The sequence below is a fragment of the Apium graveolens genome, chromosome 6, assembly GCF_009905375.1.
Source record: "Apium graveolens cultivar Ventura chromosome 6, ASM990537v1, whole genome shotgun sequence".
Classification (NCBI taxonomy): Eukaryota; Viridiplantae; Streptophyta; class Magnoliopsida; order Apiales; family Apiaceae; genus Apium; species Apium graveolens.
In genome coordinates this window covers 134,305,034-134,377,122 of record NC_133652.1, presented here as the reverse complement: position 1 = coordinate 134,377,122, position 72,089 = coordinate 134,305,034, and the positions used below count along the sequence as shown (strand labels likewise).

The window sequence follows — 72,089 nt, the reverse complement described above, 5'->3', positions numbered from 1 at the left end:
ATCTCGATTTATGCTTTGTACCGTATTGTTTAGCACTTTTTGAGCATTTGGCTCACTCCTTGCTTTACCCTGATATTACAGCTAGCAGCTATGGTTAGATTCAAGCAGACAGCACGTAAGACCTGTGATGCCGATGAGTATGTCCGAGCTCTGGTAGAATAATAGATAGTTTTGTGTGAGGACTCGATATTAAAATCAGTTGTAATAGATGGTAATGGTGGGCTGTTCCAAACCCTAAACTGTAAGATCTTGGATTCCGTTATGATTACTTTCTTTTAAATATTGTAATAGTTATATTTATTTTGTTTGTTAAGTTGGGGGTGTGACAGTTTTAAGATATAATCTCAACTCAGTAATATCATCAGTATGAAAAGCATAAGTTGTTTGAGGTACCTTTAATTCAGCAGTTTCAGGACTGCTATCAGCATTTGCCATCAAGGCATAGTTCACCTCATTTTCAGAATCTGAAGTGTATGTCCAGCTTTTCTTCTTTGTGACAAGTGCCTTGTCTTTGTCACTTTTTCCTTTCTTGCAGTCAGAAGATATGTGGCCTCTTTCACAACAATTATAGCATTTCACATTTGGGTTGTCTCCTTTGTCATACTTTCCTCCTTTGCCTTTAGACTTTCTGAATCCTTTCTTATCAGAACTTCCACCTTTTCTAAAAAACTTCCCGCCCTTTATGAATTTCCTGTAGGCTATCTTTGTGATACCCTTCACCATAAGAGCACACAGTTGCATCATCTCTGTATCATCATCCATTTCAGGTAAACTTTCAGTTTCTGAATCATCATCATCAGAATATGATGACTCTGAATCAAACTTTATGATGAAAGCCTTCCTTTGCCCCTCTTTGAGGCAACCACTTTAGGAGATTCATCCTCAGCTTTAAGAGCAACTTTCCTTGACTTTCTTCCATGCCTCTAGCTCCTTTGATCCATCTCAAGTTCATAAGTCTTGAGCATACCATAAATTTTATCAAGAGTAGTTTCAGTAAGGTCATAGTTGTCTCTTATGGCAGTAGACTTCAAATCGCAGTTTTCAGGAAGAGTTAAAAGGAATTTTAGATTTGAATCTTCAAGATCATATTCCTTATCCACTAGTGACAGATTATTCAACAGTTTGACAAACCTGTCATATAAATCAGTTAATGACTCATCAACTTTTGAGTCAAAGTGCTCATACTCTTGAGTGAGTATAGTCCTCCTGTTCTTCTTGATTGCATTAGTTCCCTAGCATCTTGTCTCCAAAGCATCCCATATCTCCTTTGCAGTCTTGCAATGAATTACCCTATTTGACATGACATTATCAATGACACTATGCAGCAAATTCCTTACCCTTGCATCATTGGCAATAGATGAGATGTCTTCAGCTGTGTAATCACCTTTCTCCTTTGGTATGGACTTTGCTGGTTGATCTGCAACTACAACAGAGAGCTTGGTAGGCTTATATGGTCCTTCATTGATCTCATCAAGGTATTCTGGATCTGTAGCTTCCAGAAACATAGCCATCTTCACTTTCCATATGCGATACTCAGAAGTTCTCCATATGGGAACCCTAATAGTCTCATATCGACTGTGGGTTTGGGTGTTTTGAGTTTCTTGAGTTTTATTGGGCTTAGTTGAGGTTTGTGTTTCTTCAGACATGATTTTTTGGATCTTTACTGTATGTGTGTTAACAGAAAAGCTCTGATACCAATTTTTAGGTCACACAACACTGTAGAAGGGGGTTGAATACAGTGTTTATACAATCAAATTGATTTAACACAAGTATGTAACAAAGATCAAGTATATTGAATAAACTATGTTACCATAAGAATTGTTGTTCTCTCTCAGTGATGAACAAATATCACTAAGAGCTGCTAGGTTACAATGTATAATTTTCTCGATAATGATAACACATATAGTGTAAACCCTAAGTCTGTGTTTATATAGTAAACAGTTACAAGATATATTCTAATTGATATTGAATATAATTTTATCTCCTAAAATATATCAATCAGATATCTTCTACAAGTCCTCTAGTCTTCTAACTCTTTTCATGCATATCTTCTTTTATTTTAGTCTTGATCTTCTCCTGTAAATCAGCTTCATTCCTTATCTGAAAATCTTCCCGCACTTAAGTTTTGATATGACATTAAGTTTTGATATTAAGTTCTGACTTCCAGTAAGTCCTGATTTCAGTAAGTCCTGATTTATCCTGTTGTTAAGTTCTAAAAACTGAACACAAATCATATTAGACATGACATTTCAAATATATCTAACAACCTAGATTAATTATATTAGATCAATGATTTTGAAAAGGTTACTTCTATATATTTTAAGCTTGGAGCTTGTGACAATTACAATGACAATATGATCCTTTTTAGCCTTCTCATAATTCTTATTAGTCTCCACATCAAGTTGTCCTCATACACTAACCTTGTGGAAGTACCTAAGATGCAATATATGTACAAGTACAATCTTCTTTAATTTAAAGGCAAGATTTGAATCATGTTTAATATTTAGAATGATAACTAACCTTCCATCAGTAATTCAAAATTTCACAATATCTCTCTTTCCAAACATGGGATCTATCAGTATCACAGGCTCAAAATCCTCCACTACACCAATGATATCTGCATAAATGTAAAAAAATGCTAGCAAAAAAATAAGAGTACCACACAAAAAATTACTATGCAAGAAATCTTGGTATTATGACCTGTACCAATTCTGGGCTTTCAGCATTTTCATATCCGGAAATAATACTATACAATTCACCAAGGTCAACAAATTCAAATTTGTGTCTCGGTATCATAAAGTCATCGCCTATTAACTTCTGAACTGGCGTAGAATTAGAAAAATTTATAAGATATTTTGAGGTGGTAGGCTTCATTGTTCCCTTTGCCTCTCTTGCATAGAAATTGCTTATAACGTAAACATCTCCTTCAACAATATATGTAACACCCCCAAATCCGAGGTCGGGGATCCAGGTTGTCACGAGTTCTATTTCCCTTAATAACACTTAATCTTAATAAACAACCACTGCGTACTATGCCCCACAATATACACACATACACAACAAGTTATAGTCTCAGAGATAAATACCAAAAATAACACAAGTCGTTTTATTCCACAATTATAAGCCATTACACCTCAAAAGGGTTTCTGGATAAATTTACATTTCTTTTCCATTATTACAATTCATATAGATACATAAGTCTGGTACATCAGAAGTTGAAAGCCTAGCCTATTGGTAATTTCTACCTCAACTACAGCGGCATCAACACCTACAGGATACTGCGGAACGTTTCCTATCCGCTCACAAATTGGGAGCTTGGTCCTGTTCATCTTGTATATATGTTGTTGTGTGATGAAAGAAGAAAGCAAGGGTGAGCAACAAGCCCACCGAAATAATATGTATAATAATTAACAATATATGAGCATTCTCATAGTACTCATGAAAGTCTTGGTCAAGAAGAATTGAACCAAGTTGATATCTTAACACGACAAGTCACAAAATATTCAATATATCTATACATATATACTACTCAAAATCTTTGAAATCCTCTAACATGTATAATATACACAGAGTTCCAGTTTGTAACTGTATAAAAATATCGTTGCAAGGTGATCTCATTTATCTAACCTTGTCTCAACGTTTTTCTGAAAACCTTTGTCATTCATAAGATAATCATTAACTAAATATAAGTTAAAAAGATGAAGTTACAAGATACTTCAATATACTTATATCTTTTTCCGAATACTACTTGAACTACCATCGTTCAAGGTATAAATAGTTCATCCCATAGATGAAGCTACATGACAAAACTTGTATAGAATCAATCTTTGAAATATCATCAAAATGAAATGAAGTTATGAGATACTTCATTTGATGAAAACATCATTTTGAAAACTCGACCCTGCCAACACTCAACAATCGCCCAGCCGTAGCCTTTCTATCGAAGTGCTCTAGGTAGTGTTGCAGAAATATCCAATTGGATGATGAACTCATTACGGGAGTTTACCGCGCCAGGAAGACCACTCACGATGAACAGTCGCAGTAGTGCAACCCCACCATTTTCTACATGTAGAGGAGAACAGTCGGATTTACTTGTCAACCGAACACTGGACTCCTAAGGAATGGACCGTCTTAGCGGAACTTTCGGGCCATTTGGGTCAATATAATAAGGCTGGGCCGGCGCCACTCGACCACTTACGCCACTCCTAGTTCAGATGAAATCCATGACTCTAAAACATAAAGCTCGTCCCCTCTTTCCCCAAGTAGAAACTTGTTGATACGGCTCCACCAAGAAGTCGTATCTAGTTGGAAAGAAAAACTCACCGATATTTCCCAGGCGATGCTTGTTAATGGATTAACTTATTCCAAGAATTTTACTTCCCGAGTGTTGGGTAAGTAATCAAAAACTCTTTTATCAAAACAGCAACCTTGTTGCGAATATAAAAATACATCACGGAGCCGGATCCCTCAGATTTTTGAGCGAGTATTTAAATCCCCTTCGAAAGGAAGATCTTAAATGTGAAAATGAATTTTGGGATCCGCTCTAACCTTCCAAAAATAGTTTTGATAAAGTTCGAAAATAATCTCTGGAAATATTTAAAGTAAGAATGAATTGATAGTATCAATTATTTTCCGAATACTTGGAAAATATCGAAACATTATTCTTTAATAAAATAAAGAATATTATATAATAAAATAAGTGAAATCATAAGTCCTCGAATGAATATTCAAAATAACATTCATTAAATAAAATGAGCGGAGTCATAAGTCCTCGAATGAATATTCAAAATAATATTCATTAAATAAAATAAAGTTATCGAATAAACCTTATTCGATTAATAGTTTTGAAAACTATATCTATATATATATATAAATATATATATATATATATTATACTCGGGAACATCGACTCCCGGTTTAGAAAAATGTTAACCTTTGAGTCCCCTATACTAAGGGTATACGCAAATACTGCTTATCTCTAGCATAGGTATTATGCAGTTTATAAGCATTTGAATTGATAATAAAATATCAAGATTTCACAACATGCATATATATACCATATCAACATGATCCAATATATTGCAAGATTTGCTAATAACAACCATGCACTTATCTCAAGATAATGCGTCAATATATTTACATCAAAATAACAGTATAACGGGTAGAAAACTTGCCTGAGTGCTCCGGGGTAGACTTAAGCTTAGAGTGAATCTGGTAACCTATGAACAATAACATAAGCCGGAATTAGACCCCGGTCTCTTAAAAAACTAGGCTTTAACCAATTGAACCCTAACGTTCGCTTATGGTCACTCATACGCTTAACGAATCACATAAGTCGTTCGAGTACCCTCGGCTCCACCATTTTTAATAAATTAACCATTAAGAATTTTAAGGCGATTCTTTCGCGAGTACTCTACCAACTGCCTAATCCACTTTAAATAATTGTTTCATCCTCCAACTAGTCATTTAAGGGCCTTAAACAAGGTTTCAAAGTAAGGCGAGGGGTAATGGTTCATTCGCGAAACGCCGTTACTAAAAACGGTCGTTTCTCCTAAACCGTACATCGGATTCAAGCGAACCGCATACCAAAATGAAGCTTACGACACGATATATCTAAACATGGCAAAGTTACAGATTGGTCAGTGAGTTATCAGGTCCGAGATTCATGTACAACAGTCTAAGGAAAACGGGCATTACGACGGCTATGTTTACAAGTTTTTGAAGTTTCTCACTACACCAAAACCTCACCAAACAACCCACAATTATTAACACATCAAAACCTCAACTAAATAATACTATACCAGTCATTATTCTCCAGATTCTTCATCTCAACCAACCACAATCAAGTTCTATTAACTATAACAAGATTCATTCACCAAATCACTCCAAATTCAAATCAAACTACTAATAATCAAAGATCATACTTCTCATTTAAAAAACCAACCATCAAACTTACTAATAATCAAAGTAAAGGCTAGGGTTTGAAGTTTATACCTTCCTTGGGAGGTGCTAAGTTTCTAGGAAGCCTTAGGGAGCCTCCTACAAGCTTGATCTTTCCAAAAAAATCAAGAACACAAAGTTAGGCTTTGAAGTTTCTAAAAGTCCGATTGAAAGAACTATAAAATGAGGGTCTTACCATGCTTATTTGGACAAGACTTGTGAACAATAGTTGTAGGCCATCTCAATACCTTTCCAACGAGCTATAGAACACAATATTTGAGTGAGTATTAAAGGAGATATGGTAGTTTGAAGTTGCTGGGTTTGTTTTGGCCGAGAGCTTTGTTCTTGGAAGCAAAAGTCAACTCTCCTTCTTTTTGTTTTATGAAATAATGCTTGGTTGCTTCTCTTTTTGTCTTAGCAAATGATTTAAATTTTTTACCATGGTTAATTTTGCATGTTCCAAAATCAACCAACAAAATAAAATCCCTTTGTCATGCTTATGTCATCAAGCTTGTGTCATCTTTTTACACTTGTCTTCCCTTTGTGGTGTGATGACATCATCACCCACTAACCTCTTTGATTAACCCTTAATTACTTGGCTAATGACCGCTTATCCGTTATACGGTTCGCTTAACTTTCGTTCTCGTTTGTCGTATGAGGGATCATATCCGGGATCTTATTACTTGGGTTCCCCTAAACCTTTCTCAATATTTTATATTCCTTTTATGATCCTCTCTTATAATCCATGAATTTAAATCATTTTAATCATGTTACCTTATACTCAATTCTTTCGGTAATTGTTCGAATTTTGATTCTGACGATCTTTACATACACTCATTTACTTTATGGAATACTAATACGATCTTAGAATTTCCATAACAGTACTCCTATATAGTGTGGTCTGATAATTTTCCTTAATCAGCATCATCAGCAAAAAGTTACTATTCATCAGTGTTTCAAAAATTCCAAAAATTGGGGTTATTGCAGTCTCCCCTCCTTAAAAGGATTTCGTCCCGGAATCAGATATAAAACAGTTGGGGATGCTTTTCTCGCATTGCGTTTTCTAACTCTCAAGTCAATTTTTTTTTTCCACATTGTGGTTTTACCACAAAACTCTGACTAGTCTGATAACCCTGTTCCTAAGCACTTGCTCCTTTCAATTCATAACCCTTACTGGTTGCTCCATATAGGTCAAGTCTGGTTGCATGTCCATGCGCTCGTATTCTCCTATATGTCCGACATTCGGTGTAATAACCCCAAAATTTTCAACTTTTTGTAACCCTTGTGAATAGTGTTTTAGCTGAATGAGAAAACTTTTCACGCCACACTATGTAGGGGTTCTGTTATGGATATTCTGGGATATTATTAGTACTCTATGAAGTATATAAGTGTATGTAAAGATCGTCAGAATCCAATTCCGAACACTTTGGTTTTTCCCGGAAATCCACAAGATACGGAGAGAATTGAGTATAAGGTAACAGGATAAAAAGGATTTAAATTAAAGGATTATAATAGAGGATCATAAAAAGGAATATAATGTATTGAGAAAGGTTAAGGGAACCTAAGTAATAAGATCCCGGGTGTGATCCTTCAAACGATAAACGAGAACGAAAGTTAAGCGAACCGTATAACAGATCAGCGGTCATTAGGCAAGCGATTAGGAAGTTAATCAAAGGGATTAGTGGGAATGATGTCATCCAACCAATAGAAAGAGGACAAGGAAGGGAGGATGACATCATGAGGATGACATAAGCATGACATGGGAAGGAAGGAGGTGTGGTAGCTTTGTAACCACACAATTTCAAGGGCAAGAAGGTAATTGACTAAATCAAATACAAAACAAGTCAACCAAGCCAAGTAAAAATCATTCTCATCAAAAATCAAAAAGCAACCAAGGCATTAGTTCTTCATTGCTCTCGGCCTTCTTGCTTTTTAAAGGCAAGATTTTTCAAAATCCAAGATCCAAGCTTCCTAAATTGGTAAGATAATTCCCTAATCATCTTCATGCTTAGTTAGGACTATATCATGAGTTTAAGCCATTAATTCTTTCTCAATCTTCCCCATTTAATCAAAGAAGAAGACAATGAATAGTGTTTTCAAGTTTTTAACTTGAACTTTTTCTTGTTTTCTTGAAGATCCAAGCATTCTTAAGACTTCTCCAAGCTTCTTAAGGCTTCCTAGCTCCACCCACCACTTCAAGGAAGGTATACCCTCTCCAAACCCTAGATTCCTATATATTATAAGATGATTTTGATTAGTGGGTTGATGTTGTAGCTTGTTGTTATGATTTAGAGTTTGGGATTTGGAATGGTAGTGAAATGGAATGGTAATTGTTGTGGTTTTGATTTAAAGGAACTTAAGTATGATTAAAGTTAAGTTTAGGCATAAGTATGAATGATTAAATTGAATTGGTTGGGGTTGTTATGATGTGATAAGGATGGATGTTGGTTGTATGTTGGATTTGAGGTTGGTTTGTGGTTGGTTTTGTATGGTTTAAAATTTGGAAATCGCGTAAACATAGCCGTCGTAACGTCCGATTTTCTTTGGACTGTTTTTGTGCATAGCATTAGGACCCGAGAACCCCCTGCTAGATTATGACCACTGCCATGTTTAGATAGCTCATGTTACGAGCTTCGTTTTGATATGTAGTTCGTTCGATTCCGATGCACGGTTTAGGAGAAACGACCGTTTCAAGTAACGGCATTTCGCGAACGAAACTTTTTCCCTCGCCTTACTTTGAAATGTAGGTTAAAGACCAAAAAGGGTTAATTAATGTATGAAACATTTATGGTAAGTGTGTTAGGCAGTTGGTAAGACATTCGCGAAGGAATCGCTTTAAAACTCGTAAAGGTTAAATTATTAAAAATGGTGGAGCCGCGGGTACCTGAGTGACTTAAGCAAATCAGTGAGCGCAAAACAAGCGTTAGAGTCTAAGTTAGTTAAAGTATAGGTTTACAAGTGATTTTGGTTTAATTCCAACTTACTTGTTGTTTATAGGTTATCAGACTCGTCCCGAGCCTTTCTCACCCCCAAGTCGCTCAGGCAAGTTTTCTACCCGTTATACTGTTGTTGTGATGAATATATGTATATGCATTATCTTGCGATAGATGCATGTTGGTTAATTAGCAAATGTTGCGATATATTGAAGCATGCTGATATGGTATATACATGCATGCCTATTTCGTATTCTTGAAATATATATCTGTTGGTTCAGTTGATAATACCTATGCTAGAGGATAGCGGTATTTGCGTATACCCTTAGTATAGGGACCCAAAGGTGGAAATATTTTCTAAAACCGGGAGTCGAGGATCCCGAGTAGATTTTGTATATGTGGATATATATATATATATATATATACTTATATATATATATATATGGTCATAGTTTTCAAAACTATTAATCGAATAAGGGTTATTCGATTACTTTAACTTTATTTTATTATTGAATATTATTTCGAATATTATTCGAGGACTTATGACTCCTTTTATATTATTTAATGAATATTATTTCGAATATTCATTCGAGGACTTATGACTCCTTTTATTTTATTATTTGAATATTATTTGAACATTCATTCGAGGACTTATGACTCAGTTTATATTATTTAATGAATATTATTTGAATATTCATTTGAGGATCTATGACTCCGATTATTTGCTGAGATATATTCTGTATTTTATTAAAGAATAATGTTTCGATAATCAAACTTATTTTCAATTATTCAAATGAAGATAATACTTTCATATAAGTATATCTTTGGTTATTTAATACTCGTTTCAAGTATAAATTTTAATACTTCTACTTCAATTATTTTTATAAAGATTATTCTTTATGGGAATATTATTTAATTAATAATATTCAGTCATTTTCTAAATATTCTGGGGACTGATTTACTTCATTAAATCAGCTTTACTCCAAACACTCTATAAAGTGTTTTCGAGTCTTCAAAATGATTTTTAAAAGTTAGAGCGGATCCCAAAACTCATTTTTATATTTAAGATCTTCCTTTTTAAGGGGATTTAAATACTCGCTTAAAACCTGAGGGATCCGGCTCTGTGGTGTATTTTATATTCGCAACAAGGTTGCAGTTTTGGTAAATGAATTGATTACTTACCCAACGTTCGGGAAGTAAGTCCATCTATTGAGTCGGCATAAGCAACATGGGCTCAGTGGGCATCCATGATAGTGTAAGTGGCTCAGTGGGAGTCCATCAAATGCATAAGTGGCTGAGTGGCAGTCCAGCATAGGTCCTAATGCGGCCAGGGTGATGACCAGTAGGGAATTCGTCCATCTACTAGTAGAAAAGGTTACTAATGGGTATCTTTGCCTGATCAGCAAGATATCTGGTTTATGCCAAAGGTTTTCTCCTTTCCAAAATTCATTGGATGTTTCAAACTCTGTTCATACTTTACATAACAGAGGTTCCAGGAAATGTTTTAGAGATATATATATGTGGATATATATATATCGGGACTAAATAAAGTATCTCATAACTTTTTCATTCAATAATATTTCAAAGATTGAATCTATTCAAGTCTTAACTTGTGGTCTCATCTATGGGATGTTTTTCTTAAAACTTATAATACTTTGAACGGTGGTAGTTCAAGTAGCTTTATAAATGATATAAGTGTGGTGAAGTATTGGTAACTTCATTCCTTGTTTTTACATTATATCTAGTAAGTAATTATCTTACACACGATAAAGATTCTAGTGAGTATCCATTTAGATACTTATATTATTGTTATCACTATGTATTATCTTGCGAGCTGTAAGGCTCACTCTTGCTTTATTTCTTCATCACACAACAATAGTTAGGAGAGATGGCCAGACTCCAGCAGACCCAGCGCAAGCGCGTGGGAAGCGCCCCGCGTCTTCCCGATGATGTTGTAGCTGCTATAGCTGCAGAGGTAGATCCATTGTAGTTCAGACCATCTACTTTTGAGAATCAAATTATGTATAATTATAACTTATGGCAGATAATGGCAATTAAATGTAAATTATCAAGTAATCATTTTGGGTTGTAATAATTTTAAATTGTGGATTCAAAGACTTGTACTTATTTCAATTTCATCTCTGAGACTATAACGGGTTGTGGTGTGTGTTAGTATGGGGTCACAGCATGAGGTTATTTATTATTAATTAAGTGAAGTGATATTGTGGAAAGAAAGACCGTGACAACCCGGATCCCCGACCCCGGATCTGGGGGTGTTACATTCGGATTATGCTTCCTTAATATTGATACGTGGAACACGTTATGAACTTGTTGCAGGTTTGGGGGTAGGGCTAGTTCAATTTATAACTTCCCAATACATCGTAATATATCCAAGGGTCCAATAAATCGTGGACTTAGCTTTCTTTTCTTTCTGAACCTCATCAATCCTTTCCAAGGGGATACCTTTAATAACACTAGGTCCCCTATTTCATACTCTTTGTCCTTTCAAGTCAAATCAGTATACTTCTTCTGTCCATCCCGGGGTTGCTACCAGCCTTCCTCTGATTAGATCCACTATATCTTTGGTCCTTTGGACCACTTCGGGTCTAAGCATCTTGCGCTCTCCAACTTCATTCTGATACAAGGGAGATCAACAATTTTTTTTTGTACAGAGCCTCGTAAGGTGACATTCTGACACTTTCATATCATCTATCGTCGTAAGAAAACTCAATCCGCGATAAATGATCATTCCAAATTCTTTCAAGTCTATTGCACATACTCTCATCATAGCTTCTAGCACTATAGCTTTTGCTTCTCAATACTCCTTCTTTTCTTGTTCATAAGCGTTACTATTTTCCGTACCAAATTTTATACTGATTACACTTCTGCTCGTTAGCGTTCAATAACCTTTTAATAATCGTGTCAACCTTAGTATCACGAACGCGTTAGAATCGGAATACCACCGTACTTGGTACCACTTCATCTCTAGCTGCCTCCATCTTCGAAAGCTTGGTCCTTCGTATAGAAGTAAAAGAATTTATTGAGAGATCACTATGATCATGAAAACTTGTTTTATTGCATAGTTAGTACAGAAGGTGGCCAACCTTTAGTACTTGACAAGCAATTAAACAACATGTGATATCCTACTAGGCTTCTATCACACGGATAAATAGTCATTGGACAATACCTCCCCTTCTGGAAGGGTTGTTCTTCTCAGCTTATACAAAATGAAAAGGAGAGAAAAGAAAGAATTGAAGAGAATTGTATATAAAAAAAAATACTGCCACAAATATCTGTCTTGGAATCTACCTCTGAACTATAGAGGTTTGTCATAGGAGAACAAAACATATGCATCTATATCAATATCCAGTATTATCGTATCGCATTTCACATGCTTAAATATTTTTGCTATTCCGTCCATCATTCTATGGACCCATGCTCTTCCTCGAGCTTATACACAATCACCTTTGAAACTCCCTAGACATCGAAAATCGAATCTGGGATCTCATTCTAGACATCATCGTTACTAGAATTCTATGCTTGCACCGCAACCTTTCTCGTATAGTAATACGACTCTCTATTGATAAGAAGGAATAAGTATTCAATAGGTAGATAATCTACTTAATTAGTTTATCAATGATAACTTATACACCACCACGACCCGATTAGTGGTACTCAATCTCAACATCCATTCCAATACAACTCTCACGTTTGTACGTAATCCGCTCATTACTCGTAGAATCATTCCTGCATTACTATGGTCCACCGTTGACCTACTGTAGTCATTCGTTTTCCATGAAGTCTTAATAGCTAACCATACAGAGTCCATACATATCGTATTGAATTCTTCTAAGGAGGTAACATGATCACCGTTCATGATTCATGAAGAACACTCCTGAACTTGACGTACATATGATATGAAGCAGATAAAATTACAGAAGAGTTTTAATGAAAGCAACGATAGCAAGTTAATTCCATTATTAACCATATGTCTTTATTAGGAGACATGAAGCTCAAAGGTTCATTTAGTCCTTTCGTAACATGGTCCTGGCTTATCTCAAGATATGACCTTATAAGATAGATAGCCCGCTCACGACGATTATATAAATTAAATCTTTATCAAACTACTATCACGGTTGAGTATCACACAATCATCAGAAGGAATCTCAATCTTCCACACCATAATACAACCTTCATGGCTTTAACCATTATCGTTGTATTCCTCTGGCACGAGCGCCTATAATTGTCCTCTTACACTTAAAGTGTCGGCCACCTCTTTGGCCTTTCCTGATAGTAAAATTTCCTTATAATCAATGTCTTTCAAATGATCTTCAACTAAATTTTTTACCTCATTTCCAATCACTGCTTGTGTGAAAATGCTCTTCCTTATGCTTTGATTAGAAAAAATATCACCATTTTTCCATAAGTTATTGCCTCGGTCTGTTAGAGGTTAACATTATCACGACTGACTCTCGATCATACTTAGGACGTCTCTTATCTTGGGTCCTACTTGTTTTCACCAATCTCGACCTTCATTGGGTCGATCTATACTTTCTTATGGTTCAACACGTGCCCACCTGGCATTATTATAATTATGTCATATTTCCTTTATCAAAATTTCTATTCTTGAGAACTTTGAATATTACCTTTCTCCTTGTAAGACCTCTAAGGTTATCCTTGAATTGTTCCTCCTGTATTCCCTAGATACAGGGCATATCAAAATACCATTTACTAATACTAGAACCATTGTCTATATACTTATGAAAAATTTCCCCACTGATCCTTAAAGGTTGTTATTACCTTAATCCTTTCCAATTCATACTGTCAAAACTCATACTGTCCCTATTAAGGGCGAAATGCCAACCTTTATGCATTCCCCTAGGGTTCATCTTAAGTTATCGAAGTTATATCCTTAATTCCACCTTTAAAAAGGTACTTGCATCCTTTCATGGATAAATCAAGTCATATATCCTTGATAGATTATCTTATTCAATCATTCCCACCTGGATAGTCTATACCAATTTCACAATAGCATCCTTATTCAAACTGAGGTCAACCCATATGGCCTTCAAAAGATAACAATGGTTACCCGCTTTTCTTTCCTAATTTGGTAATGACAAACAGGGATGTTCTGGAAGATATTGGCCGGGTTCAACATGAACTTCTTCTTAATTAATTCCTCATTTACTTTTGTTGTTTATCTCAACAGTCATCTCAATGTTGGGATATCTTTCATACTTGTCGTCTCCCTTTCTGGGTATCATGCCTCCGGTCTTACACTTCACATTCTTGAAGGTCACTTCCTTCATCCAATTTTCCTAATTTCTTACTTTCTTGTCTCCTCAGTTTATCCGCGTCTCATTATTTATCCTTTAAACTATCTCAAGGTTTCCTCGAATCCTCCCAACATACAGGGGATAAACTATATGTATCTCTTATGCCTTTAACCATCAACTTTAACTCATGGTGAATCACCCTCATCCTGACGATTACAAACTTTTCTATTTCTACTGCTACAAGTCTTTAGGGTTTCCTCATACCCAACTCCCTTATCATTCCTCAAACTCTATTATCTTTATTTTCCTTTCCACTTCAGTTTCTTTTTATTTTCTTTTCTATTACAATCATTTCACGAACCCACTAATCATTGACTTCAAATATCACGTCGTTCTGGGATTCTTGTCATCATAACGAATCTTGACAACTTTTACAACTTAGCTTCATAATTCATCATACTCGTCCGCCTTTGTTCTGGCTCTAAAGCTTTTACACTATCTCCATAACCTTGGGAATTACTTTCCCGAAAACAATTGACTGAACTTTAATCAGTTTATTCTAACCTCTGGCTCCGTGCCTTTCTTGGTCTTTCACCAGCGGGTGGCCTCTCTCTTAGGAAGGTAGGTGACAAAAAAAGTCTTTTGCGCTTCGTAAATCATTTAGAATCTCAAATGATTCCTTTATTTCTTTTAACCGGGCTCTCGTCTCGACTGGGTCAGCTTGTTCCTTGGAACTCTGAGAGCTTAGCGACTTAAAGGTCCTGAAAGAATTTCCCACCGCATTGTTTTATCAGGGTGGTGTTTGGGAATAAAAGTATAATTTTTGTTTAGGCAGGTCCATGAATTGTCCCATAGGAGTACCATCCCGGTTCTCCCTATCTTGCTCGACTTCTGTTTTCTCAGTATGAAATATTTCATCCTTCTCCCATAATCAGGGTTATCTTATACGCTAAAATCCTTGTTTTCCCTTATGTTATGGGTTCTTTCTTTCTTTATGGCGACCTCCCTGACTATCACATTCAGGGTTTGCCCTAAATCTTATTCCTCGAACTATGGCTTTCATCTAAGATCTCGTCCTTAAGCTCTTGAATGTTTGGAACCAAAATTCTGTAGGATTACCTCATTATTTCCTTATCATCTTTCTCGGTATTAATCTCTTCTCCAGTCATTGGCTCTCTGCCTGCATTCATCATTTTTTCTTGGCACAATCTAATCTCTTCCAATAACTCGGGCTGCATTACAATCTCAAACAGCTTTTCAGTACCAGCTCCGGTTACCTTCACTTCTATTTTCATTTTCTCAAAGTCTCTTATCAATTCTCCCAAAGACATTATCGTCTTGAGTCTCTCCTTTTTACTAAGGGTGTTAGCCACCATATTGGCTTTCCCTGGATGATAAAGAATCTCATAATCGTAATCCTTGATTTAGCTCTAACCACCTCCTCTGGCGCATGTTAAGCTCTTTCTGCGTGGAAATATACTTGAGCTCTTATGGTTTGTGTAAACCTTGCACTTCTATCCATACAAGTAGTGCCTCTAATCTTTAGGGCAAAACTATTGCCACGAGCCCAAGCTCATGGGTGGGGATATCGATTTTTATATTCCCTTAATTAACTTGACGCGTACGCGATTACCTTGATGTGCTGTATAAGAAGCACCCTAATTCCTTATGCGAAGCGTCACTACACATCACAACATCTCCTTTTCATCCGGCAACGCCAACATAGGGGTCGTCACCGATCTTTGCTTCAGTTCTCAAAAGCTGTTCTCGCATTTCTATGTCCATTCGAACTTCTCAATCTTACGAGTAAGCCGCGTTAAAGGGGCTACTATCTTTACAAACTTGAACGAACCTCCGGTAGTGACCGGCCAATCCTAACTCTGGTAGTCGCCCTAACCATGGTTATCAATTCCTCAGTGGTCCTTTATTCATTCTTGTCAGGATCCTCCACGGGATCCTCCTCAGCAACAATCCCTTCTAGGACAACATCCTCAACCGCTACATCCTCAATATGAACATCATCTGGTCCCTTGTTAGGATGCTCTATCGGATCCACAATCTGATCTCTAATAAGTAATAAAACATCATCGCACTGTTGCTCCTCAACCTCACGGTTCAGAGTCCCGCTACCATATACGATAACGAACTACGCTTCTATCACGATATTTACAAGGGTTCTCATAAGGGTTTTAACTGTCAGTACTACATTAGGTAGGCCGACTATGAACTTGGCAAGAGTTCTTATTATCTTAGTGAACTTATTAATTTAACTTCACATCATTTCTGAGGTTTATAACGCTTAGCTCTGATACCATTTCTGTAACACCCCCAAATCCGGGGTCGGGGATCCGGGTTGTCACGAGTTCCATTTCCCTTAATAACACTTAATCTTAATAAACAACCAACTACTGCGTACTGTGACCCCACAATATACACACACACACCACAAGTTATAGTCTCAGAGATGAATACCAAAAATAACACAAGTCATTTTATTCCACAATTATAAGCCATTACACCTCAAAAGGGTTTCTGAATAAATTTACATTTCTTTGCCATTATTACAATTCATATAGATACATAAGTCTGGTACATCAGAAGTTGAAATCCTAGCCTATTGGTAATTTCTACCTCAGCTACAGCGGCATCAATGCCTATAGGATACTGCGGAACGTTTCCTATCCGCTCGCAAATTGGAGTTTGGTCATGTTCATCTTGTCTATCTGTTGTTGTGTGATGAAAGAAGAAAGCAAGGGTGAGCAACAAGCCCACCGAAATAATATGTATAATAATTAACAATATATGAGCATTCTCATAGTACTCATGAAAGTCTTGGTCAAGAAGAATTGAATCAAGTTGATATCTTAACGCGACAAGTCACAAAATATTCAGTATATCTATACATATATACTACTCAAAATCTTTGAAATCCTCTAACATGTATAATATACACAGAGTTCCAGTTTATAACTGTATAAAAATATCATTGCAAGGTGATCTCATATATCTAACCTTGTCTCAACGTTTTTCTGAAAACCTTTGTCATTCATAAGATAATCATTAACTAGATATAAGTTGAAAAGATGAAGTTACAAGATACTCCAATATACTTATATCTTTTTCCGAATACTACTTGAACTACCACCGTTCAAGGTATAAATAGTTCATCCCATAGATGAAGCTACACGACAAAACTTGTATAGAATCAATCTTTGAAATATCATCAAAATGAAATGAAGTTACAAGATACTTCATTTGATGAATTTTGAAAACTCGACCCTGCCAACACTCAACAATCGCCCAGCCGTAGCCTTTCTATCGAAGTGCTCTGGGTAGTGTTGAAGAAATATCCAATTGGATGATGAACTCATTACGGGAGTTTGCCGCGCCAGGAAGACCACTCACGATGATCAGTCGCAGTAGTGCAACCCCACCACTTTCTACATGTAGAGGAGAACAGTTGGATTTACTTGTCAACCGAACACTGAACTCCTAAGGAATGGACCGTCTTAGCGGAACTTCCGGGCCATTTGGGCCAATATAATAAGGCTGGGCCGGCGCCACTCGACCACTTACGCCACTCCTAGTTCAGATGAAATCCATGACTCTGAAATGTAAAGCTCGTCCCCCCTTTCCCCAAGTAGAAACTTGTTGATACGGCTCCACCAAGAAGTCGTATCTAGTTGGAAAGGAAAACTCACCGATATTTCCCAGGCGATGCCTATTAATGGATTAACTTATTCCAAGAATTTTACTTCCCGAGTGTTGGGTTAGTAATCAAAAACTCTTTTATCAAAACAGCAACCTTGTTGCGAATATAAAAATACATCACGGAGCCGGATCCCTCAGATTTTTGAGCGAGTATTTAAATCCCCTTCGAAAGGAAGATCTTAAATATGAAAACGAATTTTGGGATGCGCTCTAACCTTCCAAAAATAGTTTTGATAAAGTTCGAAAATAATCTCTGGAAATATTTAAAGTAAGAATGAATTGATAGTATCAATTATTTTCCGAATACTTGGAAAATATCAAAACATTATTCTTTAATAAAATAAAGAATATTATATAATAAAATAAGTGAAATCATAAGTCCTCGAATGAATATTCAAAATAACATTCATTAAATAAAATGAGCAGAGTCATAAGTCCTCGAATGAATATTCAAAATAATATTCATTAAATAAAATAAACTTATCGAATAAACCTTATTCGATTAATAGTTTTGAAAACTATATCTATATATATATATATATTATATATATATATATTATACTCGGGAACATCGACTCCCGGTTTAGAAAAATATTAACCTTTGGGTCCCCTATACTAAGGGTATACGCAAATACTGCTTATCTCTAGCATAGGTATTATGCAGTTTATAAGCATTTGAATTGATAATAAAATATCAAGATTTCACAACATGCATATATATACCATATCAACATGATCCAATATATTGCAAGATTTGCTAATAACAACCATGCACTTATTTCAAGATAATGCGTCAATATATTTACATCAAAACAACAGTATAACGGGTAGAAAACTTGCCTGAGTGCTCCGGGGTAGACTTAAGTTTAGAGTGAATCCGGTAACCTATGAACAACAACATAAGCCGGAATTAAACCCCGGTCGCTTAAAAAACTAGACTTTAACCAATTAAACCCTAACGTTCGCTTATGGTCACTCATACGCTTAACGAATCACATAAGTCGTTCCAGTACCCTCGGCTCCACCATTTTTAATAAATTAACCATTAAGAATTTTAAGGCGATTCTTTCGCGAGTAATCTACCAACTGCCTAATACACTTTAAATAATTGTTTCATCCTCCAATTAGTCATTTAAGGGCCTTAACCAAGGTTTCAAAGTAAGGCGAGGGGTAATGGTTCATTCGCGAAACGCCGTTACTTAAAACGGTCGTTTCTCCTAAACCGTACATCGGATTCAAGCGAACCATAGACCAAAACGAAGCTTACGACATGATCTAGCTAAACATGGCAAAGTTACAGATTGGTCAGTGAGTTATCTGGTCCGAGATTCATGTACAACAGTCTAAGGAAAACGGGCATTACGACGGCTATGTTTACAAGTTTTCCAAGTTTCTCACTACACCAAAACCTCACCAAACAACCCACAATTATTAACACATCAAAACCTCAACTAAATAATACTATACCAGTTCTTATTCTCCAGATTCATCATCTCAACCAACCACAATCAAGTTCTATTAACTATAACAAGATTCATTCACCAAATTACTCCAAATTCAAACCAAACTACTAATAATCAAAGATCATGCTTCTCATTTAGAAAACCAACCATCAAACTTACTGATAATCAAAGTAAAGGCTGGGGTTTGAAGTTTATACCTTCCTTAGGAGGTGTTAAGTTTCTAGGAAGCCTTAGGGAGCCTCCTACAAGCTTGATCTTTCCAAAGAAATCAAGAACACAAAGTTAGGTTTTGAAGTTTCTAAAAGTCCGATTGAAAGAACTTTAAAACTAAGGGTCTTAACTTACTTATTTGGACGAGACTGGTGAACAAGAGTTGTAGGTCATCTCAATACCTTTCCAATGAGCTATAGAACACAATATTTGAGTGAGTATTAAAGGAGATATGGCAGTTTGAAGTTGCTGGGTTTGTTTTGGCCGAGAGCTTTGTTCTTGGAAGCAAAAGTCAACTCTCCTTCTTTTTGTTTTATGAAATAATGCTTGGTTGCTTCCCTTTTTGTCTTAGCAAATGATTTAAATTTTTTACCATGGTTAATTTTGCATGGTCCAAAATCAACCAACTAAACAAAATCCCTTTGTCATGCTTATGTCATCAAGTTTGTGTCATCTTTTTACACTTGTCTTCCCTTTATGGTGTGATGACATCATCACCCACTAACCACTTTGATTAACCCTTAATTACTTGGCTAATGACCGCTTATCCGTTATATGATTCACTTAACTTTCGTTCTCGTTCGTCGTATGAGGTAGGGGTGCACAGGGGTTGACAAAACCGATCAAACCGCCCCAACCCAACCCTATTTTCGGCCGATTAAACTGAACCGTTATAACCCGATATTAGGTTGGGTTAAAAATATGTCAACCCGACTTTAATGGGTTGGGTATGGGTTTTAAGTTATTTTTTAACCAACCCAACCCAACCCGAATTTTTAATTTATTCATATAAATATATACTATGTATATCTCTATTCTATACTTCTTGTATTAATATGTTGTTCAATTTCAAACTAAATTTGTTACATATTAATTATAGTCAACTATATAATTTGTTTTTCATACACCATTAGAGGTCCTTTGTACTTTTTTGTGTATAAAACATATTTTACTACAAATAAACTCAAGAGTTTATCGTAGAGTAATACTATGTATCTCGAAAGATATCTAAAAAAAGTTCTCGAATGACATATAACATGATCTTGTTTGTGAATTCGTATGTTTCCACAAGTAGTCTCATATCATAAATATATTTCTTATCAACTATTTATTTTGAATAACTTTTAACAAACCGTTCAACCTAACCCAAACTGAACCAAACCGATGAATAAAGGGTAGGGTTGGCTTGCATTTTTTATTTTTTATGGGTCGGATTGTAAATTTTCAAACCGATTTAATTGGGTCGGGTTGCTAAAATGGCTCTAACCCGGCCAAACCGACCCATGTGCACCCCTAGTATGAGGGATCATATTCGGGATCTTATTACTTGGGTTCCCCTAAACCTTTCTTAATATTTTATATTCATTTTATGATCCTCTCTTATAATCCATGAATTTAAATCATTTTAATCATGTTACCTTATACTCAATTCTTTCGATATCTGGTGGATTTTCAGGAAAAATCAAACTGTTCGAATTTTGATTCTGAAGATCTTTACATACACTCATTTACTTTATGAAATACTAATACGATCTTAGAATTTCCATAACAGTACTCCTATATAGTTTGGTCTGATAATTTTCCTTAATCAGCATCATCAGCAAAAAGTTACTATTCATCAGTGTTTCAAAAATTCCAAAAATTGGGGTTATTACAATATATTTGCCAATGGAACTCTAATTATCAGCATATACAAAAGCATGCATATGAAAGTCCTATAATAAATAAATTTCTTTAGATTTCTACTTAAACTATTGTATAATGGCAGCATATAAACAATTAGTGGAAATTTTAAAAACTAACAACATCATCAAGCAAAAGCAAGTTGTATCCTTTCAGAGCATCTTTTCCTTCTTTGGATGTAGAAGTGGATGCAGAAGTGGATGACCTTGATCTTCCATGTAGTACATGATGAATCAATGAAGGATAGACTGTCATACATCTTTTCTTCAAATCTACAAAAACGACTGTCAAATAATGAGATATAAATTATATATATATATATATCAAATAGAATGTTTAACAAAGATCAAACGTTAGAACATGGAAAATCTTATAGAATAAACAGCAAAACTCAAAGAAAAATTACCTGAAAGAAAGCTATTTAAATTGAAGTGTTGTATATGCCAATGATAATAGCTTCTCATATATTTATAATTAGGTTCTTATAAATCAAAACCCAAAAAATCCGCTATGTGATATACATGATCGAAATGATAATTGATTGCAGTTGATATTTACAAACAATTTAAATCCAAATGACGGATATTTTGTAATTTCATTATTACAAATAGAAAATCAAATAGCATATTATAAGTATGATGTTAATGATAATTGATTTCTCTTTAAACTAATAATAAGAATACATATGAAAGGAATAATATTATTTTACATATTGATTTTATAAAATATTTATATGAATCATGGTACATATTGATATGTCAGTTACCATACTTAAATTTTTGTAGTACCACAAATATTATATGTCCAAGAAACAGAACTTATTAATGTCCAATCTACAAACTGATTATTATATATTATATATACAAATGGAGTTAGAAATTATTTTAGAATTCACTGTTCAGTGGTAAATTTTAATTTGCAAGTATATATTTTAAAAATATATCCTTCAGTTTTTCTTTTTTATCCAGCCTACTATATATATACATATATATATGTGTGTAAATAGTATATTTAAAACCATGTGAAATGAAAAAAAATTCTGTAACAATTTCATCACATTATTAACATAAATATATGTTAATGTTTTTGCAACATATATTAATGTTTTTGGAGAATATAAAATAACGAAAATTTTTGTGAAATCAAATAGCCATTTTTTGTCGATTGGTTCAATCTCTGTCCTCAAATTAATAAATGTTATTAAAACGTGGGAAAATATTAAATTTGTAATTATGATAATATGTAACACCCCAGTCCCACATCGAGGAGATTTGGGACTTCAGTTCAGTTTATAAGGCAAAGTACTACTACTGTGTGCACCAACAAATCATGATCTTTTGGGGGCCTGTGGTGGGCTTGTCGTAACCCAAGTTGGATGCACTCGGGACAGTATGCTTCGGCTTATTTTCGAACTCGTGATCGGGACTTGACCCGGTTTTCAAAAAAGGCTTGGGATTTGACCCAGGTTGTCATATATGGTATCAGAGCCGACTCTCGAAAGCTTGATTCGTCAAGTTGCCGGAGGTGGGGACACGAAGGCTGGTGGTATTATCCCACAATGATAAGAGGTCCGGAGGTGGGGATAAGAAGTCAGCCGGTATTATCCCACAATGGCTAAAAAGGAACGATCCGGACCTATGGGTTGTATGTTCGGGCCTGACAAGGACGTCAGGAGTTTAAGTGGGGGAGTTTGTAACACCCTGGTCCCATATCCGGACCTATGGGTTGTATGCTTCGGCTTATTTTCGAATCGTGATCGGGACTTGACCCGGTTTTTGAAAAAGGCTCGGGATTTGACCCGGGTTGTCACATAATATCACACAAATAATTGTTATACGCCTAAAAGGTGGTGAATTTCACATAAATTTTGTTAAACACTAAATAGTGAATTGATTATAGGTTTTTAAAAATAAAACATTCAAACAAATGTATACTAAAATAGTAGTTATTTACATGTCCGCCTAAATATGATTTATTATTAAAGATATATCATAAATTAAATTTTGAAAAATGCATTTTATGACATAAATCTTAATTTCCTTTCAATTTTGTATGCCATTTACTATTTTCTTAATAAATTCACCATGGACAAACTATTGCCATTCTTTATAAAATGTATTGTACATAAAATTTAGGCTTATTATAAATTGATTAATATAAAATTATCAACATATTCTTTAAAAACACATCACATAATACAAATATCATGATTGTTGGAATTAGCAAAAATAAATATAAATGAATATTACCATTTGGGCAGATAAAAATTAGGTAGTTATTTAGTTATATATTATTAAAACTATATATGTACATTGCACAAAGTTACTTCTATCTACATATATGTTTTCATTACATGCACTATATCACAGTACAATTTACATAAACTGAAACAAACTATATACATGAAATTTATATAAGATCAAAGATTTTTTATGCTTGAACAACCTGACCATTGATTGTTGGTTCGGGATCATCACCCTCAACGTCTTGAAATCTTGCCTGGTCTGGCCCAATACCTAAATCTATGTTTAGGAAATTATGTAAATCTGCAACAGGCCTATCAAATGTTTGAAGGTCATGTGAATTCTGTCTGCCAAGTGTTACCAAATAACACGCAACTGCATTCCTATGAGGGTGAACCAAATTAAGTTCATAACGAATATTATTATCATTAAGCCTTCACAAAATAAGTCTGAGCGTTTGTCTAGTATGTGGTGTAATTCCTTCTTCTTTGTGATACTTGCATTCATGATATCCGTTTATATTGTCGGTTTCGATGCTAACACGCTCGTATGAATCCTGGAATGCACGGCGCATGCCTAGTACAATAGCCCATAACTGTGAATTCAGATTTGTAAGGCTAGGAATTGTACCATAAGTCATTCTGAGAAGATGACCTCCTGCATCTCTTACAACAACACCAATACCATATCTATTATGGCATTCAGAAATATTTTGAATGAATTCACTATGCACATTGATCTTCACTCAACCATTAGGAGGAAATTGTCATATACGCTCAACATGTTCCATTATACTTAGATGTATAAAACAGTTGTTGACTATATATGATTATAAAATAAAGCTATCACAAATGGTAAAAAGATTTCTGGAATTTATAAATAAACAAAAGAGTTGAACAAATATGTTTTTTGCAAAAAGTTGTAAAGATGTGTCTTTTGTAAAAAAGTGAACAAAGAGTATTGAAGAGATGTTTCTTTTATAAAGAGTTGTAGAGATGTGCCTTTGGAAAAAAGCTGTAAAATTTTAAATAACTAAAACTAATGGAACAGTTTAGACTGCAAGTTTGTATAAAGATTTGTTCAAAATATTATTTATTTCATACACATATAAAAAGCGAAAGATAAATTAAATTTAAGATCACACATTAAATGGTATATAAAATTATAATTAACAGTGATAGTAAAATCACAAATAATTAGATTATCATTTACATATGAATCTAAATTAATCCAAAAGATAGTTAATTAATAAACTGAATAATGACAAAATTTTAGTTCAAGAGATATAATACGCAAATAGCTTTTATCATTAAAAGGAACACAATGCTGGATAGAAAATTCCAGGTAATCTCCGCTAAGAAATAGTTCAGCAAATTTATTAGATGAAAAAAAACTTAAATAAAAATACGCAAAAAAATAAAACATGTAGTATTTGAAGATGAACTTAAAGAAATTCCATGAGTTTAATAGAAAATTGCCATTTGGTTTCTCTTCTGTTCATGTAATTATACCACTTTCATTTGTCCTGTAAAATACAAAGATTAATTAAGCATTTTAGTAAACCATTTAATAAATTTAATTATTTATTTAAATTAAAAGACATTAGTTTGTACACTTACAGTTCAATTGTTAGAAGAAGAGCTGATTGTATCTGCATTAGTGGTTGATGATAAACACCCAGAATCAGAATATACATCAGTTACGGTAAAACTTTTGCTCTTGATCTGAACATTGCCATTATTGATATCTATTTTGAGAGTAACATGTTTTCCAACAATCTTTCTAATGCATTCGGGATATAGAATATAAGTTTCACACTGCAACTCCAAAAATAATTAAATCCATCACTACACAAATTATTTAATCTATTATTAATCTAATACTTAACAGCTACTTATATAAAAATTAAAAAAGCACACCAGTTTATACTCAGAAAGAAGTCCAGTGGCTGTCTTATGCAATAAACGTTGGGTTGCACAATCCATGAGGATGAAGTTATATGTCGTTGATTCATCCTATACTACTACTATAATCCTATACCTACAAACAATGATATAACACTTGTCATATTTATGTAATTAATATGTAATTTATAGGACTTAGAAAAAATTATGGGCATAATAACAAATTAAACACTTTATCTTTTCAGGATGCTCAATCTCTTTGTTGTCACAATTTGCATAGCTGTTATACCACCAGTTTGCAATCTCTTCCACATCTGTAATCTTCACAGCACACAGGAAAGTTTTCTGCATCATTCAAATATCAGGATTAAAAATGATAATATATCTTCTACATTCTTTGCTGCCTATTTAAATAAATGACAAAAAAAAGAAAAACCTGGAAATCATCAATATTTGTCTTTAACCCCAATTCTTGCAATGTGACAAACTGTAACGCGGGAGTGGGTTCACAATTACTGGTTCAATTTTGATCAATGGAACATTACTCACAAATTCGGTTGTATGTCTAACATTCTGGTGAGGAATGTAGCCTTCATTCTCAAGTCTGCAGTGAATGCACTAACTTCAGTTTTTTGTGATGATACAAATAATTATGAGCATCTGGTTAATAAGTAGTGCTAAAAAAACTTTGGAAATTCTATGTAGTCATGAAATATGACTCAATTATTACATTAATGCAACTTCAAACCTTAGTATAATTAATCTATTTTTATATAAGAAGGTTGGTATATTTCATTGCATAGTACAAAGAAAACTATACATTTGGCGCATTGAGTGAACTAAATCATTATCCAGATTGAAATACACTTTTGATGATGGTAGCGTACTGAAGTAGACAGTGTTTGCAAAGATAATTTTTAAAATATGTATATAGTACACCATTGTATATTGGCAATTTCAGATACAATGGACATGTATAGTTACTTTGACGTTTTTTTTAGATCATAAAACTTACTCATGAAAATTTTCATCTTAGTACTTGTTACAATGGCTATAATTGGTTCCTCCATAACTTGGCTATACAATCTATCAATATCCTTCGCCATATCAGCCCAAACACTAAGCATATATGAATACCTGTATTAAATCTGATGTAAACAGTCATACTTTTAACCCACTATTATCCCAGATAGAGAATTAGAATATTCACATATTTTTAATCTACCTCCCATCAGTGATTCTGAACTTGACAATATCTTTGTCACCATAGATTGTTTTGATTGACTTAACTCTTTCAAAATCCTCAATAACACCGATGATATCTACCAGAATTAATTTAAATTTTAGTACATATACAGTAAATTAGAGTAGAATTAATACATATCAGTTAAATTCAAGAAATATAAATGAGATAGCTTTATTGACCTGTTGAGAAAGTTGGAATGAGATTATCTCCATGTTCAGATGCAGCACAAAATAAATTGTCCATGTCACCTATCTCAAACTTGTGAAGAGGTATCATGAAATCATCGACATCAATTTTCTCAAAGGTTGTGAGTTGTGAAAATTGTATCATAATTGTTGAATGTGTAGGCCTTAAAGATCCAAGAGCTTCACGTACATGAAAATTCGATATAACATACCCGCCTCCTTCAACTAAAATACTGGAAATTGCTTGCCAGTCCTTAGCATACACAAATGTTGGTACATGACTGTCCTATTAAGAAAATATCGAAATACTCATGAGCATCATTGGTTGTTAATAACAACAATATGTGGATGTCCGAGTATACATTTGTATAAAAACTTACATGAGCATCAAGCAATATAAGATTGTACGCCTTCAACATATCAGTTGATGATAGTGACGGCCACATTCTCGTTACTCGTACTTTCACTCTCCAGGAAGTTGATGATGTGTTAAGAGTGGATAATTGATGAAACATGTTTTGGCTATGGTTCAATAAGTCCTAGAAAATAATCAAAAATAGTAAATTAATGGACACATAAAACAAAACATCTTTTACAGAGTGAAAAAATGACTTACTTGAAAGAGATAAGTTGCTTAGGTGAGATCAGGGTATAATATTGTGTATATCTATAGCGATACTTTTATTAGTAAAAATATGTTAAGGAAAATATTGTATGAGTGTTATTCCCAGTGGACTAAAAATGAGATTTATAGAAGGGGGGTTGAATGTAAATCTCAAAACTTTTTCAAGTTTTGAGCAGTTTCTAAGACTAAGTGTTTGAGTGATCAAATGTGTGTGAATTGCTTGAAGCTGATGCAGACAGATATATATTCAAACACAAATGTAATGAGCACAAAGAACTTAAAAACTTTTCTGATGGATTTGTTGTTCCACCAGAGATGTGTTATTTCAGAAAATCTGTGATTCAAAGAATTAAATCACAGCTGCTTCCTAGTACAAACTAGATGATTTTCTCTTTTGATATTTCTAAACAGCTCAAGGAAAATTCATATCTAATTACTAGCTGCTACTTGGTTTATATATCACCAAGTTTACAAGTGAAGACAAACTATAAAATACAATTGAAAAGATTTTTCACATGTTTCTTCTTCATTTCTCTATCCAATGTAATCTAGGATAATCTGTAAATCTTTGAATACTTCCTTGTTTGCATCAGAATGGAAATGCTGCATTTTCTTGATTCCTCCTAGAGGCTTCCACATTCCAGTGTGTCTCTGTCAACCCATGTGCCTCTGTCAGCTTGTGAATTGTCACTATCAACTGCTAATGAACTAAGCATCCGTTGAAGCTTTCATCCGTTGATGCCTTATCCGTTGAGGCTTTATCCGTTGAAGCTTTATCCGTTGATGCATTATCAGTTGAAGTCTTTATCCGTTGAAGCACTTATCCGTTGATGGATATTATCCGTTGAAGCAATAGAGACATCCGTTGAAGCTTTGTTTCTTATCCGTTGAATGTCTTCAATATCCGTTGACACTTCTTCACTTATACAAAATTACAAGGCATGAAATATTTACAATTAGCCCTCCTATTTGTACATCCATTAGTAGTCAACATGACTGATTATTTCCTAACAACATCTAAGAATTACAACTTGAAACCAGAGAGTGAAATGTGCTACAATACTAAACTTATTGCTAAGTAAAGCTACTCCTTCAACGGATAGCCAAGATGGTCTTATCCGTTGAGGCTACAAACACTAGATTTCTACTTAAGTGTTTTGCTTATCATCAAACTAATACGCATATTCCTAACAATCTCCCCCTATTTATGTCTACTAGACCTGTAGGCATAAATTTGGGTTTAGCTAGATGATAACAAAACACTTAACAAATATATAAACTGTAATAAAGTAGAAATTCAAAAGTGCTACAAAAATGTATATGCTGAGATGGAATTGAAGAATTACATTGTTTCCAAGGGTGCTCCTTTAGCCTGAGCAAATTACTTTCTTTTCCTTTGATCCCTGGTTTTCTTTCCTAGCCTCCTGTCATTCTCCTCTATTTGAAGTTGAAGTTGTCTGTAGAATTCAGCTTCATCTTCTTCATTGATATCTAACTTAGATTGCATATCCTTGAGAGTTTCATTACTGGCAATCTTTAGCTGATCTTCAATTCTGAAAAATCTTCTGACTCCTTTGTTGTCTCTGAACTCCATCAACCAATGAGGTGATTTGTGAATTATAATTCCTCTTTCTTGAATGAGTAAAGTTCTAGGCAAAGCATTGGGCTCCCTCCAAGTTTTCCTTATGTTGGCAATCTTGTTGAGAATCTCAGTCTTGGTAGTCCTGGTAAAGCCAGAATCCTTTTGTATGGCTGAGTAGACTCTAATCAAGGTAGAGTAGCCTTCATTCAGAATTCTATGAAGAGGCCATGTTCTTTCCCCAGCTCCTTTGTATTTGAACACTAGTCTTTCTGGTAGCTGTCTGTAGGCAGCTATTCCCCTTACTTCCTCCAGCTCATCCAGATAAAGTTCAATGTTTGAAAATTCTTTTATGTCACAGATGTGAACATAATCATCTTTAGAGGTTTGAGGTTTAGGCTTAGGCTTCTGTGTGAATTTGATTGAGGCTTTAGAGGGTATTGATTTGATTCTTCTTTTCTGCTTCTTTGATGGTGGAGAAGAGGTTAGGAAGGTGGGCAATTTGATGGTGTCCCAATCAATTGGTTCCTCCTTGGGAATGATTGTTTCACCATGAATGTTCATGAAGGGGTCAGGTACAATTGGTTCAGGAATAGAGGGTAGTGGTTTGGATATTGATTGGGTTTCTTCAGTCTTATCTACCTTCTTTCTCTTTGCATTGACCTTCTTTCTTTTCCCTTTCTTCCATTCTTCCTTACTTCTTTCCTCCATCTCAGTACCAACCATGTCCCCCATAGCTTCATCTTCACCTTTGTCTTCAATTTCTTTCTGTTCTTCAGCCTGACTTGACTTTAGCTGTTTTTCAAGCTTTGCTTGTGTTCTTTTGTCAGCCTTTAGCTGTTTGGCTTCTTCCTTTAACCTTTTGGTTTCTTCCCTCTTGGCTATTAAGAATTTGGGATGTCCTTGCATCACACATATGCTCTTTCCCTCTCTGAAGATAATAGCCATATTTCTCCTTACAGCCTCATCCATGGTCTCTTTGAGATATGCAATACTTCTACCTAAAAGCTTGTCCTCATTAGCTTTTGGAAGAGGAAAATCCACCTCTTTTAGAGGATTCTTTGTAGAGTCCTTAGTGGATCTGTTGTTGGGCTTGAGAACCATAGGTTGCAGGTCTTTGGAAGAAGTTTCTCCATCCTTATGCCTCCCTACTGGCTTGAGTTCCATAATAATTGATTCCACTTTTGTGCTATTCTTCACAGATTGTGATTGAGAAGTTGTAGAACCAAATATTAGTTGCATCTTTTCATCAATCTTCTTCCTTTGCTCTTTGACTTGCAATTCAGCTGCTGCTATCTGGATTAGATCAATTCCATCTAGCTTTCCTTTGACTTGAATAGTTGGAGAAGTTGTGATGACAGGAACTAGCACTTGAGAAATCTGAACTATTGTAGATGGCTCTCCTTCCCCTTCCCCTTTATTCTCCCCCTTTTTGTTATCATCAAGGGTAGGGGTCAAGCCTTGTGCTTGTGCCAGCTGCATGAGTAGATTTGTTTGAGTTTGTTGATTCTGAAGAATGGTGACCATAGAGTCTTCAATGATTTGAACCCTATCTTCCAGTCTGGCCAGCCTCTTGTCAGCATCAGATGCTTTCCTCAGTCTCCCCAACAAATCTTGCATAGTACCATAGGGTATAACTGAATCCAATTTCTCAGCATTGTAGGATTTCAGGTCAGCAATGTCCAGCTTGAGCTCATCCACACTTAGATTTTGCTGGTAATGCTGCAACTGCAAGAGATGCAGAGATTCCAGATGAGCTTGAAGAATTGCCTTGGTACCAGCATCCTGAGTCTCCTAAAGGGCCTGCTGAATTGTCATGACTTGTCTGACCAAAGTGACACCAAACTCTCCTAGTGTTGATGGTTTTGCCCATGCCCATGTAGGAAGATCAGGAACAGAACTTAGGCCTGCTACTCCCCCTAAGTTCATGCTCTCATTCAAAGAATTAGAGTCATCATCATGAGAATTTACTCCAAATTCTTCAGATGGCTCACCAGCTTGAGAAGGCAGCCTGTTGACAGCAGCTTTGTCTCTGAGAAGAGATTCTGAAGTGTGTACAATGTGTAGTGTCTGTTCTGCCTCCACATTGCCCTGTGCAGCCAATAATTGATAGGCTGAAACAGGGTGAGTAAAAGTGTCAGCATCCAAGGAAATATTATCAATGACAGCTTTGTAATGTTGCTAAAATTGTCTTCCCTTGTCTGCATCATCCACTTTCATTAACTCACTAGCAATGGCTGGATCCACCCTTATAGCTTCTGTACCTGCCTTTCTCTCAATTTCTCTCTGTTCTTGCATCAGGGGCTCCCCCTGGCTCACACACACCCTCACACCCTCACCTTCACCTTCTAAGGTGGCACTCCTCTCACTCACTTTTGCCATGCTGGAAGAAATAGCATGCATTTGGTGACTCTCAACCTCTCCTTTTGCCTGGGAGCAACCCAGCCTCTCACTCAAAAGATCACTCCCTTCCCTCAAACCTAAAAGTGATTGTACAGTTGCCATGTCCTCTACAGTTGGAATTGTTTCTGTTAAGTGTGTAGAGGCCATCAACGGATAGGGAGTATCCGTTGAAGTAGAAACTGATGGTATCAACGGATAACTGCTGTTAAGCTTATCCGTTGAAGAACAACCACTTGTCAACGGATGAGAGATATTCGTTGAAGAAGGAAAAGATGTAGATATAGAAAGTGACATAATTGTTGAATCTGTGTGGATTGATTTTAAGTGAGGTAACACAGAATCTTCAACTACATCTGAAAGAATTGGCTGATGATCCAACAAATCATCTAAAAGATGATGATCATCAGGTTTTGAGTGGGGCTCCTCCCTGAGTTTTAATGAGGGAGAATCAGGAATTGATGTGAATATCATATCCACATCCAGAGAGGGTGTTGGAGAATTTGATGAATGGTGTGTTTCTATATTGAGAGAATGGGGCTGTGATTCCACATTTGCTGGAATCACATCAAGCTGAATTTGAGAAGGCACAGATACTGGTGGATGTATATGTGCTGTGTGTGTCCCTTGTGTGGAAACTAGGGTTTTGGCCTTCTTCTTCCTTGAAAAGGCTTTAAATGGTGAATGTGTGGCTTCAGTGTCCCTCCCTCTTTTGTTCTGTGTCCCTGGTTGGGGACTATTTTCAATAGTTACATCCTTTTGGGAGGATGCAACTAGGGATGTGCTGGACTCCTTTTGAACCACTACAGTCTTTTGAGAGACTGTGGCTTGGCTGGTTTGGGTACCACTCGCCTCTCCCACCTTATCCTGGGGGGCTTTTTGATGTTCACCCCTCCCCTCACCACTCACACCCTGTTCACTCCCTTCAGGGTTTATGGTAGTTGTTACAACTGTTGTCTTTTGAGAAACAACAGAGGTAGGTTTCTTTGACTTGACTTTGGAAACTTTAGATTTGGTGGCTTTGGTAGGAGCCTGTTTGGACAAAGACACAGGTTCCATAGCCACACTAGAAGGCAAAGAAACATTGGGGGTGGAAATAGTAGGAGTTATTGAAATATTTACCTCACTTACCTGTGGTGCATTCATGATTGGCAAGTATACCAATGGCACCTGGCTGTTGAGGTTCATTCTCAAAAGGTCTGCAAGGACACTTTTCTCTTGTGCCCAGCATTTGAGTTTATTATTCTCATTGGATATAACCAAACCTTCAGCAACATGGTTAGCCAATAACATAAAGAATCTAGCATAGTAGATGTTATGTGGTCTATTAGCTTTGTTACCTAATCTGGAACCTAATTCTAGCATAACACAGTTGCTAAAATTAAAGTACCTATCAGAAACTAGCATATAGAGCATATTGACAAGAGATGAAGTGATAGCATCAAAATTGCTAATCTTCCCAGAGAAAACCTTAATAAAGGCATCTTCAAGAAAACTCCATTCTTTCCTAAGGTCTTTCCTTCTAATACTACCTAAACTAGCAGAATCAAAAGCATAGCCTATGGAATCTAGCATAGCAGAGACATCTTTATCAGTGTATGGTATCATGGCATTATTCTCAGGCAACTTAAAGCAAGATTGTATATCATCACAATTAATGCAATAGTCCTTACCTTTGAGAGAGAAGGCAATAGTCATATCTGTGGAGTTGAACTCTGCAGTTGTCCAAATCTCCTCAATCACCTCACAGTAGATGGTTGGGGCTTCCAGCATTGTATAGCTTAGTTTGCAGTTTTTGATGAAGTCCATCATCTTGTGATAATCAGAATGGGCTTCATTCTTTTCAACCAAGGCTATGAAATTATTCTTTTCATAAACAAATCCTGTTTGAGACATAATTTTAACTACTGGTGCCATTGTTGTGAGTAGAGGTTGCAGAGAAAAACTTGAGAATTTAGAGAGAAAGAGAATAAGAATTGCAAGAAAGCGTAAAGTGAGAATAAGAGTTCAATTGGGCTTTTATACTTTCTTGAATTAAAACGTAAATAAAATGATTAAATGATACTTTTAAGTAAGTTACAGTCGTTCAAGAATAAATAAAACTATAGAAATTCTGAAAACTACCTTAAATACAAATACATACAACACTGTATATCTGTATCAACTGTTGAGTAAAAGAATCAACGGCTGTGACTCACTTATAGTAACTGACGTGACACTTCAACGGATAAGGGAAATAGTTATCTGTTGATGAACAACACCATTTTATCCGTTGAAGGATAAAATTACCAGAAATGTATTTGTCTTTTAATGGATAATGAACATCCGTTGATAGAACAATTTTGGCTTTCAACGGATAGAGAATATCCGTTGATAGGATAAGTCTTAATTAAAGCCAACTTTGTTCTTGCAGCAAATTTCATTTCAGGCTTCAAGACAGATTATGTAGATGACATAGATTATGAATAATTAAGCATACCTAACTCACTTACTAATCTTGTGAATGTTGATTCATCAAGTGGCTTGGTAAATATGTCTGCAATCTGCTTTTCACTTGGAACAAAATGAAGTTCCACTGTACCTTTCATCACATGTTCCCTAATGAAGTGGTACTTGATATCAATGTGCTTGGTTCTTGAGTGCTGCACTGGATTTTCAGTAATGGCAATGGCACTTTTGTTATCACAGAATATTAGAATTTTGTCAACAGTCAGACCATAGTCAAATAGTTGATTCCTCATCCATAGTATCTGTGCACAGCAACTACCAGCAGTAATGTACTCCGCTTCAGCTGTTGATGTGGAAACAGAATTCTGCTTCTTGTTGAACCATGATACAAGCTTGTTCCCTAGAAATTGACAGGTGTCTGTTGTGCTTTTCCTGTCTATTTTGCAACCTGCATAATCTGCATCTGAGTAGCCAATTAGATCAAAACCAGACTCTCTAGGGTACCAGATTCCTAGATTTGGAGTCCCCTTGAGATATCTGAAAATTCTTTTAATAGCCATTAAGTGAGATTCTTTAGGGTCAGCTTGAAATCTAGCACAGAGACATGTAGAAAATATTATATCAGGTCTACTAGCAGTTAAATATAAAAGTGAGCCAACCATGCCTCTATAACTTGTAATATCCACAGACTTTTCAGCCTTGTTTAATTCAAGCTTAGTGGCAGTGGCCATGGGAGTTTTTGCAGGTGAACAATCCATTAAGTCAAACTTCTTTAAAAGATCATAAATATATTTAGTTTGACTAATGAAAATTCCACCACTAACTTGTTTAACTTGTAAACCAAGAAAGTAAGTTAGCTCTCCCATCATGCTCATTTCATATTTACTTTGTATTAATTTAGCAAACTTTTTACAAAGCTTATCATCTGTAGATCCAAATATAATATCATCTACATAAATTTGTACAAGTATCTTAGAGCCATTAACATTTCTAAAGAAGAGAGTTTTGTCAACAGTACCTCTTGTGAAGTGATTATCTAGAAGGAACTTTGACAAAGTCTCATACCAGGCTCTAGGTGCTTGCTTTAGTCCATAGAGTGCTTTCAACAGATAATACACATGGTCTGGAAAATTTGGATCTTCAAAACCTGGAGGTTGGCTTACATAAATTTCTTCCTCCAATTCCCCATTTAGAAATGCACTCTTGACATCCATCTGATAGACTTTGAAATTGGCATTAGCTGCATAGGCTAGAAAGATTCTGATGGCTTCAAGTCTGGCAACTGGAGCAAATATTTCATCAAAATATATTCCCTCTTGTTGAGAATAGCCTTTAGCAACCAATCTGGCTTTATTCCTTATGACAATGCCATTTTCATCCATCTTGTTTCTGAATACCCATTTTGTGTCAATAGAACTCTTGTTCTTTGGCTTGGGTACCAGCTTCCATACTTTATTCCTCTCAAATTGGTTTAGCTCCTCTTGCATTGCTAAAATCCAATCCGGATCCAATAGAGCTTCTTCCACTCGCTTAGGTTCCTCCTGTGCTAGAAAGCTACTATACAGACATTCATCTTGAGTAGCCCTTCTAGTTTGCACTTTTGATGTAGCATCACCAATGATCAGTTCAAAAGGGTGATTCTTGGTCCATTTCCTTTGAGGTGGTAGATTAGCCCTAGATGAGGTTGCCTCAGTATTGTCATGATGTGAGATAGAATGTTGATTTGTTGAAACTCCCCCTGAGTTGCTGATCCTTTGAAAGGAATTGGGAGCTCTATCAACTGATGAAGTGAATTGATTATCCATTGACAGATTGTGATCAACGGATGCTTCATTATGAACTTCAACGGATGATGCACTTTGTCTTTCAACGGATGCTGCATTGCTTCTTTCAACGGAAGCTGAATTATGACTTTCAACGGATGTAACATTCTGTGCATTATCCAAAGGTGGATTCTGAATTCTTCTTGAGATGCCTTCTTTATCATTCTCATCTTCACTATCATCACAGTATATCTCAATGTTGTCAAATTTGAGTCCTTCATGATGTCCCTCATCTGTTACTCCATCAATCTTTTTATCATCAAACACAACATGTACAGATTCCATGACAATGTTGGTTCTTAGATTGTAGACCCTATATGATTTTCCAGCAGAATAACCAACAAATATTCCTTCATCAGCCTTTGCATCAAACTTCCCTTTGTGATCAGATTGATTCCTTAAGATGTAGCATTTGCAACCAAAGACATGTAGAAAGTTTAAAGTTGGTTTTCTTCTCTTGAATAATTGATAGGGAGTCATGCATTTTGCCTGATTGATTAGAGAAATATTCTGAGTGTAACATGCACAGTTAACAGCCTCAGCCCAAAAATAAGTTGGGAGTTTTGACTCTTCAAGCATTGTCCTTGCAGCTTCAATTAGTGATATGTTCTTCCTTTCCACCACACCATTTTGTTGTGGAGTTCTTGGAGCTGAGAACTCATGCATGATCCCACTTTCTTCACAGAACAACTTCATGGTTGAATTCTTGAACTCAGTTCCATTGTCACTCCTAATATTCCTTACTTTGAAATCAGGATGATTGTTGACTTGCTTGATATGATTGATAATGATTTCACTAGCTTCATCCTTTGATCTAAGAAAATAAACCCATGAAAACTTTGAGAAATCATCTACAATCACTAGGCAGTATCTTTTCCTTGAAATTGACAATTCATTGACTGGTCCAAAAAGATCCATGTGTAGAAGTTGTAGTGGTTCATCAATTGCAGATTCAAGCTTCTTACTGAATGATACTTTCTTTTGCTTTCCTTTCTGACAAGCATCACACAGTCCATCCCTTGTCAATTCCACTAGAGGCATTCCTCTAACTAAGTCCTTTTTGACTAGATCATTCATTGTCTTGAAATTCAAATGGGACAGCTTCTTGTGCCATAGCCAACTTTCAACTGGACTTGCTTTGCTGAGAAGACAAGTAATGGATTCTGCATCTGTAGAGTTGAAATCAGCTAAGTACATATTCCCTTTTCTAACTCCAGTTAGAACCACTTTATTGTCCTTTTTACTTGTGACAATACAGGCTTCAGAATTGAAGGAAACAGTATTCCCTCTGTCACATAGTTGACTGATGCTTAATAAATTGTGTTTGAGACCATCAACCAATGCAACTTCATCAATGATGACATTTTCTTTTGAAATCAAGCCATATCCCATAGTGAATCCTTTGCTGTCATCTCCAAAGGTTATGCTAGGGCCAGCTCTCTCCTTAAACTCTGTGAGCAGGGTGAAATCTCCTGTCATGTGTCTTGAACAACCACTGTCCAAGTACCATAGATTCCTTCTTTGTCCCTGCACACAACAAAATCAATCAAGTTGATTTTGGTACCCAAGTTTCCATGGGTCCAGCCTTGTTAGTCTTTTTCCTAGACTTCATTCCTCCTGCATCTTTTGACTTAGGTAACTTTGGGTCAACCTTGGTCTCAGATGTGGTTGGTTGAAGTGTAGGGTTAGTCACAGAATCATTTAACACATTTGATTGAATTTGATAAGGCATAGGTTGTGCAAACATGTTATTCCACATAGGCATATTGTATGGCATTTGAGGCATACTAAATGCAGTAAAATAAGGATTGTTAATATATGGCATGTTTGCAAAATGTGCATGGGGATTCTGGTGAGACATAACAGGCATAGCATGCAGAGGTGACATAGACATGTTAGGCATGGAGGGATTTGAAGGCATGGGAGCATTTTTAACAGATTTGCAATTATCAGATAGGTGATTAACACTTTTACAATGCACACAGCTTTTTCTAGGAGCATACCTATCAGGTGTGTAATTGTTATGTTTATTAATCCCTACCTTCCCATTTCTTTTAGATTTTCTTTTAGTTTCCTTCTTATCCTCAACCAACTTAAGCCTATCTTTTAGCTGATCTAAAGTCATGTGTCCTATATTCACCTTACTGACATCTCTGGATGTGCTAGCTCCTTCTTTGACAAAGTTCTTGAGAATTGAATCATTCTTTTTATTGAGACTTTTATTTTTAAAAGAACTTGCCTGTTTTAATTGATGAGCCTTCAACGGATGCTCCTTTTCTTCCTTCAACGGATAACTTTCATCATCCGTTGATTCCACATCCGTTGACAATCCACCAATTAATTTTAACTCCTTTTTGTTTTTCTTCCAGGCATCCACACAGAATGATTCAATTCCCTGAACCTTTGCAATCTGAACACTAACATCCCTAGATGTTTTCCAGGCCTTGATTACCTCTTGCTCACTTTCTAACTGTGTAGAAAGAATTTCTACTTTCTTAACAGCTTCTGCTAGTTCACTCTCAACAGTCAAGCATTTAAGTTTTATCTTTTCAAGCTCAATTACCTGATCCTCTAACACAGTATTCATATCACTTAAAAACACATTATTCTCCTTGATCCTAGTGTTTTCTTTTGCTAGTGATTTAAGGGAAACACGCAAATGATATAATTCACTGGTCATATCATTTATGGCTTCATTGCATTCATGTTTAGAAAGCTGAGAGAGATCAGTAGTAATTACCTGGTTGCTTGATGAACTAGTTTCATTTTCATCAGAATTAGCCATTAGGGCTAGGTTGACATATTCCACATTATCATCTTCATTTACCCCATTTGCTGCCCAATCATCTTGAGTGAGAAAAGCTCTTTCCTTTTGTTTGAGCAAATCAAAATACTTCTTTTTGTAATCAACTTGCTCAAATTTCTTTTTCTCAGAATTTGGCTTCCTACACTCACTTGCAAAGTGTCCACTAATGCCACAGTTGTAACATTTGAACTTTGATTTGTCCACCATGTTTTTGTTTGGCTTAGTGAACTTTGTGTTTTTCTTGAACTTCATTTTTGCAAACCTCCTGGACAGAAAGGCCAAATGTTCTTCAATATCATCAGATTCATCCTGACTGGAATTGTCTTCATCCTCAGCAACTTGCTCTTTACCCTTGCTTGATTCTGATTTGCTTGTGCAAATTTTGAGACTTGGCATTGTCTTCTCCTCATTCCTGGCTTCCAACTTCTCACTGTCAGCTACAAGAGCAACTGTTCCTCCTTTTCTCTTTCCCTTTTGCAACATCTCATCCTGCTCCATTTCAAGTTCATAAGTCTTCAGAATTCCATATAGTCTTTCAAGTGTGAAGTTCTTATAATCTTGAGAATTTCTCAAAGAGACAGTCATGGGCTTCCATTCCTTTGGCAGAGACCTAAGAAATTTTAAGTTGGAATCCTTGACTTGGTACACTCTACCATACAGCTTCAATCCATTCAACAGTTTCTGAAACCTGTTGAAGGTATCATTTAATGATTCACCTTCTTCAAAGTGAAAATATTCATACTGTTGAATAAGAAGCTGCATCTTGTTCTCTCTGACCTGCTCAGTACCTTCACAGATGATTTGTACAGTATCCCAAACTTCCTTTGCAGTTTGGCTATTGATGACATTGTCAAACATATCTTGATCTAAGCCATTAAACAAAATGTTCATGGCTCTCTTATCCTTGCGGATTTCTTCCATGTCTTCAATAGTCCATTCTGCTTTTGGCTTGGGAATGGACTGTCCAACAGCAACTGTTGCAGTAGCAGCTGTGGCTACTTTGTGAGGGATATGAGGACCATTTTCAATACAGTTGATGTAGCTTTCATCTTGAGAAAGAAGATGTAAATGCATCTTCACTTTCCAGTGATGATAATTATCTTTTTCCAGGACTGGGATCTTTACACCAATATCCTTCCTACTCATGATGTTAGCAGGAGGATTCTTCTGTGCACTCATGATGTTAGCAGAATAGATCTTTAAACTCTTTGTATGTTAAGAGCTTGCTCTGATACCAATTGTTATTCCCAGTGGACTAACAATGAGATTTACAGAAGGGGGGTTGAATGTAAATCTCAAAACTTTTTCAAGTTTTGAGCAGTTTCTAAGGCTAAGTGTTTGAGTGATCAAATGTGTGAGAATTGCTTGAAGCTAATGCAGACAGATATATATTCAAACACAAATGTAATGAGCACAAAGAACTTAAAAACTTTTCTGATGGATTTGTTGTTCCACCAGAGATGTGTTATTTCAGAAAATCTGTGATTCAAAGAATTAAATCACAGCTGCTTCCTAGTACAAACTAGATGATTTTCTCTTTTGATATTTCTAAACAGCTCAAGGAAAATTCATATCTAATTACTAGCTGCTACTTGGTTTATATATCACCAAGTTTACAAGTGAAGACAAACTGTAAAATACAATTGAAAAGATTCTTCACATGTTTCTTCTTCATTTCTCTATCCAATGCAATCTAGGATAATCTGTAAATCTTTGAATACTTCCTTGTTTGCATCAGAATGGAAATGCTGCATTTTTTTGATTCCTCCTAGAGGCTTCCACATTCCAGTGTGTCTCTGTCAACCCATGTGCCTCTGTCAGCTTGTGAATTGTCACTATCAACTGCTAATGAACTAAGCATCCGTTGAAGCTTTCATCCGTTGATGCCTTATCCGTTGAGGCTTTATCCGTTGAAGCTTTATCCGTTGATGCATTATCAGTTGAAGTCTTTATCTGTTGAAGCACTTATCCGTTGATGGATATTATCCGTTGAAGCAATAGAGACATCCGTTGAAACTTTGTTTCTTATCCGTTGAAGGTCTTCAATATCCGTTGACACTTCTTCACTTATACAAAATTACAAGGCATAAAATATTTACAATTAGCCCTCCTATTTGCACATCCATTAGTAGTCAACATAACTGATTATTTCCTAACAACATCTAAGAATTACAGCTTGAAACCAGAGAGTGAAATGTGCTACAATACTAAACTTATTGCTAAGTAAAGCTACTCCTTCAACGGATAGCCAAGATGGTCTTATCCGTTGAGGCTACAAACACTAGATTTCTACTTAAGTGTTTTGCTTATCATCAAACTAATACGCATATTCCTAACAATGAGATATGTTTCATAATAGTGTTAATGATGGAGAGATTTGGTTTGATGGATCTTTGTGTTTATCAATCATTTACAAAAATATTGTATAATATTTTCAAATCTAGATTTGTTTTACATTACATTTATATTGTCTATTATTGCAATCAATTACAATGTTTAAAATTGATATACCATGACCTCTTAATATCTTTTTACCAATTTTGGCTCCATATGCTTGGCCTCTAAATAGCTTGATTTACTCTAAAAAATATAGTTTACATGAGTATCAGTCTAAATACATAAAATCATGTAATTTGAATTCATTGCAAAAAAATTATAAAAATTGTAGGTTTTTTATTAAAATAAATTTTTAAATTTTCTATCTTTAGCTAACTCATTGTAAAAATAGAATAATGTGAAATACAATTTTCTTTGTGTTAATATAAGAAATATATGAAACATAAATAGACTCCTGAGCTAGATATATAAATAAATTTTTAATTGTGGTAAGAGGATATACACATGTAAATGATTATGATCAATAAAAATAGGAAAAGATAACTGAAAAACATAATTTCTATATCACTCTACATTACATGGAATCAAAATACCAATTATGCTATATTGATATAGGAATATTATAAAACACTTCGTCAAATACTACATTAGCAGTAAAATTACATGTCTTCCCGTTATCGCCTTCTATTAAAATATGCAACCCATCTGGAGAAGTGACTCTTGAAATGTCAACATACAGTTGTCAGTGAGAAAATGCAAGTCTTGGCAAGAAAAGCCCAACGGTCTGAAGTGATTGACCTTGGCTTTTGTTTATTGTCATTGCGAAACAGATTTGCAGAGGGAATTGAATTCTATTAAAAACAAAAGGAAAGTGTGTATCAGTCGGTTCCATCTCGATCCTTGGTATTAGAACCTTTGTGCCTGCATGGGATCCTGTTAACAGTTGGCACTCCACACTGTTCTTCAGATATTTTGTCAAAACCATTCGTGTACCATTACACAAACCCATTATTTGGTTAAGATTCCTCATCAACATGACTACAACTACTACCTTTAATTTCAAATCATGCTTCGGAATGGAAGGCATATTAATTAAATTGAGATACTCAATTGGGAAAGAAGATTCATAGTCATTATCATCGTTTCCTGTCTCAATATCAATAGAATCTTGGCTAAGGTAAGAATGCGTGATACCTAGAATTAGATTTAAAACATGAGAATTTACTTCATCAACAATTGCATTTGTCGGCGTGAGGATGGCTTTTTCCTTGAGATATGATTCAATAGTGTAGTTTTTCGTAAAATCTGGACAGGTGATAGCAACAATATCTTTCATTGCGTTGGTTTTCTTCTCCACCAATTATTTCCTTGGAATGATGAATTCTGGATCCTTATAAATGTTATCTGGATGTATATTCTCCACATTGTTTTGCCGACATCAAGAACCCATTTTGCAAATTCTGCAATTTTCTGGTTCTCTTCGGCATTCATACCATATCCTAGACGCATATTCTGGTGGAGCATCAAAACTTTGTAATGGTTTCAGAGGCTTGACTGGTTAACAGAATATTGCACAACTTCTGTTCTAGAAGCCTTTGTAATAACAGGCAAGATTTGCCGAAAATCGCCTCCAAAAACAACCATTATTCCGCCAAATGGAATATTCTTATTTCTAGGATGAACTGATGCCATTATATCTCTAAAGCAGCGATCAACAGATTCAAAAGCATGGTGATGCTGCATTAGAGCTTCATCATATATGACTAAACTGGTATTCTTTATTAATTCAGCAATGTCAGATCCGCGCTTAACACCTGCCTCAGAGTATCGATCCAATTTTAGCAGGATGTGAAATCGAGAGTGAGATGTTCTACCACCTGGAAGAAGTGTTGCAGCTATGCCGGATGATGTTGCTGGAAGTACTATTTTGCCTTCACTGCGCAAACGACAGCATAATATTTTCCATAGAAATGTCTTTCCACATCCGCCACTGCCATATACAAAAAAGAGACCTCCTTCTCCATTATTTAAAGCTTCTAATACTGAATTGTACACTTGTAGTTGCTCACTATTTAAACTCTGGAAGTTTTTGGAATGCTCTTCAAATTGTTGATTCTTGTCATATCCGGTCTCCTCCTCAATTAGTCGGTTAGTCGTACTATGCATGTAGATATCTTCGGGATATGGCATATTTGGAAAATCTTTTAGAGACTTGCCAACACCATTTAACAGCTTTTCTACCTCTGTCATGTTATCATCAAATAATCCAGTTAAGATGCTTATGTTGCGGTTAATTATTTTGAAAAAAACGTGGAGATAAACGATATGTGAATAATTATATTTAAAATTTACCTGCAAGTGTATAGTTCTCCAAATTAACGTCAGAAAGTTTGAGCTCCACATTACCGGACTTCTTCCATTTGTTGTACAAAATATCATCAGATAAAAAATTTCAGTTATCGGTCCACACTTTAAGCGGATCTGCTACTGGACAGTTGGTCAATATATGAACAAATATTGAACGAAGCTGAAAAGGCATGCCAGATTCCGTATTTTCTCAAAGTGGAGAGTGCCATTGATTGTCATCCTTAAGGAGACCAAGTACCTCACATGCTTCTTTATATGTGTTATATGTTCGACCATTAATAGTTCTCAAATCACGAAAAGAAGTTGCACCTTTATTGCGTAAAAGAAGCATTCTCAAAAAAATGTATCTCCTTGTGATGCATGAACTTCTGTTAACCTTCCGATGATCATTCATCTTTCACGTTGTTTCCACTTAGACTGCCCAGGTAGCCAAGTAAAACCTCGTGGAAACTCCTGGTAAGTGTAATCTCGAGCACCGGGAATAGTTTTGTTGGCCACAAACCATGCTTCTAACTTACTTTTCCTATTTTATGCCTTAGTTGTTACTTCTTCTAAGTGTCATTAACATTGAAGGTAATATTTTTGCCTCTTTCTACATGGACAGGCAAACGCTCAACGGAAGGATATCGATAATGAATATCATATCCTAATAATCTTCAGGCAGCTTCGGATGCACAAACATAACGACCATCCAGAAAATGTCTCACCTCATCAATAGTTTTACCTTTTCTGAATTTAAAGGCAATCCTTTTTTCCTCCGTATCATCATTGTTGCTATGTCATGTCCCTTCAAATAATACTTGAATAGATATTTCAAAGAGTGAGAATTATTGCAGATTTCTAAGTTCATATGACATTGAAAGCGTAGTAACAGATCACGATTATAAGGTACAACAAATTGATTGTCCAGTTGTTACTTGTTCTTCTCAACAGTCATGTCTATCCTTCTCCTCTGATAAATAGGAAATCCACAGTCATCAAAGAATGTGTGACCATTGTACCTATGTGTAAAATTGGTTTAAACACAAATATAATTAGGTCTCCTTTTACATTTACCATAATGATGATATTTTTTTCCGAAAAACCTTGGATAATTCATTGCAAATACATAAAAGTATGTCCTGATGGTCATGTATCATGTAATTTATTTGAATATAACTCTTTGGGAAATGACGACCGCATTTTCTATTCGACATATACGGAGAATACGAAAAATCCTGCCCACATGGCCCATGTATCATGTAATTTTTAACAGCATTGTACCCGGTCGTGTAAGTTTCCTTATGCGGGATTTTAGCACACACCAAATCATCAATCTGCTCTATCGTATTGAGACAATCATCAGGATGTAGCCAAATTAACATATGAGCGTGAGGTAATCCTCTTTTATGGAACTCAATCACGTACATAAATGTTACAAAAAAATCATAATTTAGTAGAGAATATAGTGTAAAATCAACTATTATAGGTTGTTTTTTAAAAGCGTTAAAATACTCACATCCGGTGCATTTTCCAAAGTAATTTTGATTTTTTATTAAATCAACCAATTGATCTAGCTTCATTTTAAAAATATGGGCAACCACATCCGGAGCATCTGCAACATTAATGCCCGACATATGTTGGAGCATACTCTGAATTTCTGGCCATTTAGTGTTGCAGGTCATTATCAAGAAGAATGATGGATGGCCAATACTACGACATATATCAAGAGAGTCTTTAAAATACTAGGACATATATCTCCGAGAACTTGTGAATGTAGCAGGTAAAATTACATTCTTTCCTTGGCATGTTGTATCAGAATCACCTTTTCGCAAGGAGTCGCGTATTGAATTGTATAGATCAGATCGAATAATTTTTTGATTCTGTTTAATCCATTCCAGGCGGTACTGTTCAACTGCGGTGAATGCATCAACAATATATTGTTGCCATAAACGACCACTCAAATGAGGAGTTAATCCTACAGAATAAATTTTAAAATAGCATTAATATCAATCTACAATCTATATATAGCTATCATCAATTTACATTCCTATATGATCGAAAAATAAAATTGACAATTTTTTTCTAACATTTTTAACAGTAATGTAGTACCTTCAGTTAGTCTGATCATGAGTTTGTAGGCATAATATTCCCGCATTGAAACATAACATCTCTGTTTTGATTCCTCTCCATCATCATCACCTTCAATAATTTTAGGAGGTGGACCGCCATTTTTTCCCATTAATGGAATTTTCAAGTGGAATCCTTCATCACCATGATGGAAAAGTAAATGTACTATAAAGGCATGAAATGGGCATTGGTCTCGAAAATCCTCTGAAGCTGTTTAGTTTTTGTCTGAACAACAATATCCCGGGTTCCACATGAGCCTTCTAGGTCACCAACAATTAGAGCACCAACCTCGTTAGAAGGTCCAACATTATTAGATATACCATCCGCTGCTTTACATGAAATTAATTCCAACTCAACTTCCTCAGGTTCATTGTTTTTGAACCGGTCTCTAGCCATATGAAAGCTATTAACCAATCGATTATTCTCATCAAGCATCAGAAGAAGACCTTTTACAATGTCTGAATCTTTAGAATCGCTACCAGGAACCGCTCGCTTTCTATTTTATATTTCATTCTCAGTATCATATACGTACAACTGACAAAACTTTGGAGATTCATCAGTAGTCGGGCATATGCTTCCAATCAAGTGATAATTTTGACTATAGAGCTAGAAAATGTAAGAAGCTCCTCCTCTATTTATATTATTGTCAATTTACCTCCAATTGATGTAAAAGCAAACAATGAGTTGTATATCCGGATCTTTATTTTATAATGCTGAGTTTTCTTTCCACCAGATAACAATTCAGCTAAAAACGGAGGAGTAGGTTTCTCCGGTGGTAGAACGGGTTATTGCAGAAGTTGGAAGTTTAAAAATAATCTTACGTTGTCCCATATGTGTCGTGGATTTTGGAGTTGGAACTTGTTCATTCCTAAATTCTGGTATATCTGCAAATTAAAATGATTAATTCAAATATGAATAAATTCCGGAAAATCTAGCCACGTTAAAACTGAAAAAAATCACAGGAACATTGTTAAGCCTTGCAAGTTCAAGTTCTGTAACCTCCTTGATGAAGGAGTGACTCCACTTGCAAATTGACCGACACATGATGATTTGCCTACATATTCAGGATGCTTTCAAATAATATCACAATTGAAACATATAGGAAATTAAATGAATAACTTTTATAAACACTGACCATCTCCATATAAGGAATTAACTTATTTAAATGCAGCAAAATTTACAGGAGTATATGTGGTACCACTCAATGATGACGGCGTAAATCTACCTAGATCTGTAATTGTGTGTTCACCAAATTAGTTGTTGTGTCACTATTTACTATAAAACAAATAATTCTTAAAATGTCAGTTTGCAACATTAGTAAATGTAAATAAATATCAAATTTCGATGTGGGTGGTGTTTGAAAATTATTAGATGAGGCACTGGAAGATCTGCATCGCTCGCTGTCAATTAAGTTACCCATTAGATTTGGAGGTAAGCTTCAAATGTACGTGTGACACACTTTATGTTGGAACCATGTGAGAAATCATTAAGATTCAATGTTGACAGTGGAACTCAATTCTGTGCTGCAAGAAAAATTCAAAGAATCTTATCATGTGTACAGGACACATTGAATGGAAATAAATAATTCAACAAAATGTTGCTTCAAATACACGTACACTGATTCACTGTTGTTGAAACCTTTGTTAGTATTGTTCACTACCGGTTTTTTAGTAGTATGGGCAGTTGCAAATTTATCAATAGGATTCTTGGGTATTCCTTTTGTTCCTGCAACAATTTAAGAATCATTTAGTAATATAAACGTAGAACACGACATGACAAATTTGTCTATGGATGTCTACCATGCTTCGTTGCATCTGATGTAGCATCAGATCTTCTGTTTTTTACCACTGAACTTTGTTGTTTTGATTTCAAAAGTTGTGTGCCTATCTGGTTGTTTAGTATTTCGGAAAATAAACAGAACGTACATTTAATCACATCATAATAATTTAATAATATTAAATCTCACAGAAAAATAAATACAAAGACAAACCATGCTTTGGCGTTTCAGTATTGACAATAGATTGCCTAGAATTAACGTGTGCAATTTCATTTGCAAAAATTGATGAACCTGGTTCACAAAAAAGCAAGGATTTTTGGCAATATTTGAATACAAACATGATTTAATAATGTGAAATTAAACAGTAAAAAAGTAGATTACAAACACCTTACCATGCTTAGGAATTTCAGTAATGTCAGAAGATGGGCTAGTATTTATATGTTCATTTTCATCCACATAACCTGATGAACCTAGTACATGGGTAAAATAAACAATTGTTTGCAATATGACACTCAATAAACTCAGCACATAATACTTATTTGGCAGAACATAAATAAATATTGTAAGACACACATACCGCTCATTAAATGTTCTGCAGAATGAGAACTATATTTCGTAAACAAACTTTGTTTTGAAAGAGAAGATAGTTGCTTTGTTGTATGTTTCAATCGTCGCGTTCTAAAGATATATAATCTATGATTAATATCAACAGGATATGTACAATCTAAGATGAACATGCACTGTATAATAAAAATATCAAAATACTCATATTACTAGGTTCCAATGAAGGTGGAGACGGTGGCAAGGCCGTATGCAGTTGTTTGAAAGTTGTAATTCATGAAAGAAAGGAATGAGAACACGTAATCTACATAGCCGATGAAGGAGGACGAACTGCTTACCTGAATGATTTTCTGGTGTCCGATATTTGGGTTATTCATCGATTGGTTCTTTCATCATTAATCTTCAGGTTATAGAATGATTTATATGAAAATCATAGAGTCAAACAAAGTGAAGAAGAACTTTACAGTTCTTTGGCAGCCATCAATTGTGAATGAAACCAAGAAGGTGAGAAGAGAGTCAATCTGCAAAAATCATGTGCTTGAATTGTGGATCAGTTTTAAAAATTGAAAAATTTGTTATAATCTGTTAGGTATAAATTTAATTTTTACCCATGAATTTGATTATTACCCATGGATAATCCATAACCCGATCTGTTAACCCATTTTAGATGCTTCATTTACATCTATGCCTTTATTTTTAAAAAAGTTAAGTAGAAGTTTTTAAATTTTTTGGGTAGAAAGGTAATTTTATGGAATTATTCACTAGCAGGAATTAAGAATAGTAGATGTTTTTATCATCAAACTTTTTATTCATTTTAATTTAAATCATTAAAATGAATACATTTAAAAAATGATTTTATTCTCAAAAGAACGGTCACCTAAAATTCCGACGTTCTTTTGGGAATAAAATAATTTTTAAAATCTATTTATATATTTCCCATACATAAATCATGAAAATTTACAGGATGATAGAATCCAGAATATTGCATACATCAACAATTTTTTGATTTGCTAAAAAATATGTAAAACTATTTGGTAAACTTTACAAAAAAAAATTGTGAAACATTCTTTTGGCAAAAATATTGGTTTTAAAGAACATAGTTTCCTTCATACTTTTCAAATAAGCCGCTTTTCAAATTTTGTATGAAACAACTACTGATTTTATTGTCAAAATTTACCAAAAGCGTTATTTTCTTTATAATATAATCATAAGATAAAATATAATCATAAGATAAAATATAATCAAATTTTTGCCTGTAATTCCAAACGGTTTTAATTATAAAATTGCTATAATTTAAATGGCGTACTTAAATTAAAATGTATTCTTTACTCATATTTTATTTTTAAAATAATGCAATTTTATTTAGCATTTAGTTAAATAATATTGTCAGAATTGTAACAACCACTAAAAAAAGTGATGAACCATATTTCTTTTCTTAAAGGATTTTCGATATTAAAATAAATAATAATGTAAAATTTGTCAAATTAGCGTAAGATTCCTGAATACGTACTCACCTAATTAAGGTGAGCACAATTTTTTTAACGTTAATACATGAATGGTATATTTGTAATTGCATAAACTTGATTAAAAAATAATAGGTCTACCATTACAATACAATACTTACTAAATAGAATACTTACTAGTATAACTCACCCAAATATGTACTTAAAGGCATGAGAGTATCTAGTAAGAGTACTTCACGCTCATAATTTTACATTTTTTTATCATTATTTTTTTTGAAAATATTCAAGAGTGGCCCTCACAATTAAAAAATATAAGAGTGCATTTACCAAATATTGACGGTGTCTTCCCAGAACTTAATTTCCGGATCCACCCCTACTTAGAGGTATTAGGCATTTTTTTCTTAAAAATAATATGTCACTATTATTTTAAATCGTTAAAAATATAATGTATTACTTTTATATTATAGAAAATGATTTGTATATTTGCCACCGATTTGAATAGATCGGCAAATATAACCAATAACGGTTGATTAAAATTTTAACAAACTAGAATGCATTATTAGGTTGGTTTTTTCTTTATTACATAATATCTATACTGTTTATTTATGAAATGTTTTACTGACTTTTAGCTGGCCATGGAAAATGTTCTCTTAAAAGAATGTGATGGTAAAATATGTTTAACAAATTTGTAAATAATTTGTAAATTAAAATAAAATCCGAAACACCCCAACATTGTCTTGCATGTCAGTGGGGATAAGTATGGCTGAATTTTGGCAATGTGAGTGAGGTGTTGGCAAGCAAAGGACCCCACGTGTAAACAATGCTCTCATATTTATTTTGTTGCACATTTTGTATAATCTATTCTAATCCGATGTACTTGAAAAGAGAATGAAAGTGAAAGACCCTTTGACATTAGTACTCCTTCAGTCAAACTTCACAAGACCAACACCCACCGTCCGATTAAAAGCTCTCAAACCAATCTGAACCGTCCAAAACAGGAAGCTGAGTCGGTTACGGTTCCACACTTTTTGTCCCTTTCCTACAAAACCACTCTCCTAGTACAATATTCTGCTAGAGTTCTACTAGTTTATACATACAGTGTGCTTGTGTCTATAATCTTGAACAACGTAGAGTGTTGTGTTTCGGTGCTTTGGGAAGTGTGTAAAAATTTCGTCACATACAAGGTTAATCCTATGATCTTTTGTATCTCTCTTTGTGTCTCTCATTACTCATTTTGCTACAAGAATGTATGTTTTATTTGTTTTTTAGAAGTGTATAGTTGTGAAGTTGTTATATTACTATGTTTCTTGCATACCCACAAGGTGTTTGAATTTTTTTGGTTCTAGTTTGTGGGTGTATAATTGTTTTTTGACAAGTGTATTTAATAAGATTTTGTTTTTGATGTTTATCAAATGCTTGAATATGAATTTCTGAACAAAATTAGGCAAGAATCTTGTTCTTTCTACTTGAAGAAAGCATGTGATTCTCCTGTTGTTATGTGCATTTTGAATAATTGAGTAAATGGCATGGACTTTGTTTTGTAATATTCTATGTTTGTTAACTTGTTATTATAATAATTTAGTGTTAAATATTGGGTTTGAACAGTGCTGTAGCTTTTTTAATCTATGTCTTTCTTGTTGCAGTTCTGGAGTTTGCTATGGCTAGGGAGTTGAAACCGGAGAAATGTATCCTTTGCTGCTTGTTGACATTATGCAGAGTCTCGTTTTCAGTTTTGAATTGGGGTATATGGTAATTTAGAACTGTGGGTCTGTGGCATTTGTTATCGTATTCTTGTAATAATATAGTGTATTTCCATGTTTTTGGTGATTTTAGCAATTTATGTTGGTACTGTTAAAAAGTTCGTTTCACTCACTTTTTGTTTTTGGATGCATAGTATGGGTCATTGGCGTGTTTTTTTCTTCAAAACCGCCAGTCAATTTGTATTCTTACCATAATGAAGTGGATTGTCGTTTTCGTGTCACTTAACTGTATTTTTCAGCTGATTCCCTTGCTGCACGTATGAAATCTGATGTCCGTGCCCTGTTGGTTGAAAAAGATAAGGTACATCATCCGATACTTTGTTATATACGGCTCGCTTTAACGCCAGCTACTCTGTCGCGACAAGATTATACTGGTTTAATTTTATTTCTTTATATAATTATATGTCCAGGTCAGTGAAATTAAAATCCTTGTAAAGCTCTGATCTTATGTGTCACTTGCCTTTAGTTGTCATTTTTCTTATTATGAATAATAGAGTTATTTGTTTTGATTTATTCTCAGGATGCACTAAAAAATGTAATACCGTCTCATGCATCTTCTCACCATCCCTCTAGCAATGTTGGTGTTACTATGAAAGGTGAGACCGGTGAACTCTCAGCTGCAGAGCAGGGTGCTCACTATGCACCTACTAGCAGTTATCCTTCTTACTACTCAGGTAGACATTTGATTGTTGATGTACTTATGTCCTTCAAAATGATGATTCACAAGTAATGTCTTCTTAACTTTGGCAATTGGAACATGTACAAGATTTATTGCTTACATTTCATTGGTGGATGGTTGACATGAAAAGTGAGGGTGAATGTCCTTACATCAATAATTCTGGATTTTAAGTTTTATGTTTGATATTAAGTTAAAAAAAAATCACTTGTTTTGCTAATAAAGTTTTTTGTAATTTTTCATTTTTGCATTAAAAGTTTTTTCTTTTTGTAATTAGTAGTGTAGAATTTTGGTGCTGACCAGTAAAAGTATTCTAAAAGAGTCTAGGATTGCAGTATTATCTAAAATTGTTCGCTTGGTTAGCATCTTGAAATTTGTGGAACATGGAACATGTATCAAGTTATGAAGTTGTTATGCTGGCACGTTAGTCTTGAATGAAAATGATACATCATCTAAACATGGTGGTTATGCTGGTAGTTTTACTGCCTACTGTTGCAAATTAAAGATTTGAGAAATATGGACTGTCTTCCTGCTTATTTGGTAATCCATTTATATTGGTAATTTTCATTTTTGATTTTTTCAGTATATAACGGAAGTTATAACCAATTGGATGGTCAGGGTTTCCTAGATTCTGGTAGTGGCAGCTCTTCCTACATAGTATGTTCCTCACTTGCCTTCCTCTTATTTTTCCCTGAGTTGTCTTCTTTGTTGTTCAATTATATCATCAAACATTTAGTTGACAAAATTGCTATAGATAATGATGGAGACAAGCCTCATTCTCATTTTTTTCCCAGTCAGATGATGGTTCACATCTCTATTATATGCCTGCCTATAGTAATTATCCGGCTGGAACATATATGTCCGTTGAAGGGAACCTGCCATATGGTTCTTCATCTGGATATGTACAGAATTCTAGTATGTATGGGTCAGAAATCATGCCACATTACTATTGGAATGCAGCACAAGTTAACCATGCCACACACGGGACAGCTGCTGTACGTGGCGGAGCAAAACTTTCTCTGAGCTCTGACATTTCAGAAAATACAAGTGGTGCTGACGGTAGAATGAGATTCAACTATTATGGTAGTAAATCTCCCAGTTTAGCTCGGAATAGTAACTCATCACAGTACTCTTCGAAGTTTTATGAATCTCTGCTTTGTGGCCAGTCTTTAAGGGACTCGCATCAGGTTTTTTTAATGTTCAAATAGTAACCATGTTTTACTTTTATTGATCAAATAACTTTAGAATTGATGCTTACCTATCAGTTGATGCAGTTGGCAATTGGATACAGTTGACCTTTAGTGTTCTAACCACTAGCCCATTGTTAATCGAGATATGTTTATATATAGTGTTGTATTTTAGATGTACTAGCTTACAACCCATGCATTTTTTTTTACATATATCTTATTAATATTTGTAATATTTTTAAGTTATATTTATTCACTTTTAATACCAAAATTTAATTTATTTTCTCTGAACAAAAATATTCAGCGACTTTTGTATTTATGAGTAATCGAACTTTAATTACTTAATAATTATACTTAAAAATATGACAGTTTAACCCTTGATGACCGAACCACATTTAGGTCCCTTATGCTAATTATATATGAATTTTTTATATAATAAAACATTTTTTTCTGATATTTCGCATGTAAGCGTTAGTCTTTGTGTTAACCTCTTGCTCTAACTTTCTGTTAATAAAAAATTGTAATCTTTTTCAGGAATTTAATAAGTTCGAGTTCCCACGAGCAGCTTGTTAATTTTGGCAACTTGTTGTGGTTTAAACCTTTTTAGCGTTAAAATGCATATCTTGCTTAAGTCTGATTTGAATTTGATTAGAAGTTGTGTGTTATATTAATATTGAATGTTTTTTACTGTGTTTGTTTTAACTTTTAACATCCGAGTTCCTTGTAGTAATTTGTTTTTGTATTGTCTGCAGTTGGGCTCCAGTTACATGTTACCAGGCAATGTAAAGAACTATCAACCATATGGAAAATGTTCATCATTTACTGGTTGTAAGGAAGGTGGCTACTTTCAAGATGCCTCACTGAACTACAGGAGAGCGGATGCTAAAACATGGAGTGGCAACACTGGTTCTTCTTCAAGTAAAAAGGCCATACATGGGGAGTTGGCGGATGCTGATGACCTAACTCGTGGTCCTCGGAGACTTGGCAAGAACATTCCTTTAGGTTCATCGGCTGAGAAGGAACAGATGGGGCTGTCTGTGAATAAATATCAGTTTAATTTAGAAGATTTCCGGATTGAATATGATGACGCGAAGTTCTATGTCATCAAGTCATATAACGAAGACAACATTCATAAATCCGTTAAGTACAATGTCTGGTCTAGTACTCCGGATGGCAATAGAAAACTAGATGCAGCTTTTAAGATGGCAAAAACAAGTGAAGCAGGAATAGAATGTCCAATTTTCCTGTTCTTTTCAGTAAGTTGTTAATATGCCTATTTTTTGTTTCTGTATTAGATAATGACTCCTTTTTTGAGTCACTATGTGCAGTTGTCAGTGTTACAATTACCTAACCCACCACTGTACCTCAGGTTAATGGAAGTGGCCAGTTTGTTGGTGTGGCCGAAATGATTGGACCGGTGGATTTCAAAAATAACTTGGACTTCTGGGAAGTCAACAAGTGGAGTGGTTTTTTCCCAGTTAAGTGGCACATTATTAAAGATGTTCCAAATGCACATCTTCGCCACATAATCCTGGAGAATAACGACAACAGGCCTGTTACATTCACCAGGGACACCCAGGAGGTAAAGCCTTGTTCTTAGACAGTTTGCTCGGTTTTTGCTTTTGTATTGGGTTCTTTATATTTCTTGCAGACCTTGCTCCCTCTTTTACGGTTTACAAATGGAGAACCTTTTTTTTAAAATGCACAACCCCAAGGAACATTTGTTTACTTTTTCCTATATTAATATCAATCTTGATTCATTGTTGTGCCATGTGGATAATCACTAAATTGATTCACTTATGTGTGTAATTCTTTGTTGAGGTTTATCTTGGTTAATTTATCATTGGCTTTTCATATTTGCAGATTGGACTGGAGCAAGGTTTAGAAATGTTACAGATTTTCAAAACTTTTGATGAAGAATCCTCGCTGTTGGAAGACTTTAACTTCTATGAGAAGCGAGAGCAGTCGCATGAAACTAAAAGGAACACTGCTACTCAACCTGAGATTCACGGGAATTTTGATTCTCCGGTAAGTGTTTTTATCTCCTCTTCCCTCACTTTTAGATTAGAAGTCATTCAAGTCTTTCGGTTCACTCAATTGTTTGTCTACCTTTGGTATATCATAATGACAAGTTATTATATTTTGGAATTGGAAAACTTTTTTGTATGATTTGTAAAAGCAAACTTGCTAATTGATTATGATTAACATTACTGATAATTTTGCGTGTTTTATCTTGTCAGAAACATAAAAAGGAGTGCAAAAGAATTGTTGGGGATAATTCTGGTGCCAGCATTGACAATGAATTTTCTGACTCTACATCGTTGCTGATCAATCTTGCAAAAAACCTCTCGATTTCCAACTGATAATCTTAAACATCTCTTCTGTAGAACATCGGAGCACAGACGATCGCTATTTCTACTCTCCAGTTGATTAGTAGTATCCTGGAGTCATTTTGTGATTTTCAACGTCAGAGGAATCTGTTTATGTACTAAGAAAAATGTTACATTTTATGGTCATGCTAGCTTGTATTTTGGTGAAAATGTTTAGGAAGGTGGGCTTAATTTCTTTGTTCTTTATGCTCCTTCCTGCTGCTTAGGACCGGAATCTGCAAATATGTAGCGTCTGCAGTGAGATGTCTAAATATGAAAATATGAGTTCAAAATTTGAAGGTGATGTGATAATTTACATTTAAATAGAAATGATATGATATGAAACCCCGAGAAACTTTGCTTCTTAAACCACAGTTATGGCAAAAGCATCAAAGCTTTTTAGAATTTGGATTATGAAATACATAGAAAGAAATCAAAAATTTTACATTCTGATTGACCATTTCATATAATTATATTAAACGTATAATACTATTTACTACTACCGTAAATATGCAATTCACATTATTCTAATCCTTGTAGATTTTTTTAAAAAAATTAACTACCCGTTCTGTAAATCTCACATTAAACTGATTAGAATATGTTTAGGATAAAAGATGGATAAATTAACATTATAATTCTAATTTTATAATAGTATATAACCCGGAATTGTGTATAATTTGATATGCCTTTTTGGTTGGTCTGGTTATAGTCAGTTATGGCCGTCAAATTTTTTTAATCAAGTGATCACGATTTACCAAGTGCGCACCCGAAAGGTAGCGGTTATTAGTTACCTACGATAAAAAAAAAATCTTAGATTCGAACACCACCGATAACAAATATTTATATTATTATTCATACGCTAGCCAAGATTTGGGTTCGAATTCCACCAACAACAAATATTTATATTATTATTTATAAATTTACTAATCAGGTATTGATTAAAAAGAAATTTATTATAATTTTAAATAATACTCCCTCCATCTATTTTAGTTGTCATATTTCCTTTTAAAGAAGTTAAATTGACCATTTTTTTTATCAAAGATTAAATATTACTATTATATTATTTCGAAAAACTAAACATTATATATTAAAGTAGATTAAATCTACTTTCTGGTGATATAATTTTTTTATTTTGTTCAATTATAAATTATTAATAAACTTTGGTCAAACTTAAATCAATTTGACCGACACAAATCCAAATGTGACAACTAAAATGAGATAGAGGGAGTATAAATATTAATGAAGACGTGCATGGCACGAGTTGTAAAGCTAGTTTTAATAATATATTATCCGTAGAATTCAATCTTATATCACTTGAATAATAATATTAATATTATATTTAACGATTATCATCAATATAATCCGATAATTCTAGAATGAGTGACAAGAACCAACAACCAAACTTTTAATGTTTCGTGTTTAATATAATAGTATAGATAGATTGCATCATAGCAGTATTAATATTGAGATTTAGTTTTTTTTTATAAATAAAAAGTAATTTTCATTAACTTGAATATAATATAATCGGGACAAACCTTAACTACCGATACAATCAGGTTGAAAAACAAATAACAAATTAAAAAATAAATAGATAATTTGTTTTATGATCGTTTAATGCACTAAACTTAAAAATTCTTGAAGTTAAAAACAAAATCAAAGATATTCCAATCGATTCAAACTGCAACAACATTCGTGAAAATAGTAACATCTTAATTGACCATATCATGTAAACATCATTGTGAGTCTAGTCTTCAAAAACGCCAATCACATAAACTGTGATTAGAGAAGCGGCACCCCACCTATCTAAATGTCGAATACTAGATATGGTTGAACCCCGATTAGCTAATAATCATCAAATTAATAATCTCGTTAAAACAATATATTTTTTCCGGTTTCAACATTATGAACACAATGTATATTTACTCCCGATAAATTAATAAACTCGTTAAAGTAATATATTTTCTCAGTTCCAACCCTATTACTTTTAAAGGTTTAACTGTATAGACATGTCGAATGCCCCCCAGTTGTTCACATGCTAGATACCAGCTATAGACATGTCGAATATGCAAATTCACGGAGGATGAACAATCTTTGGTTGTTAAAGGTGAGCTATTGCAATAATTATTACCATCTCATATTCGATAAAGGCCTTTCGGATTACCAAAAATATTAACAAAATCGCTATCAACAGATCCAACGCCATATAAACTCAATCATATTTGAACAAAAATATAACAAAATATTCCAAAATTAGAGATAAAATACACACTGCAACAGAAAAGACAGACACATCATCATCTGCAGACAAAGAAAAATTATGTAAACGCCCAAAAGTTTGAATTCATAAAATAGAAATTAGCGATAATAAAAAAAACCCAATAAAACCCCCTCAATTAATTTGAGAAATGACAATCTCTAACACTAGGATAGAGAAGAGCACGGAGGTAAGTTATCTGGTATATCTGATGTTATTTATTTCGTTTAAATTAAGAGTTTTTTTGGAATATATATATATATTTATTTATTTTTTTTAATTTATTTGGAAAAAATATTTTTATATAAATTTAATTTGCAAAAGTAAGTTTTTTCAATTTTTTTTATAAAAATAAGGTTTTACAATGTAATGATGCCCTTTGAAAAATGCAACTTTTTTCACTTATACTTTATAAGAAAACAAAAATAAGCTGCATATATTGTTACTTTTGGTTTTAAATATTTGTTTTGTAAATATTTTTAGAAAGGGCTTAATACTACTATGTAGGTATTTTAACTTACGTAAATATAATTTTTAATATAAATATATGATGTGTACATTTATAATTAAATATCTACAAAATCTTGTGTTAGAATATATCATTTACCCATCTAACTTATCTAAATATATATTTCGAGATATTTTTTTGTTTCATAAAATCGCAACAAAACTTAATAAAAATAACATTTGTTGGTAATTTCTGTTAAACTAATTATAATTTAAATTGAATAAAATTAAATAATTGTGCGGGAAGCAAGGCCTTAAACCCTAGAATTTAGTATTCGTCAAAACTAGAAATCGATGGAATTACAGCCGTTGAGCTCCCAATACATTCAAAACTCGCTTAATTTATCACCGGAATCTCCTGATCGTCCGGCGCAGCAGCTCGCGAAACTCGGCGAAGAAGATAGCGAATTGATCGAAATTGGTGAAACTATGAATCAAAAGCCTGGAATACAAAGATACTTGTTGGCAGTTGAGTACATTGGGACTCGATTTTGTGGTGCGCAACAACAACCTACTGACAGAACTGTCGTTGGCGTTCTCCAGGTATGTACGTATTTATATATGGAGAGAGAGAGAGAGAGAGAGAGACGTCATTTTAAATTAATTTTTTAGATTGAAGTTTAAATTTGTGTTTTTTTGGTGTAAAGTGTTAAATTTTTATCTGATCAATGTAATCTATGCATTATTAGTAGTGTATTAGTCATTTAGATAGTAACTGCCGAGCGTTATTATGAACATCCTATATCAGTTGATTTTTTTTGGAATTGTTTGCAACATATGTTAATTTTATCGTTGAAGAATTTATAGCTGACCATGCTAATTCAAGCTTGCACTTACTATAGATTCCACTGTATCATCCTATTAGTTTCCAAGTTTATGTTTTTTTTTTTAATTATTTTATGTTCAGGGAAGCCATTTGGATATGATATTTCTTTTTTGCTTTAACACTATTTTTTAAAAAAAGCTAATCTTTCCCCCGGTTTTTAGAAAAGCACAGGACAGGATTTCTGATTGTAATAAATAATCATATTTTGTAAATTAATTGAAATGATATTGACTTGTGCATAACTCGGTTCAAACAATATGTAGCATGGACTTCACTTCAAATTTATGCATACTAAAGTAGTGTAAACTGAAAAAGTGTATATCTTTGAACTTTGTTTGATCTATATCATACAGTTGTAACTCAGAGCTTTTATGTAGTAGTATATTAAATGGTGGAAGTGGAATTATAGTTTGGTCTCTGGTAATATTTTGGTCTTTCTAAACTGATTCTGCTGTTGGCACTCATTATGTGATTTAGCTAACAGCTTTATTCTTCTTCACATAGGAAGCATTCCGTAAATTTATTGGACAGTCAGTCTCCGTGACTTGCTCAAGTCGAACAGTAAGTTACCAATATATGATGCTAATTGATATAAGTCAATGAAGACTAAAAAGTTTTTTTTTTTTTATTACCGCTTGATCAGCATTTTAAATCTTAACAGGACTACAAAAGCGGCTAATCAAAAAATGGGTTTTGTATAATTGTATCTGCTACTTTTTCTGTCCATCTTTCATGTAAAGTCTTGTATTGGCTCTCTAATATTGGATTGCTAACTTAGAAGTAGAACTGTTAGCTAAGGTGTCTGTGCTTTTTGTACTACCCATTCACGTCTATACTCTGCCTGAAAGGGCACCATGTATCTTGTAGCTGAATCTCATTCTAAGTTTATCTCAAGTTCAGTTATCTTGAATATGTAAGTTTTCATTTAGCATCTCATACAGTTTAATAACTGTAAATCATAACTTGTAAAACATGTTTTAGATTTCAGGATGAAACATGAGTAAAACTCAATAAGATTGATTTCAAAGTTTAGATGCACATGACCTATTTGATCTGTGAAGTACTGGAAATATATTTCTGACAATATCTGCAAATAAATCTTTCCTGTTAATCTCCTGTTCTGTCACTTGGTTGGGCATATCTTTACTTGGTAACTTTAAGGTGAAGCCATGGAAATGTTGTTGAATAAAAAATGTTATTTAAATATTTTCTGTGTACTTGGCTAATAAAATACAGACGGTAACAAAAAATTAAACTTTCTGGGATATAAATGTTATATAAGATGTGAAGCAGACTCTTCTACTACAAACCTTTTACAGCTCCTTTATAACGTTGGATTATGGATATTACTAACTCTTCCCCTGTTCTACAATATTGCACTGTTCTGGATTTGTAGTATATATCAATAACCCCAAGTTGGCTGGATCCACTAAGCTTTGCCAAAATCCTGATTGTAACCTTAGATATGATTTCTTCAAGTTTTCAATTGATCTATAAGATTCCCTTACCAGAGCACATCATAATTATGATAACATCGTGGGAAGCCTGAATTATTTTTCGTTGAATTAATGCACGTTGGAAAATGTTATCTAACACCATTGTGATGTAGTTGTCATCTTGTCTGATGTCAATCTGTTTGGATTTGTATGGATGTTATTTTTACTGTGGCAGGATGCTGGAGTACATGCCCTATCTAATGTTTTTCATGTAGACGTGGAGCGCATAAGTAAGAGGAAACCTGGTGAACTGGTAAGTTCTGAATTGTCGAAATTTCTGCTCCACTTGTATTTTTCCCTTGCAAAACGCATCCGTCTAACTGATAGTACTGCCACTTAATTATGTAATTATTACTCTCTGTCCCATTTTATGTGAGCTCCTTTCCTTTTTCGGATGTCCCAAGAAGAATGAACCTTCTTTTATAGCACTTATATAAGATTAAAACAACCATACATTCATTTAATATACTCACTTTAACACCCACTATCTCATTTGTGTGGTTAACATTGAAGTCAAGTTTTAATTTCTTAAAAACTGTGCTAGTCAAACAAGCTCACATAAAATGGGACGGAGGGAGAACCTTGTAATATTGCATTGTGTCCTTTTCCATGGTTAAATAGACATGCATTTAAATGCATTACAATACATTTATCATCTTATTCCACTGCCTTTTAGACAATAGCTTTAAAGCTGCATATGGTATTTGCTTTATTAGAATTATTTATGTAGGGGAAATTTCTGAATTTCTAAGCAGTACAGCATCTAAGATTATAGATTTGGATGTGAATGCCTGTAGCCACAGTCCAACTTTCGCCGCTTTTCAAGCATTCTAAACTAGCTGTTACGGAAACAAGGATATCGGCAAGTGATGGGCATGGGCTGGTTAAGTTGAGGAATCTACAAAATATAAGGAACGCTTGTGAAGAATGACCCGAAAAGAATTTCGGATTTTTAATCTAACTACTCGGAATTTGATTCAGGAATTTTTTAAAATGAACTTTGTTTATGTTATTGCAGTTGCCCCCACATGAACCTGGAGTAGTTATAAAAGCTGTGAATCATTTTTTACAGGTATGATTTTTATCTAACGAGTCTTTCACTTTTGGACATTAAAGGGTAGCTGCATAGCGTTTTTCTTGCTCCTGATTTGTCGTGTAATGTACTCAGAAGTTGAAGATATAGTCTTTGCATGATCTCCTTGTTGATCCTTCCAGAAACATACTTGGACTTTTTCTGTTTTTGGTGCTTCATTTTGGTTATCATAGCGATCCAAATTCCAGTATAAGTTTTCAGTTCTCCTAAAGCTTAATCAACTAAGTATTTCTTTGTCTTGACGTAAGTAGTATCAGGATTAGTAGATATGTTATCTAAGTTGGACAGTGACAAGGCTTCAAAATATTAAGTTATTTTGCCAAGTGTACTTCAAGTATTGTATTTGAAAATTGGAGCTCAAACCTGTGATTTAGATGCATTTCTAAGGCATTTAATCTGTGTCTAGGTTAACTTCTATACTATTTATTTGCATCCTATATATTTGAAGATAACAAATTTCGTGCAAATTTTGTAACAGAAGAATGAAGGTGATATAACAGTGCTGGATGTGAGATGCGTTTCATCTGATTTTCATTCTAGATATAGAGCTCAAGAGCGCACGTAGGTAACACATGCTCCAGTTTCTCATTAAAAATCACAATTACATGGTTGTGTATTTTGTTAAACTATTTGGGACTATTTTTGAGTTAATTTGTCTTTATATTGGGGGGTATATTCGGGGATGGAAAGACTTCACCTTTTGTTACATTGATTTCCGAGGGTTTATTTTGCCGGTCTCAATCTTATTTTCTAAACTTTTTCGGTTAGGCTCTTTTACAGGGAAACATGATTTGTCTTCCATTTTGGAGTTGATATACTTTTTATCTGTTTGCCTTCATGATGCATCGATTACATTGGGCTACATGTGTATTGTTTTGTCTATTTAAAAATCTCACATTTGGTTGCCAAGTTGTTCGAAATCAAAAACCTTTTTAAACATAACTGTTCACAGGTACTTCTATCGTTTGCTTAGCGGTCCGCAGTGCGTATCAATATTTGAAAAGGACCGGGCTTGGCATGTGCCTGAGGAGCTTGATCTGTCGGCAATGCAGGTTGCTTAACATTTTCAAGTTACATGTATGGATGGCTATTATTTTTTAGTACAAGTAATTTCATAATGGTCTCTTACATATTATTATGTTCAGAAAGCATGTAAAATTCTTGCTGGACATCACGATTTCAGTTCCTTTAGGTCGGCTTCTTGTCAGGTTTGTCTAAACGATGTCTCAGTTTTCCTAATTCATCACTGCTCATGAGTTTTCCAAATCACCGAGTTTCTTTGGAATGTAAACAATTTCCTTTCTTGGCAAGAAACTTTTTGCTTGTTTATTGTAGATAGTAATATAATAATCCATGACAAGTATATGACATTACTTTTTTAACTTGTGTGTTCATCTTTGACGGGTTAACAGGCAAAATCACCTATCAGAACCTTGGATGAACTAAGCGTGACTGAATTTGTTTCTGCTCCATATTTTCCATCACTCATGGAAAGGGAACGACATAACTTGGTTGATTCTTTTGAGTGCTCTGAGTCGAAGACAAGTATAGCCTGTTTTTCTTCTGCTCCCGAGCAAAACAAAGCGGAAGACTCTAATAGCGAGTCTACTAAAGGATTTGGCATGAGGCGGAGGCATCGTTGTCTTGTGGTAACTGCTCGGTCACGTTCCTTTCTGTACCACCAGGTTAGCATCTCCGTGAGCCGATTATTGCAACTCAGCAGGATTTTGAATGATCACAGTCTGTTATGTGATATACTTAAAACAAGGTTTTTAACAAAATATTTAGGCGTCACCAAAGAGAACCATTCACACGATCAGAGTGTGATAAGCCTGTCTACTGGAGTTGTAAATGAAAGTTGCTTGAATCTGAGTCCATTCTGTTCCAAGAGAACATTGTTTTGTTGGGCTTAGGCACCACAATCAGATCATGACAACTGGGAAGTAATTTGGTAGAGCTTATATTTTGCATACATATAAGTAAATTTCACATTTTAAATGTGAAACCTCAATGCCTGTAACCTCGCTATGTTTATAACGACAATAGTCGTGGGATCACGTTATGGTAGTACTAGCGGGTGTTAGTTCCAATGCTCTTTGTAAGCTTTATTTTGTATGATTATCATGTTAAACCTTTGCTACAATATCTTTAAAATTATGATGTAGCCCCCCCTGCCAGTTTCAGAACAAGTGAATAAGGACAGGAGGGTTCATGTAGTGTCAATCTTTTTGAATATCGAGGGGCACTCGATCTGTGTGGTGTGGGAGCAACACAGTTTGTAAGTATAAATAACTTGAGCCATACTTAGGAATGTGTGGTGTGAGTCATATTCGCTTACACTAACACTAAAACTATTCTAGAGGTCAAGTATAATCTACTGACGCATATGCTCCAGTATTACAAAGTGTATCACAGCCTGAGCAGAACATTGTTTCAGTTCCTAACTTCCTTTCCCCTTTGCTTGTTTTCATATTGACAATTGTAAGTAAAATAACTGCAGGTTAGATTGCTAGTGGGCACTCTTAAATCTGTTGGTACCGGAGATCTTAAAATTCCTGATGGTACGATACTATGATTATATTTATGTAGCCTGTTCTTCTGTTTTTCATTTATTTGCCAGTGTCCAGAGACTAGTATGGTTAGCTTAAAATCATAATTTTACTAATTTCACTTGATATTTGTTGTATCTGTGCAGTTGAACGCATCTTAAAGGCAAAGACGGTAACTGCTGCGAGTCCGATGGCCCCTGCATGTGGTCTGTACCTTGCACATGTAAAATACGACCTGCCTTGATATATCCACTACAAAGAAAATGATTTGCTGCATCAATGAAAACCAGGTTGGTTTGAACTTTGAACAATTCTAACTTTCAAGTATTTGAGAATAAATTACAAGGCCATATTGTTGGATGGCATTCTTAAGTTAAAGCCTAAACCTTTTTTATGGAAGTCTTTGGATAATTTCTTTTTCCTTAAACAATGTTCGTTTAGTCCTCTTTCTGATAGATATCTTTAATGCAGTACATAACTATGGATCTATATGGAGGATCTTATAGACTCCCATTGTTTCTTCATTCCCAACTTCATAACTTCAACAGCGGAGAATTTTATTTAGCTGTAGGAAAATTTAGAACAACAAATCATGATTTGGCCTCAAAGGAATTAGTAGCACCAGGGTTTTGTTTTGTTTTGTTCGCTGAGCTTATTGTTCTTTCTCTTATTCAAAGATAGCAATATGTGTCATTTTTATCTTTGAGCACCAACTCATTATCTTTTATCGCCAACTCGTTGTATTGCATGTTGATTTTTATGCAGGGAACAAGTTTATCATATTAAGAAAATGGTTCTAGTTATACTAGAGTTGTTAAATTCTTTTATTTTGTACGAGTTGTTTCTTTATATTCACTATAGAATCTTCCAACGAGTCACCTAATCTGAAGTCAATGCACAACTTGAAGAAATTGTATAGCAACAGGAAAGGGGTTATGTTTCGAAGTCGGTCCTATGAAAATATCACGATTAAGTATGGATTATTGTTGAATTATTTGATTATTCATAATTTAACACAAACTACTGTATAATGACAGGTACAGAAAGTTCAATAATCCACGGCAGTATGGATTATTAATCCATGTATATATATGCTTAAACTCTGCGAGACAGTATGCTAAATTAATTTTATCAACATTATTTATAAATACAATAAAACAAGGATTAAAGGTAGTAAGCAGTTTAACAGTAAACAAATATGTTGTGGTAGCATGATGTTGAAATAACATTATTGAAATTTATCGTCTCATATGCAACTCCAAATTCACTATTTATCTCCTTAGAAATTATTAACCTGTTAAATGTTTAGGATTTGTCGGTTCAACATAATTTATTGTGAGATAGCTATGACGAAGATACATTTCAACCAGAAATCCGTTACAAATGTAGGGCGGAAGGAACCATTAATTTTTTTTAAAACACATAACTGTCCACATAATAAAAAAAGAGTTAATTGCATTTTAGAACCCCATCTTTCATTTAAAATCAAAACATTATACGTACTTCGTAAAATACAGTTTGCAACCCTTAACTTTCAATATCAACTACAACATGCATTCCTTACAGTTATAAAATTGAAATTAAGATGTTAATATTAATAATTAAAATTTTAAATTAATTAAAATATTTATTTTAATGCATTTTTTACATGAAAAAAAATATAACTAATTTCTATTAGTAATACTCTAAATTAATCATAATGCTAAATACTTAAAATATATTTATTAAGCAAAATATATATTTATATATATAATCATAAAGTTTCTAAATATATCTATATTTTAAAAATTTAAAAATTATACCGAGTAATAAAATAATTGACATTAATATTATTTTTATATTTTGAAATTCTAAATTTTAGTTTAATTTAAAAAAAATAAAATTATTATTTAAATGTTTTGCTGAATTTCAAGTTTACCCTTCACAATATAAATATTTTTAACAAAATGGTTAAATGGATGCATATTGTATTTGATGTTTAAAGTTAGGGTTTGCAAACTGTATTTTTGAAAATAACTATATAGTTTTGTTATTTAATAAAAGATAGGGGATGCAAACTCCAATTAACTCTAAAAAAATTTAAACTAACATAAGAAAAATTGAATTTGAGAATTTTAAATAAAGTCTAATAAACGACAAGAAATCAAATTAGTTTCTATAGAATGTAAAAATATGACATGCAAAAATTTCTTATTTATAGCTTTAGGATTGTAAAAGTTTTCTATATTTATATTTTTTTAAAATTTTAAATTCAAATCTCAGTAAAAATTTAAGTTTGTACAGGTTATCATTGACATTTTCAATTCACTTCAATATTCAAAAAATTGTTGTAAAAGTTGTATGAACCTCATCTGGGGGCAAAAGAAATGAAACCATATTGAATCTATCACAATTCAAAGATCTGTATTGAATGAACACAATTAGAAGAGAAAATAAGATTAATTGTTATGTGATACAGGGTAACCAATACCATGCCTTCTAGTAGGAAAAACCATAAACAACAAACTACAAATGAATCCAATTCCTATAGGTACAATATTCAACACCTCTTGAGCTTCATGAGATGGCTGTGGATAAAAACAAGTCACCACATTTTTATCCCTCAAAGCCAAAACAACAAACACAAGTACTGATGAAGTAGCATGTATCCAGTCAATGACTCCCATCTTATATCTTTTAAGGTCAGGAACACCTGTTGCTGCTGCAGCCTGATAATCGAAAAGCCACATGCCTTTGAACGTCGCGAATCCGTAGTAGACTTGACCGTTGGATGCCTTGTAGCTGTCGGTGAAGCTGGCGAGGAAGCATGATGCAGCAATGAGCAGGAGAAGGAGAAGAGTCAGAGGACGCGTGGCTGCATCGCATGAGCCATTGTTTGTGAAGACTGGAGTTAAGAGTTGGAGGGCTAAGAGACTGCCTGTGGGAAGAAGGTTGGCTAGTTGAGCTGTGCTTGACAGGGTCTGAGAGAGTGCGCGTTGCGATAGAGTTGATTGTGGTTGTGGTGTTGGTGATGGTGGTAGTAGTACAGGGCTTTCTACCTCATCGCTATCGGATGAGGCTGTTGACACAGTTGTTGTTGCAGCAGCAGAAGACGTGGGTTTCACTCTGAGGGACATAGCTTCGAGTTTTCGTACTAGAAATTAATAGGAAAAATTGGGGTGTTGGTTCAGGGAGAGGACTAATTGAAGGATGAAAATGAGGTGTTTGTACCTGGTTGACACGGACATGTAGACAATATATAATGAAACACATGTTTACCGGGTCCAAGGTATTTGGTAAATTTGTTGAGGTGCAACTGTGTGGACTTTTCTAATTCTGGTCTTAATTTACATGCTTGAATATAAGACATGAGTATTTAAAATATATTTATATGATTAGACAACAGGGCTGATGACAACCTGTTGGTTTGTCATATTCAGGTGCCAACGATCCATCTCTAATCCCAAATTATCAGTAGTTTGTTAGAGTCTATCCATAACATCCATCCCCATGTTCTTAAGTCATTATTTAGCAATTAAGAGCATTATAATATGTGATTAGGTAGGTTAATTTACGAGTTATATTCTCAGTCATTGTTTATAGGTCAATGATGCAGCACTGCAATGAGTCGATGGCTTGTAATATTGTATAGATGGAAACGTGCAGGCGTTAAGAATGATGCTAGCATTTAACAATTTCCATTATGTACGTAAAATGTAATGAACATGTATTTAGCTTCTTAAACAGGACAATGAAGCTATAACTCATATTACCCATTCAGTATTCTTAGTCTTCTAATCCATAATTAGGCCATAGGAAAAACTTCAAGAGATTTTTTTTCAAAAATACCCCAAAGTTGCATTTTTTTTTTTTTTTGTAAAAGTACGGTTCTTATTCAATTCCTGTTATGCAACAGTCGGGTAACATGATATGCAAATTTATCCGTATTTTTCAAAAAAATAATAATTGAAATATTGAATTATTTTGACAAATAACCAGAGCTTATGCATAACTACAAGAGGACAAGAAAGAGCATGTCTTAATATTACTCAATCGTTTTGGGCTGATCCTGATTAGTGATAATTTGCTCCTATTTTTTGGAGGGTTAATCTAGAGCTAGTCCCGGATTTATCCGATCTTGTTGATCAATTCTTTTGCCTGATCGAGAAAAAAATCTTTTCATCTTCATTGAAAATATAATTAAAAGCAAAAAAACTGAAGACTCCCCAGTTTTTGGATCAATCTACTTTTCTAATGACACTAATATTGTTAATTAATATTTTTTACCCGTCCAATCTAATATGAAACTGTTGTTATTTATATTTTGTGTTTTGCAACGTTTACACCAAAAACTTGAGAAATGCAATAACTCAAGCAAGAAACTCCCACCATACAAACTCTTAATGCCGTCCAAGTTATGTTATAATTACATTTACATTGCTTAGAAAACTAGATCTCACCACTACACAATAGGGTTCAATTATCCCCATACGCCAAGCCATTCTTCATCCTTCACATTTAACCATATCATTCACTGTCTCCAACATTTCCAATCCTGATCCATCTCCTAGCATCCTCTGAAACATGTCACTCCGCCCTAGGCAACCGCTAACTTCCACCACTGCAATTGTCGACGATATTATCTCCGGAATTCCAGCACAACCATTGCCATGCGATATCTCAGAGCCTAACAAGCATGGCAAATTTAGCCAACCTTCTTCCAACTGGCACCCTCTTGGCTTTCCAGATACTTGTCCCAATCTTCACCAACAACGGCTCGTGTGACTCCGCGATTCGCCCAGCCACCTTCTTCCTCCTCGTCTTCCTGGCTGCCTCCTGCATACTCGCCTGTTTTACTGACAGCTACAAGTCAGCTGATGGGAACGTTTTTTATGGCTTCGCGACATTCAAAGGAATGTGGCTGTTTGATTACCCCACAGCAGAGAGCTCAGGGCTCCCTCACCTTAGGAAATATAGGTTGAGAACTATAGATTGGGTTCATGCCATACTATCTGTGCTGGTTTTTGTGGCTGTCTGCGATGAGGGATAACAACGTTTTGAGTTGCTTTTGCCCAATGCCTGGCCGTGAAACACTGGAGGTACTCAATATCGTTCCAGTAGGAATTGGCTTATTTGCAGCATGCTATTTGTAGTATTCCCTACCACCAGACAAGCTAGGCTTAATGACCTTTTGGCCTAAAGTATGAGCCATTATACCCATTAGCCCCAAAAGTATGAAGTCATACCTTTTGACCCTTGTAGTATTAAGTATCGTACTTTTTAACCCTTTTTTGCTCCAAAACGACATATCGGTGAATATCGGAGGGTAAAATCGACTTTTACTAAAAAAAAGGGTTAAAAGATATGAAGACGGATACTATAGGGGTCAAAAGGTATGATTTCATACATCTCAAACTATATTGATTGTAGTGATGCAGTAAGGCTCTCTTTAGAACTTCAGTCCTTTAATTTGTTTGTCTAAGTTGCTCACGTATCACATTCGTGTTGTGAAATAGAGCAACAACAATCCATTGGGAATGAAGGCGATTCAGCGTATTCTCGCAACATCTAACTGGCAACACGGGAGCAAAGGAAAGAAGGTTACTGCTTACCAAGATTCGGGGAAGGGCTCCTGAGTAAACCGGAGCTGACATAGGTGTCAAAATTACAACAGCGCGTTTCGAGTTGCTGAAGTTTCTACATTCTATGTATGGTTTTATTTCAAACTATGTATGATGCACAAAGAAAACACAGTACGATCCTATTACTATGTATGGTTCAAATCTTCTACATTACAGGTTTTATTACTATGTTGGATATCCATTGCATCTGTTTCATCACCAAGCCCATCTTCATGCAGTCCATGACAAGTTGACAACTATATGCATAACCTCGAGCTAAAGTTGCACTTATAGATGATGACTATCATATCTACGCAATGATCTGTTTATGTAAATTTGATCCGACTTCCCCCACTTCATCACGCACACTTGACACCCCCAACCTCGGGGATGGGATTGGGAAAAGCGAGGGATGAGCAATCACATAATACCTTAAGAATCACAACTATATATGCACTCGCAACTATATGCACCCCTGAATTCATAAATTTAAGGTAACACAAGATCAAGTTGATTGGGATAGAACACAGTCGTAAAATGGAGGATGGAATAGAACAAAAGAAAGAATGGCATTCTCTTACAACATAGAAGAAATATAGTTTACACGCAACTCCACCTCTATTTCAAGAATTGTCATGATTTGCCTAGAGGCTGGAGCTACACAGTGGTTCTGTTCTTGCCGGATGTTGAAAAAGAAATTACAAAGGACACTAACACACATGTATTCAAGCATTTAACTACAAAGCTTTGAGTTGCAAAGATTTTACATCATATGTGCATCTGACTAGTGTTTTTGTGTTGAAAAGAAATTAAAGTTACAATCTTGATTTGCTATTTAGTTTTGTTGAGCTGTTGGATAATCAGCATTTTGAAGTCTGTGTGTGTGTATGTGTTTCTAATGATGTTATAATGGAATCTTTCAGGCAATACACAGAAATTATTAATTGGTCGGTATAAAGTTTTTCGGTATTGGGGTCTTTAATCTTCTGGTGATTGGTGCAAGAAATTGTGGTTTGTTGGACTATATTTGTAGATCATTTACTTAAAGTTGGCTGCGGAACACCAATTGACAGCTCTTATTTGTATTCCTCGAAATTGTATCAATGAGGGAGTGGATTATCGGAGCCTTCATCAACATTGTTTCTTCAGATTTTTCTGCTACCGTTGCAGGTCTATTCCAAGGCCAAGATTTTGTTTCTTCAAAGCTTACATCACGACTTACGCGGAATAATTTAAATGCCTTGAATGATTCATCCTTAGTTTTGAGAAAGAACACCCACATAATGCGACTGTAATCATCTAGGAGGAAAAAATTACAATGCTGCCCACAATATTTTGCTGCTGAAAATGATATTCCCAACTGTATGAAGTCATACATTTTTACCTCTATAGTATCCATCTTCATACCTTTGAACCCTTTTCCTTAGTAAAAGTCGATTTTACCCTCCAATATTCACCGATATGTCGTTTTGGAGCGAAAAAGAGTTAAAAGGTACTATACTTAATATTATAGGGGGCAAAAGGTATGACTTCATACTTTTGGGGCTGATGGGTGTTAGATATTTTAGTGTAATCGGATTAACTAGTTGACCAATGTGATTGTAATATTTCATCATACAAGTCGGGAGAGTGCGGAGTGCATGCTTGTTTGAGTTTATTATAATTTTCGGTATTGGCGGGGGTTCGTGTTAATGTGAAAAGACATGTCTTTTAGACACAACCGCATACCTCAAAGGATGTGTCTTAGGACATGTCTTTTGGATATGTATGGATGTGTCTTAGGACATGTCTTTTGGACATGTATGGATGTGTCTTAGGACATGTCTTTTGGACACCTATATAATACTTGCAACAGATTTGGTCATTGATATAGAAAAAAATAAAAGGTTGGTTGTTGAATTCACACAAAATACATCATTCTCTGTTCTTATATTCTGATTTTATCCGGTTGAAAAGTTTGGATAACTACCAAATTGTTTCAATCTGAAATTGTTTGTCAAGACTTCAGAATAATCCAAGTTATCCTCAATTTTTCTATAACAAAGATTGAAACAAATTTCTTTTCTGAAGATGGCGAACAACGAATCTGTAAAAGAGATGACTAGCAAGTTTGTAAAACTAGACAAGTTTGAGGGACATGACTTTAGAAGATGGCAAAAGAAGATGCATTTCTTGTTAACCACATTAAAAGTTGTGTACGTTTTCAGTACTCCAATGCCAGAAATGATTGAGGAGGAAACTGTAGAACAGACTAGAAGACGCTGCACATGGGAGAATGATGACTACATCTATCGGGGTCACATCTTGAACGGTATGTCTAATTCTCTTTTTGATATATACCAAAATGTTGAGTCTGCAAAAGAATTATGGGATTCCCTTGAATCCAAGTACATGGTTGAAGATGCTTCTAGCAAAAAGTTTCTGGTTAGTAATTTTATTAACTATAAAATGGTTGATACTAGACCGGTCATGGAACATTATAATGAACTGTTAAGGATTTTTGGACAGTTTGTTCAACACGACATGAAAATGGATGAATCCATTTCGGTTTCTAGTGTTATAGACAAACTGCCACCCTCGTGGAAAGATTTCAAACACACCCTGAAACATAATAAGGAAGAGATGACTTTGGTTGAACTTGGAAGTCACTTCAGAATTGAAGAGGCTTTAAGGGCTCAAGAAA

General features: G+C 34.6%; 4 protein-coding genes across 4 annotated transcripts; 3 read left to right on the top strand and 1 right to left on the bottom strand.

Moving 5' to 3' along the window:
• Positions 1-50,009: 50,009 nt before the first annotated feature.
• On the top strand, positions 50,010-55,392 carry LOC141663665 (uncharacterized). Its single transcript, XM_074469453.1, has 10 exons — positions 50,010-50,273; positions 50,733-50,774; positions 51,089-51,150; positions 51,370-51,523; positions 52,109-52,182; positions 52,320-52,712; positions 53,465-53,968; positions 54,082-54,294; positions 54,576-54,740; positions 54,953-55,392. Exons 2-10 carry the CDS (start codon positions 50,747-50,749, stop codon positions 55,073-55,075), a joined length of 1,716 nt encoding a protein of 571 aa, XP_074325554.1. The 5' UTR covers positions 50,010-50,273; positions 50,733-50,746; the 3' UTR covers positions 55,076-55,392.
• A 2,699-nt stretch (positions 55,393-58,091) lies between these two features.
• LOC141667885 (uncharacterized) lies at positions 58,092-64,616 on the top strand. The gene is made up of 11 exons (XM_074474526.1): positions 58,092-58,385; positions 59,173-59,229; positions 60,340-60,417; positions 61,183-61,236; positions 61,736-61,818; positions 62,210-62,309; positions 62,403-62,465; positions 62,670-62,942; positions 63,758-63,818; positions 63,953-64,096; positions 64,278-64,616. Exons 1-10 carry the CDS (start codon positions 58,137-58,139, stop codon positions 64,048-64,050), a joined length of 1,116 nt encoding a protein of 371 aa, XP_074330627.1. The 5' UTR covers positions 58,092-58,136; the 3' UTR covers positions 64,051-64,096; positions 64,278-64,616.
• A 1,603-nt stretch (positions 64,617-66,219) lies between these two features.
• LOC141667597 (protein DMP3-like) lies at positions 66,220-67,025 on the bottom strand. Its single transcript, XM_074474145.1, has one exon. It carries the CDS (start codon positions 66,920-66,922, stop codon positions 66,245-66,247), a length of 678 nt encoding a protein of 225 aa, XP_074330246.1. The 5' UTR covers positions 66,923-67,025; the 3' UTR covers positions 66,220-66,244.
• A 1,151-nt stretch (positions 67,026-68,176) lies between these two features.
• Positions 68,177-69,435, top strand: LOC141667688 (protein DMP3-like). Its single transcript, XM_074474277.1, has 2 exons — positions 68,177-68,884; positions 69,302-69,435. Exon 1 carries the CDS (start codon positions 68,482-68,484, stop codon positions 68,833-68,835), a length of 354 nt encoding a protein of 117 aa, XP_074330378.1. The 5' UTR covers positions 68,177-68,481; the 3' UTR covers positions 68,836-68,884; positions 69,302-69,435.
• The last annotated feature ends 2,654 nt before the right edge of the window (positions 69,436-72,089 follow it).

Coding starts and splice junctions, on each gene's coding strand:
- LOC141667688 (XM_074474277.1), top strand. CDS start 68,482: ATGGCAAATTTAGCCAACCTTCTTCCAACTGGCACCCTCTTGGCTTTC.
- LOC141667885 (XM_074474526.1), top strand. CDS start 58,137: ATGGAATTACAGCCGTTGAGCTCCCAATACATTCAAAACTCGCTTAAT. Junction 62,466..62,669: donor TTAGGTCGGCTTCTTGTCAG/GTTTGTCTAAAC, acceptor ACGGGTTAACAG/GCAAAATCACCTATCAGAAC. Junction 62,943..63,757: donor GTTCCTTTCTGTACCACCAG/GTTAGCATCTCC, acceptor AAATAACTGCAG/GTTAGATTGCTAGTGGGCAC.
- LOC141663665 (XM_074469453.1), top strand. CDS start 50,747: ATGGCTAGGGAGTTGAAACCGGAGAAAT. Junction 51,151..51,369: donor TGTTGGTTGAAAAAGATAAG/GTACATCATCCG, acceptor ATTTATTCTCAG/GATGCACTAAAAAATGTAAT. Junction 52,713..53,464: donor CTTTAAGGGACTCGCATCAG/GTTTTTTTAATG, acceptor TATTGTCTGCAG/TTGGGCTCCAGTTACATGTT.
- LOC141667597 (XM_074474145.1), bottom strand. CDS start 66,922: ATGTCCCTCAGAGTGAAACCCACGTCTTCTGCTGCTGCAACAACAACT.